Here is a 72,089-nt window from a genome sequence, read left to right as displayed (position 1 = left end):
ACAATGTGTAATGACTCGAAGTCAGTTGTAGTTCTTGTGTTTCTCTTTTTTCTGTTATTGTTTTTTCTCTTTCCGTCAATGATTCTGCTTATTAACATCAGGTGTCACCACTAATGGCCAATCACTTAATTAATCACTTAATTATCTCATTAACTTCAACACTGCTTCAGTGTTAACTTAATTATCTCATTAACTTCAACACTGCTTCAGTGTTACTTTAACACTCTGTAGAGTGGGACCATATGTGCTCTGAGCAGTGTTGATTTAACACTGGGGTTTTTACTGTGTATACATCTTGAGAACAGATTTGAAGTACTAATGAATGTAAATGAGGAATCCCCAAACATGATGAATATGATCGAACACAGACTGTATCAGCCAGTAGCTAACACTGATGCTAACTGGCGCTCAAGGTCGAGCAGACAGCGGCACTCAGCTCAGAGCACAGCCGAGCCCAGGACTCTTATAGTGGGGGACTCCATAATCAGAAACATTAGCAGCAGGGATACAACTACATGCTGCCTTCCACAAGCAACAACTTCTGATATAAACAGGGAACTTCAAAACATTCTGATGAAACATAAGACTGCAAATCGACTCATAATTCATGTGGGGAAGAATGACATTCATAAAGAGCAGTCAGAACTCCTTAAGAAGGATTTCAATGAACTTTTTGAAACACTTAAAAAACTGAAAGTTCAGACATTCATCAGTGGACCACTCCCAGGAAGAGGAACAAACAGGTTTTCACAGTTGCTTGGGATTAATACATGGCTGCAAAAAACCTGCAATATAAAAGGAGTAAACTTCATTGACAACTTCAATCTCTTCTGGAGTCAGAGACAACTATTTCATCGGGATGGCCATCACCCAAACAAACTTGGTTCAAGAGTGTTAAAGGACAATATCTACTTCTCCCTCAATCATCCTTCTGCAGTGTGTGCCAATCCACTCAATCAGAACGGCACACACACACCTGGACACAGTATGAATGACCACAGGACTTCACTTCAGAATGGACATGATGTTGACATATCACACAAGGACAATGATAACACCACTGAGCCACAACAACCTCTGCTCACGGACACCATCTCAGCTGAGCCCTGCCCACAGAGCTCACCACAGACAGACATATTAGAACTGCTCCAAGATTCAGCACCCAAGGACGACTTCCTGGAAAACAGCCAGGGAAGCCAGGACAGCATATCACAGCCTCCTATAACACCAGAGCAACAGCCCCTTTCACCAGACACTTTCACCCTCTCGCCAGCAACTCCACTCCTGTGCTTCTCACAGAAAATGGAAGAACTAGTGCATGCTGGAACCAGACTATCACACTCTTTTGCTGCAAGCCCCCAGATATCAACCAAAAACGTAGGGCACCGCTCCCACCAAAGCCTGCAGGCCCAGCTCACCCGCCCCCTGCCTCTGTGAGAGCTCTTCGGCCTCTGCCACAACGCCAGGGCCCACACCCTCCTCCATCTGCTCGAGGTGAACCAAAAACAACTTATACCAGCTCTCAGTGATGTATGTCGGGTCCCCGTTTTGATAACAGTAACTTTCTCAAATGTTTACAGAACAAGCGGGAACCCAGTGTGCCTGTATCTTTCTCTATTGCTGTTCTATTACAAGATAGAAAGTCTAAGGCCTTCAATAGCCGTACAGCAAACTCAACTAATCTGGTGCCTATTGCACGTCTAACTAAGATTGGTGTAGGGAAAAAAAAGTAAGACTGTTAAGTTAGCAATTTTAAACATCCGCTCACTTAAAAATAAATCACTTCTAGTCAATGACTTAATAACCACAAACAACCTGGATTTTATGCTTCTAAATGAAACATGGCTAGAAGACAGCTGCAGTGCAACAATCCTCAATGAAACAGCCCCTCCTAACTTTACTTTTATGAGTGTCTGCAGAGCTGTTAAGAGAGGTGGGGGTCTAGCTGCTCTTTTTAAAGATATTTATCAATGTAAGCAAATATCATTTGGGAACTACTCGTCTTTCGAATATCTGGGTATTGTATTAAAAGGTGCTCCACGCATTTTACTCATCATTATTTACAGGCCTCAAAAATATTCTCCAGCCTTTGCTGAGGAATTTACAGAACTGTTATCAACAATTACCTCAGAGCTTGACTGTTTTGCCATTGCTGGAGATTTTAACATTCACATAGATAATGCAGAAAACAATATGGCAAAAGAAATCAAAACTGTTTTAAAAACTTTTGATCTGACTCAGCATGTACATGGACCCACACACAATCATGGACACACTCTAGATTTACTTATCAGTAAGGGTCTAAACATTTCATCGATTGTTATTAAGGATATAGCACTGTCTGATCATTTCTGTATTTTCTTTGATATATTGATCTCTCCTGCCACTGAAGCTAGATCTGTGTCTGTCAAGAAGAGATGCTTAAATGAGAACACTAGTGTACTATTTATGAAGGCTATATCCTTAACACCAAGCATATCTGCTGACTCTGTTGATTTTCTCCTTGATTCTTTTAACTCAAAAGTTAAAAGTGCAATTGATGATATTGCTCCTGTGAAAGTCAGGAAGAAGAGTGGCAGACAAAAAGCACCTTGGAGAAACTCAACAGCAGTGCAACATATGAAAAGACAATGCAGAAAAGCAGAGCGCATGTGGCGGAAGACAAAACTTGTAGTCCATTATAACATCTACAAAGACAGCCTTCATGCTTTCAATATGGAACTAGGCAAAGCTAGACAGACTTTCTTCTCAAATATTATAAACTGCAATTTAAACAACACACGCACTCTTTTTGCTACTGTAGAGAGACTGACAAACCCCCCAAGCCAGATTCCCAGTGAAATGCTCTCAAACAGCAAGTGCAGTGAGTTTGCTTCCTTCTTCTCTGACAAAATCAATAATATCAGAAAGGTGATCAGCACATCATTGAGTTGCGCTGGGGTCAGACAGATCAGACCACCTGAAAAAGTAGTAACTTTGTCTGATTTCAATAAAATTGATGGCAAAATTTTGGTAGAAACCGTACAGCACCTTAAAACATCAACATGCGCTCTTGACACACTTCCCACATCTTTTTTTAAAAGTGTGCTAAACAGTTTAGAAGCAGATCTTCTAGAAGTGGTAAATGCCTCACTTCTCTCTGGGAGTTTTCCAAACTCCCTGAAAACTGCAGTTGTCAAGCCCCTCCTGAAAAAGAACAATCTGGATAAGACCATATTAAGCAACTATAGACCGATCTCAAATCTTCCTTTCATACACTGTTAGCCCTTGCTGTAAAAAAAGGCGTAATTCAGACAGTATCATACCATTTTCCATTAAAACAGTAATATACCGTAGAAAACAAAAATAGCCTACAGGTTTATACTGTAAATGAACAGCGCTCAAAATCGACACTCAGAGGCTGTTTTCCCAATCACACCCTATACCCTCATTCACTATTCCCTACAGTAGTTCACTAATATAGTCCACTTGACAGAGTGAATGAAAAGAAGTGAGTGAATTGAGACACTGATGAACACCTGATAAGCAGAATCACTGAAGGACAGAGAAACAAGAACAGAAAAAAGAGAAACACAAGAACTACAACTGACTTCCAGCAACACTGAGTGTGAAACCAGTTTACAAACCAGGTTACGATTATTTCTTTCATACATGTACAAAAGTTCTTGTTGAGAATTAACAAAGATTTAGTTTATAATAAAGTTTGTTGTCACCATAATGGAGATCAGTATTTGCTTTAGTTGGTCTTGTCTCTTGACTTCTTACTTTTCATCTCTCTCTGCCTGCTGTAACAGTGAGTTTATAAAACACATTTGTTATGGCAAGAAAAAGTCAAGAGGAAGATGATCATGTGTTTTTTTTTTCTTTTGTGATGATGTCACAGTCATCTTGGATTATCTGATTTTCAGATTTTTCCTGTATATATTCATTGAAATTATGGATATGTCATATTTAGCATAAATCTGTGTATCTACAAAATGAAATCAAAATTTCTGTAATCATGTCTTCTGAAAAATAACAATCATATAGTGCATTCAATTTTATTTTACTCCTGCTTGGCTCAGACACACACAGACATCAACAATCAGCACATGAATCTCAACAATGGTGAAAAGTTTCATGTCACAATGCATGCTGGGTTCCAGGATAATATAAAACTCCCAGCATGCACTGCTGCATGAATAAAAAAATAATAATAATATTGCCACCATTGTTGAGATTAATGTGCTAAATTGTGATATCTCTGTGTTTCTAAAACATAGTGTAGCTTTATTTTTGGTTTATGCATGATGTGTTAAAAAAAATTAGTCATAGCAATTTATTGCTGTAGTTTCACAGTAGTGCTAATGTAACACTTTTGATCGAGGATAAAACTCTGAATGAACAAGAATTAATTCCTTAGTGAATGAACAGGCAATATGATGAATTTGTCACCATAAGCATTACAACCGCAATCATTCATAAACTGTGTGCGCACAAGTGTGACTTGCAAAAACACAGTAGCACAGTAGCAAAAGAAAAAAGAATGTTTTAGCATCAGCATCCCTACTAAAGCAAACACTGATCTCTATAATGGTAACTTCAAACAAACATTTTCAATTAAACATCTTAATAACAACTTCTGTAGATGTATGACAGAAATAAAGTCATACTGGTTAATAATAAGTATAATAATGTGTAATGGCTGGAAGTCAGTTGTAGGTCTTGTGTTTCTCTATTTTCTGTTCTAACAGCAGGTGTTCATCACTAATGCTCAACAATCACTTACATATTCTCTTAATTATCTCACTGCAACACTGTCTCAATGTTACTTTTACTCTTTGTAGTGTGGATTTTCCTGTGGGGTTGAAAGGGTTAACAGTGTAAGATAAAAAGACACACCCACAAAATGTATTTTAACAGTAATAAACTGTAAGTTATAAAACTGTTTTATACTGGCAACACTGTTGCCAGTAGTTTACTGTAAAATCTTGTTTTTTGGGTCACCATTGTGCAGAAGAGTAGAGCCTGTGCTTCAGTCCAGGAGAAGATCTATAAACATTGATGATTTGCTGCATATTGCTTTATTTAACAGACAGTGACTGTGTAGTTGCTGGTCCAGTGGAAATCTCTTTATGTTCAATAGTTTTTTATTGGTCTCAAATGAAAGAAGTTCATAGTAATACTTTGCTCACATTATTAATGCATTATAAATTTTAGTTAATACATTTAAATGACAGTTGGTCAATTTAAGGCAGTCGGTTTCTGCAAGTGTAATTAGTTAACTTGAATTAGAATTTAGTGCATTTTTACAGAAACAAACTAGACTACAGTAAAGAACTGTACAATTAACAGTATTTTACTGGCAACAGTGTTGCCAGTATTTTACTGTAAAAAAACCCGGTAAGGTCTAACAGTGTATGAATTGGTAGTTAGCATTGCATGCATGCAAAAAACATCTATTTGTGTTAAAAAATCAATTTATTTACAAACTCATTTATTGTTACGCCATGTTTGGAAAGGACATACAAAAAAAAATATTTTCATTTCAAGCAACATTTACCTTGAGTTTTCTTCAAGTTGCTGAATAAATTTAAAATCTCCTCCATGTCAGACATGTGCTGTGATGTCATTGTTCATCTCCATAGAAACTACCCAAACAATCTTTCAAAAAAAAACTTTTTAAAGGGACATTACAGCGTTGTGGTGGAAATTACGGCAATACTGTGGGACAACTACATTTTGTATATAAAATCACATTAATAGTTGTCTGACCTTAAATACCTCAGTTATGTTTTGATTCTTTTACTGATACTTTATTCAGTCATATTAAAAAAAAATTGATAAATCATTTTTTTACACTTCTTTTTCATTATTGAAGATCAGAAGTCTGGGTGTGGGACAAGCACAAAACAGCAATATTTGCATGTATAATGATGTTTAAAAAGGTAAAAAATCATTGTAGACTACCAGTAAAAAGTTCCTAAAGTACTTTCATTGTAAATTTAACTATGAAAGTGTTAATTTTTCAAAATTAAATGTTTTTTATAAAATATGATCAAAGGACATGAAAGTGCCCGTAGTCTAAGAATTGCCCTTAAATGCCACGGCCTACCTGAGCATTGTTTCTGACCATGTCCATCCCTTTATGACCACCATGTACCCATCCTCTGATGGCTACTTCCAGCAGGATAATGCACCATGTCACAAAGCTCGAATCATTTCAAATTGGTTTCTCGAACATGACAATGAGTTAACTGTACTAAAATGGCCCCCACAGTCACCAGATCTCAACCCAATAGAGCATCTTTGGGATGTGGTGGAACGGGAGCTTCGTGTCCTGGATGTGCATCCCACAAATCTCCATCAACTGCAAGATGCTATCCTATCAATATGGGCCAACATTTCTAAAGAATGCTTTCAGCACCTTGTTGAATCAATGCCACGTAGAATTAAGGCAGTTCTGAAAGTGAAAGGGGGTCAAACACAGTATTAGTATGGTGTTCCTAATAATCCTTTAGGTGAGTGTAGTTCTGCAGTCAGACACATCTCGTCTCATATGTGCTCGTTCAATCCCTCAAACTGCCACCAGAGGTCACCATCTCCTGCGTCTGACATCAACCTTGATGAGCCTCACCTGTAAATCACTATCATTCATCTTCATTCTTCTTCAAAAATTATTCATCTTCAACTTACAGAAAAAGATCATAGTTTTTCTTTAAGTAGGTTTAGTTCAGTAATGTTGTTCTCTTGTTGAGGAAGGGACCTGTGATATTTCCATCGCTGGTCATTAATAAACAGTGTTAACCACACAAAGTCCTTCACTGTAAAGCTAAAGTGCTTGTGTTAAAACAGTCAGTCATTTGGTTGCTGTTGATCTGATGAGCTTCAACACGGTAAGACAAACACACTCTTGCTTAAATGAAACTGATGATTATTGCTCATATAACATGTGTGTCTTTACATGAGAAATGTTAAGAATAGGGTGATTTACATATACTTGTTTAAGTGATGAATATATTAATGCAAGTATTCATTACTTCAATAAGCTCATTGTTGCTGCCTGAAAACATTACATTGTTTAAATTAATAAATTTTTAGCTAACTGTGATTTTGTATATGTACATTTCTGAAATGCATAACTTAGACAGTTTCCTCTGATAACAGATTAAATTGTAATGTGGACTCGTGTATTTTCTGTAAAGCTGCTTTGAAATTATGTGTATTGTGAAAAGCGCTATACAAATAAATTGAATTGAATTGAATGCTGTATTATAGATATATGTTATGCTGATGTGGGTCAGAATGGCTCCTCCTCTTCCTCTGATCTTCTTTCTGCTCATGATTCACGGTGAGTCTCTCTTACATTCACATTAGAAACACTCTGATGTTTTATTTAAGGCCTCATGAGCGGCTGATCTGCACTTTCTTCTGTCCTGTTCTCACATATTTCTCTCTGAAACAGGAAGTTTGTGTTGAACATGTCAAACGCTCCTTTTAGAAATGTCCAATAGTCTTTTGCTACTTGCTAGTCAGTGTCACATGGTTTAGGGGGAGGGACTTTCTCAAAGTTCAGAGCATTTGATTGGACAAGAATCACTGTAGCAGCAGATCATGAATATGTTTGGCTCATGTTCTCGGAAGTGAATGTGTACATGTTAAATATTTATCATGTCAAAGGAGTTCACTAGCATAAATGAGCTCTGAGCTGATAGATAAGAACTAAAAGCCACAAAACTAATATTTTAATGCCATTGGGTTTTTAATAAATCTACTTTGATTATTTTTGTCTTATTTGTCATATATTTCATTATTTGAGAGTGCGTCATGTTGTTCGCTGCTGATTTCTTGGTTCTCTCTTCACTCCTCTGTCTCTGTACATTTACTTCTGCTTTTCTGCAACACCGTCCATCAAAGCTGATGAAGTAATTCACACTGAGATTATTTATTCACATTTATCACTCCATAGATTCTGAGAAGAAGAGCTTATATTTCCTGTAATGAGTCGATGTTTCCAATAGTAATAAAGTATTGTCATATTTTCATGGTCCAGTGTAACTGATAAAACAATATTTTCATAAGTACACTCTAAAAAGAGTTGTGTTAAAAATGACACATTAAAATTGTGTTAAAAATGACTCATGTTGTGTCAGTTTTAACACATGTAGTGTGTGTGCGCTCAGGCACATGTTGTCAAATCCGCTCAGTGTTTATATGGGAACCACCAGCAAGGTGTTAAAAGTAACACTGAAGCAGTGTTAGAGTTAATTAGATAATTTAAAGCTGCCGTCGGCAAGTCTGGCAGATTGGGTCGATTAGCCAAAATTTTGAATGTTTACAACTCTCATGCCCCTCCCCACTACCAGCGAGCACCCTCCCATCGAGGTCGTGCTCGTCAGTGCGTCACTGTGCGTGTGTACCTGATTTTCTGTGAACGCGTCCGTCTCTTCAGCATCTATCAACACCATGGACTCGGAGGTAAGCTGCCCTGGCTAATCTATCCATAGATAGCAATAACCGAGGAATTGGAAGCTTGTTAGTAGATTTTCTCTCCACCATCACGCTTCATGCAATCTCCAGGCGAACTTCAGGCGTGGCGTGTGCATGTGATATTAACGTGTGCGAGTGAGGGGGGATCTGTGGCGTGTGCACGACCTGTGATTGACAGTCAGATCTCACACAGCCCTGCGCTGATTGGACCCTTTGAAGCGGGAGCGCTGGATTTTTGCAAAACAAATAACACGCTCCAGGTGGAGTTAGAAGCTCAGGTTTTTTTCTAAAACCACCTTATTTATGTTGTTCTGTCGGATTATAGTGTCGATTACACTGAATATGATCAAAAAAATGTTGCCGACGGCAGCTTTAAACCTGGACTTTTCACGATCGGATAGCTATCCGATCTGAGAAAATGCATGAAGTGGCCAGGTGTAAACAGCCTCCATGACAAAAACATACGCACGAAAGCCGAAAACAAACGCTGGTTGGCCTCTCACGTCCAAATTTGACGAAGTGGTGGGGGAAGTGACGTATGCCGTAAAGCAGTCGAATTTTGTAGTTCTTTTTGTGCTCTGGTTACTACCCGAACCCCGAAGTTACATAGTGCCAGTAAAAGCGATACAGACCCTGTCAGGCTATGGCAGACGTGTCATTCAACCTATTGTAAGTCGATGTACCATCACAAGGATCTTGGAAATATATTATGAAGGTTGAAAAGTTACATAGTGTCGCTTTAAAGACCATTACAATTAGATATTGCTAGAGAGAAAAAAATTGATCAAACTACATAAGATTATTAATATAAGGATTACTGCACAAAATTACACTCGCAATCTTGCTGTTGTTCAACATTTCTATAAAAAAAAGTCCTTAATACACAGCAACTTATGTTTCAACTTATTCCTTCTACGACGATGAAAACAGTTCCAACAGAAACAAGTTGTGAGTGACTAACCGAAACACAGACCACTCGAGCTCTACTTCGGGTTTTCAATCTCCCGCTCGGAGCGATACTGCAGCCAGCCAGAGAAAACACGGCCGATAATAACAATAACTTTTGTTTTCTATAGTGCCTTTAAAGGGTAACTAAACCCTAAACCAACTTTTTTTAGTTAATGGTCTGTAAGAATGGGGCTTTATTAGTGCTGTTCATTGATTCAAGTAATTTTTTTGACATTTGTGTTTAAAGTGTTTTAATTTTACAAAATATGGTGTAAAAACGTCTGAGTGCTGCCCTCTTCAGGTTGAACAGTGGCTACTGCAGTTGAATTTTCCTATTGGAAGTTGTGGTACCCTCTGACATCAGAGGGTACCAGCTAACCACGCCCTTGCCTGCAGAGAGATATGTCACAGATGCACGCCCCCTCTCCACTGGGCTCTGCCTACTTTTCCAGCATTTTTCAAATATTGCCAGTGGGTGGAGTCAGGCTCTGACCAGGGGTTTAGTTACCCTTTAAAGGAGCTTCTCAAAGCGCTCACAGTATAAGACAATACAAGTAAAGTAGGCTAATAAACAAAATATAAAATAAATCAAACACAAAAGCATAAGTGGATTAAATAAACAAGAAACCAGCAATGATTACCACAATCAACAATAACTCCTAGATTCCTTAATTTCTTCTGAAACTCAAATACAGAACCATCAGAACCACAGAGCCAATCAAACAGGCGGCTATAAAAGTCATGTCATAAAAGTCATAACATTTGTGACATAAACATTTTCAAAAATCAGATTGAAGTTGCTCAAAAAGATTAATAACAGAAAGATGGTTATGCAACTGTGAAGCTACAACTCATTGTACATTTTTAGCCAGGAAAGGAAGATTTGACATAGGTCGACTAGTTATTTAAAGGCACACTAAGCAGTTTCCACTTTTCTCAAACAGCGACCCCTAGAGTCGCTGTGGAGTACTTGTATTTTACGTTACTGTCCTAAATACCACTCATTCAGAGCCGTCGTTTTCTTTTCCTTGACTCTTCCGACCGCGCTTTCTTCGTTTTCTTCGTCGACTCGATTCTTCGCCATGATTCACGTCTGAAATGCGTGCTGGTGTCTTCCATAGAGGCTGCTTCATATGTTGTTGATGTATGAGACGTCGTGCCATAAAGCAATCCCTTTGTCCACGAAGTGCCTAGGGTGTCCCCTGACAGCCTATATGTACCGTAGTCTTCCTCTTGTCCACGGAGAGCCTATTTGTCCCCTGACAGCCTAAATTAGTGGTTCTCAACAGGGGCGGTACCGCCCCCCAGGGGGCGTTCAGAGAACACCGGGGGGCGTTGGAAGCAAGATTTTTGAAAGGGGGGCGTTCAGGTGTAAATGGTTCACGAGTTTAAATATGTAACGCAAATTTTTGTTCATTTACTGTTATTCATTTTAAGCATTTAATAATTTAGTTGTAATAAACACTTTAAGTGGGCTATTTAAAACGTGTTAGTTTTGTTAAATTATGTTGTAAAACATATGCGCAGAGTGTGATATCATATTGTGTGTGCACGCGCGTCTATGGTGCGCGTGAAAGAATACGTCAGCAGCGCGCAAAAAAACAACAAAAAAACATTCGTCTGCAGCCGTTCTATCCTGACCGCAAGTCCACCGTCAGTGTTGTAGGAAGGCACTATAGGCAGTTTGTTTGTGTTCATTTCTATTGCATTACGATTGAAAGCAGTATCAATAATGTCAAAAATATGATGTGCAGTCAAGTTCGGGTGTGTGTATATGCTGTGAGTGTTCTCACCGCGCGCGCTTGTTGTGATTCGCGGAGTTTTGACGAGTTGTATTTTGACGACTTGATATTATTTCTTATTCAAAAGTTTAGAATGTCTAACATTTTAAAATCTTCCAGTTTAAAGCGACATGTAGCCTATCGTTACTTTTGCAACGACTCTATTATTTTTCCAGTCATAGACCAGCGCTCAAGCACTGAATCACGCAGCGGAGGAATGGAAAGTTGACAAGCCATTCAAAAATATTGACTTAAGAAACACTTATATTTTTTCAAATATTTTCAATAAATCATGTTCCCATTCACTCTGGCGACGAATTTTAAAATTAATTAAACTAAATTCTATTTATAAGGTAAAACTTTTACATTTTTAGGCATTAACCCTCTGAGGTCTGAGGGGTTTTTGGGGTCCTTGAGATGTTCTGACATGCCCTGACATTTGTGCTTTTTTCAGTTGCTTATAAACATATTAATGGCAAAGGTGTAATTACACTCTATTTAGCACAAACAGGGCTACCATAATATGTGAGCAACATGCATGTACATGTTTGTATTTTTGAGAGAATAATGTTTATGCATGGTTATTGAAAAAACTAAAAACTAAAGTTTCTGAAATAAGGCCACAAAACACATACTAAATACGTGTCAATAAGACTTTTGACTAATTGATGTCTTTGCCTAGAATTTTTTCTTCAAAATGATGTGAAAATCATCCTGCCCTTATCATTCACATAACACAATACATTGATTTAAATCTTGTAAAACACTTTTTGTTTGTAAAGGCAATATGCGCAAGGGGCGTCAACCATTCAACAGCATCATGCATATGTAGTGGTTCACACCTCAGGAGACAATGGGGCCCGCATACCTAATGAGCCATTCATTCAGGTGTGTCACCTATAGCCACAAGAAAGAATGCAAGAGCAATATATATACAGTATATATATATATATATATATATATATATATATATATATATATATATATATATATATATATTCTACCAAATTGGTTCACAGTTGGAAGCATGTCAATTTTTTTTTTTTTCACAAATTTTGCTTGCAAATTGTATAATATCCAAGGAAAACATGTCTATTAATTGTGCAGTTAATTCTCATACTGTATTTTCAGTTTTGGAATATGTATCCTCTCCCCAAATTTGTCAATAATAAAACACAATAAAAATTATTTAAAGAAAATGCTTATATTTACCTTTTAAAATTTGTTTACATCTACCTTGTAAATATAATTTTTTTTTATTAAAAAGGTTACAATTACAACAACAATTGAAGTGTAATCTTTCTTTGTAAAAACTAAAGTATACATTTTATCATACATATTTCAAACTTCGAATATAGCCTACATTGACAAAACATACTATATTTAACATATTAGCAAAAATTGGCAAACAAAAGCTTATTTGAGGTGGCAGATATTTTACAGTAAAAATGTGTAATCTATCCAAAACTAATCAACGAAATGTTGTCTTTCATATTTTTATTATAAGGAATATAAATGTTAATTTGCAGTTTAATACGTTGCTTATACAAATACATTTTATTTCAACATATTTCAATCGATTTTACTCAGTATAGCTAAATAGTTTGCTAAAAGCAGATCATTTATTCACACACAGAAACGCAATTCAAATTTAAACCGTCTTTTTGCGAGTTGTGGTAAACAGCGCATCTCTGCGTTCATTCATTCACACAGAAACGCGATTTACTTGAGAATGAAAAAAAAAACGTACTACATTATTCCATCCGTTGCTCCTCGAAATACCAGCACTTCTGAGGTAAGTTTTCCATTATTATTATTCCTCACAGCGCTGCGAGACAGTGTAGACAAGTACACTTATCTGAATAAACTTGATGTGTTTTCTCGAGCTGATATGTGGGCGTTCACAGTTTGTATGGGATCGTCTCAGTCATTTGCGTTTGAATAGCGCGCGCTCTCCGTGGGCGGGGCCGATTATAACGTAATGAGATGAGATGAGCTCGACTGGAATCGCTCTCTTTTAATACAGATTTCACAAGATTAGAATATTTGTTTTTTATATAAATTACTTCATTTAAAAGAAGAAAATTCAAGCTTCATGCCTGTGTGTCTGTATGTCTGTTTGACTGAGTATTCGCTGAGTTATTGTTAATTTTCGGATGCGTTTCAGAATGGACTTCACTGGCAGAGAGAAGGCAGAACTCGCTTCGTGTTTATTTTTCTTTATTTGGCAAAAAGCACAACACTTTGTTTTTATTGTGAGTATACACAAAAATAATACACATTTAACAGAATCGATTGATGAAACTCCTATGGAAAATCAAAGTCAACAGAGTATTTATGAGTTTCTTTTACATTGACAAAAAAAAAGCGAGCTGGTATCGCCGGCGATACCGTAGACCTCAGGGGGTTAACAAATTCCAATCCCTAATGCCAAAATGTTTTCTTTGTTCACCAAGTAATTTACTGGTCAGGCATTATTGTTAACTCGCAAGACAGTAAGAAGAAAATGACAATTTGATGGATAATTTAAATATATTCTGCTATATACATTTTGGTAAGGTATTCATTCCGCCATCACATCTGAGTGCGAAACGCTGCTTGGGTAGTTTCAAGATATAAAAATAAATTAATAATACAATAATAAATTAATTGTTCATATGTGTTTAATCTTGTTAGAAGATTTTTTTTTTTACTGATTATGAACACAAATGAATCACGACAAACCAAATTAATTGTAATTGTATTAATTATACCATTGATGAAAACAAGCTGATACCAAGGTATTTTAGGCCTACAATTCTAACATAATTTTTCATGAAAAATCATGATTGTATTTATTTATTTTTCGAAAGTAAGGTTAATGTAAGCAGCTTCTTGCAGTACTCTCCTAAATGCGTAATAAAACCTAAGTGCAAACATTACCGCTTTAATGACCGTCCTTTATTTTTCAGTGCATTTGTTTTACAATATATGGCTATTACTGTCATGGGATTAATATTATAACTATTATTATGTAGTAGTGTAATGTAGACACTAACTAAAAGTAAAAGGTTTGAATTTTTTCTTTGTTTAAGCCTGCCTGTGACAAGATGGCCGAACGGTGATGCCGGAAGTGACTGCGCCATAAGACATCTAGCGTTAATATATGATATCTATGGTTCAAGCAACTGTAGCTTTCATCACTACAACGGAAGGCCCGCCTCTCCATTAATTCGATTGGACAGTGGGAAAAAACGCGATGACGTCGGGCGTTTTTTCCGCTCGGAGTTGCTTTTTTTTCAACTTCAAAAACACGAGGCGCAGCAGGCGCATAAACAGCGCGCAGAACGCTCGCTGCCATAGGAAACCAATTGAAAATGGGCGCCTCTCACTGCCAAAAACATGTCAGGTGTGATCGGCCCCTTACTCTCTCTGTATTGTCTTGTAGGAACACTTGAAGTTTTAAAGGTATATTTATAAAATATTATCAAAAAAGTTTTGACCTCGAAGATAGTCAGATTAATAAGTGGATTTGATGTTGTTCTCGCCTGAAGATGCTGATGTTGGTGTTTGTCAGATGAGATGTATGTAATGCCTGTGTAAGATGACCAACAGGTGCAAACTTACCAAAGTACTGGGCTTGTGCCACTGCTGTTCCCCTCCAGTACAGCTTTGCACAGGAGGCACAACTGGCACATTCAGTTCGGAGTAATGTGCTGACTGGAACAGCAAAGCAACGCAGTGGTTGCATAAGCTCCACAGGAATTGAATCTTTCAGTACCACCTACATAAGTAAAATGTCATATTAAATACTTAATTATCATAGCTTGTTCACTGTTTAATCATTTGTTTAGGACGTAATCTTGTATGTAATCTTGTAATTCTATATAAACAGACCAAATTAGATTGGATTAGATTATGTTGTATAATATGCCAACTGCATTAGATCAAAATCTCTAATTGTTTATTTGAAACTCGATAGCCTAATACCTATAACACAAGATTGCATCTTAAACGAATGACTGAGTTGAAAACTTGAATAAGAATGCATTTTACCTGGAGGGGACCAGCTAGGGAAACTTACCTGCCTACAATAACTGTTTTCATTAGGTTTGAGTTACATTAAACATGAATGACCTCAGCCGAGTCCTCGGGAACATCAGGAAATAATTGGGTTATAATAAGTAACAAGCTTATAACATGAACAAGAACGCATACAGTAACCCGAATGGGGACCAGCAAGGTAAACTCACCTGCCAATTTTAGCCACTCTTTTCATTACCTACTCATTTAAGAGTTATAATAAACATGAATTACCTTTTCTAAATCCCCAGGAACACCGGGCTATTAAAGTAACAAGCCTATAACTGCTGTCTTATCAATTCTAGCTTCACCATACACTCAAACTGTGAGGTTTCTCTGCTTTCCTCATGGACCTGTAGCACAATGCCCTGACAGTGGCTTCACCTGTGCCCTGATCTTTATTAGTGTAAGGACTGATTATTTTCCTGCTAAGACAAAACGCACCCTGCAAGAAAGCCATAAAATGCACCCTGGACAGCAGATAGCAAAGACAGAGCACAGGACCTTGTCCTGCCCAAACTTATCTCCTTGTCTCCTTGTTTGACTTCAACTCATCCCCCCTCTCCCTCCTCAAGTCACTGAAAGTTCATTAAGAATGTCTATATATCACATATGGTGTATCTTGTGAATATGGTGTTTTTTCCTTCTCATGTTTGGTATCATTTTAAGTGTCTCAGTGTGATTGGTAAAATGGTCTTTTTTTCATTGCAGTCATTGGTTTAATGAGAAAGATTGAGAACTTAGGAAAATCCTGTTTCTCCTCTCTGAGTGATATCTCTTTAAGATATCTCAAGGAACCAGGTGCTACCCCCCTGGGGTACATGGATTGGCCCAAACAACTCTAAACAACATTTGTATAACCCCTTTTGTTCTGGTCTGGTTATTTAAGGACAGAGCAATCTTTGGGACCTTTTGGGACACACCACTGTGTGTCTCTGTCAGGAAAGCATTATTTATCTTTGAGTAAATTATGTCATGTATTTTTCTGAATTGGCTTTTAATCATTTACTTGTGTAATTGGCATGATACATTTTTACCTGACAAATAAATGTTACATCTTGATTTATTCTGAAGTTTCAGAAATCATTATTTAAGTAGATTATGAGGAGGCTGGTGCTCCCGCAGCTCTGTGTCCAGGATAGGTCAAACTAAAGGCACATATGAACGGAGCAGTAGGCACGTCATCTGAAGACCTTTTGATTTCTGTCTATCACTGACTTGGCAAGTTGTACGAAAGTGGCTAAATAAACTACACTTGTTTGTATGAGTGAGCAGTAGGCAACCGACTTAAGAGGTATTAGCAAACCCTGCACCCTCTTACCAAGATCAGACTGGCGAGGCTGTGTCCGTGAGATCCATGTAAACCCGGGGCGTGTGACTCTGTGCGGCATCGGGTCCCTTAGTGAATTAATAATTGAAAGTATGGGATACTCCGAATAATCAAAGATCTAAATTAATTCATATTCAATATTTGATTATTTTCTAATCAGAAACACGATCTAAATTTGATTATCATTTGAAATTGGAGTCAGATTACGTATAGAGCTAAAGTAATACTAAAACTAAATTCCAATAAATTAAGTGAACTTCACTGGAGCGCTGAAAAGACATACACGCATTATACCTTCGTCAGGCCGTTGGATTCCGTCGTTGGGCCAATGGATGGTCCTTACATTAGAAACTGAGAGGAGAGTTAATACAATTGATATTACAATTATCACAAAAAATAACGAACAGTCTGTGTTTTAAACTAAGAAGAACAAGCTTCTATACTAACGTTACATTAAAAATGAACACGTTGCTAACTAGCTTAGCCGCTATCTGCTGGCACACCACATTAGATTAAAATACTTACCCTCTTAGTTGTGCAGATAACTCGATATGTAGAGTTTAAAGCCCTTGTCCCTCTTGCTTGTCGGAGCAGGGGACCGGGCATCAACAATGTGATGAACATCGCTGACGCTTATTTTCGGAAGATCCTGGAGACACTGAGTAAAAACAGACATTTTGGGCGACGCGCAAGTAAACCAGAAACGATATGCCGACTTCTGGCGACAGCAGAAGTTCGTCACTACGCTTGTGCACAGAGACTATTGTGCCACTTCACAATGGACACTATCATTTTATGGTGAATATCATCAGCTTCTGTTATTCTGTCTTTGGTGTTCCTGTAACTTTCCCTTTAAGTGATCAGTTTTATTAGTGATACGCTCATACAATACTAGCCCAGCGCAGACACAGCAGCGCCAGACCAGCAGTCTCAGACCGGCCGTTAGCGTGGAGATTACAGCAGCATTAAGGTCAGGTTTAGTGGTGGGGTTGGGTATTCATTATGCTGGAGTTTATAGTAATTGTGAAGTTAGGGTTAGTGGTTTTGGCAAGCCTGCAACCTTAGCCGGAAAAAAAATAATGCTAGCTAACGCTGTGCTACGCTGGGAAGGAGACCAGAGGCCATTTTCCTAATGGATAGAGCTGGTAAGTCCCGCCCCTTCTGCTAACCCCACTGGACCTCTAGGTTGAAAAATCGTCAATGCAAGTGAATGTGAGAAAATAATTATTTTCTGGTCCTGTTTGAATTGTGCCATGAATGTGAACATATGTTGTCAGTGAATTTTTTATATAATTTTTCGTGTGAAGAATGCTACAATTTAGCGGGTAGAAGTTTGACAAGGTTAGACTTTGTGTGAGAGCAATTTGTGGACTACAACTCTTTGCTGCTTTCGACGCATTTGATATACGTCACCACCACAAGCACACGATCCCACTATACATGGCTGTGTCTTTGGTGCACTTCACCGCCTTCTTTCAGGGAGAGGACAAAATCATTGAGCGTGGTGAAAACCACTTCAAGTCTGGGCATGTGGAGGGGTTCAACTACGCAAGTGGGGAGATGGTCGGCATTGTCCACACCAGTCGACGAGAAAGGTGTTATAATGTTTCGGTGAGTCTACTAGCTAACTAGCACGTTAGCAAATTGCTAGTAGCAGTTACTGTAGCAAAAGCAAAGCTCCCGAGGGTTAACCATTCTCTTGAGTCTTTTCGATTGTTATTCACACATTCTGCATAATCCACGAATGTAACTAGTGTTGCTGTGGCTAAAGTGCTGTAGCACTAGTTGTTTCTGTGCCGTTGTGAAGCTGCTGTGCACGTTAAAGGGATACTCCACTTTAAAATGAAAATTCTGTCATCATATACTCACCCTCATGTTGTTTCAAACCTGTATGAATTGGAAGATATTTAGAAGAATATCAGTAACCAGACAATTTCTGTCTGAAACAGAAAGTATTTATAGTATAGTATAGTATAGTATAGTATAGTATAGTATATATTTATAGTATTTTTTTCCTACTATGGAAGTCAATGAGACCAGAAACTGTCTGGTTACTGACATTCTTCTAAATATCTTCCTTTGTGTTCAGCAGAAGAAAGAAATTCATACAGGTTTGAAACAACATGAGGGTGAGTATATGATGACAGAATTTTCATTTTAAAGTGTAGTATCCCTTTAACAATGTCCCTCCGTTTACTACTGTACCCTGTAGAAAACACGCAAGCCACTGTGTATCCAAACCACAACAAGCTATGAACCATCTACGATCTAACCATGGGATTGATATTTTACCCACCTCCTGTTTTAACAGATCTCCCTGCGTGATGATGGCAGCATACTGAAGTCCTCCTGTGAGTGCGCGGTGGGGGACGTTAAATGCAGTCATGCTGCAGCGCTTGCCATGCGGGAGGTCAGCGTGACTGACATGGAGGAAACCTGCCGCCGCTAAAGTAACGAGGCCAGTGTTAGTCTTATGGTGCGCGTTTGTATTCCTTCTCCCTTTAGGCCCTTGCCAGGACTGTGAAGTCCTGACCCTCACCGTGACCTTTGAGATTGTCCCATCAGGTGGTGTGCCTGGAGATAACATTGTGCAGTGTATTCCAGCCTTCCTTCTCTTCTTTAATGATATGTCAGCATACATTTTACAGGATAAGACACGGATTTTGTAGTTGTTTCAATTAATGTCCCACTTTGTGACTCAATCTATAGCGATTACACTTAGTATATTTTTCTATGTTATAAATACTACTTATTGACTTAGCAAATAAAGTCAGCTTGTGTTCTGTAAGATTATGCGACTAATTGTATTTTAAATACAAACATAATTTTTTTTCATTCGGAAAGAAACACAGCATAAGGTCATAAGTACAGTAAACCTCATTTATTTGAAATGGTACATAAATCCAGGGTACTGCAAGCAGGACACACAGGAACATATGGAGCTGAGGATAGAAGAACATAAGCTCATGTGATGAACATTAAATCTCAAGCTACATGTTTCATTTTTGGTGTGTAAACGTTCTTGTGAGGTCTGGATGGTGTAAGTAATTAATTAACTAAATATATGCACAAGGCACCACGCCACATCCCTCATATTGTGTGCAATATGATCAACGTGGGGTGGTGTATTGTGGATACTTTCTGTGACTGAGATATGTGGACATGTTCATGGTTAAGTGCCCAGTTGGTCACTGTTAAATTTAAAATACTGCTGTGTATGATGACACTGCTAACTGCGAACTGTAATGCAGTATAGTTAATAAAACACATGACCTGAAAATGACTGTGGACCAGTCCTGTTTGGGGGTCTTTGGCAGTTCCTGCAAAACAGATAAAGGGGACAAAACAGAACATGATGTATTTAATGTCAGAGGAAAGAAAGACTAAATCACTTTAAAAAAATGATAATTATAAAGACTGATTCACGCATGGTAACAGTAACAGTGATTGGTCTGACTCACCCCTCAAAGCAATGAAAGAATTTCATGCATGGCTGATGGTCCCTTCGACTCTCCCTGATCTGTCTGATTTTGGTTTTTGATTGCATGATTACTTAAGATTACAAGAGGGTACATTCCTTAACAATTATATCACCAGTTACATTTTACCTCAAAGAATATACATTTTATCATTACCTTTTGCTCACTAACTTCATTACTCTGAAGCCAATTCACCTTTACACAGTTAGATTAAAAGTATGCCATCATGTGCACCTATTAAAACCTTTTAGAATTTTGTGAATTGCTGCACTGATTGATCATACTGTGCATATCTCATTGTTGCCAGGAGGACTTGGTTGAGCGGTTTTATTGAAATTATAATAATTCAAGCAGCACCTTTTTTATTGTGCTAGTGCTATTAGGCTAACCTGCTAATATTTCAGGAGCTTCTAGCAGAGTAGCGGGTAAGTCAACTTTGCTAGATTCACATACCTGATCCGTTTTATCCAGCGTTTCCTAGTTTTTACATCAGACGGGAATCTGAAGAAAGAACAGCCCATTTTGTTTGAATGGTGACATTTGGGTACAAAACACACAGGCATCTCGATCTGTCTCCATAGATTATCACAGCATTAGCACCGTGATTTGACAAGTGGAGGGAAAATGTGTTATGGGGTGACGTCACATGGGCGACATGTAGTCTTTCTCGTTATGTCTTTTCCACAACTGCTTGCCAAAGAATCATACAATATACTGTCAAACTCGTAACATGAAAAATTATATAAAAAATTCACAGACAACATATATTCACATTCATGGCACAATTCAAACGGGACCAGAAAATAATTATTTTCTCACATTCACTTGCATTGACGATTTTTCAACCTAGAGGTCCACTTGGGGTTTTACGGATGGGCGGGACTTACCAGCTCTATATCAATAGAGGAGAGGCTTCATAACACCGAATAAACCGCTTTAGTGAGGAAATAGCTTTTAAAGGGGTGGTTGATTATGATTTCACTTTTCTAACTTTAGTTAGTGTGTAATGTTGCTGTTTGAGCATAAACAACATCTGCAAAGTTACAACGCTCAAAGTTATAACGCAAGTTCAAGCAAAGGGAGATATTTTCTTTTAAAGAAATTGCTTTTTAAGTACTACAACAAACGGCTGGTTGGGACTACACAACATTCCTCCCAGGTTAGTGACATCACAAACCCTAAAATGTACATAAACCCCGCCCCCGGGAATGTTATCATGACAGAATATGCTAATCAATGACTTGAAGACAACTACGCATAAGCTATATAAATTCATCAACTAACCATTCAGAAATGTTGTCTACATGTTGCCACTTCTTCTTTAGTCCCTCCATCTTTGTCTGACTCCAGTTTTAACATAAAAGGCTAAACAAAATGTAAATTTTCAGTGCATGTCTGTGTGAGGTCAAAGGACACAAGCTGTTGTAGCTCCGCCCTCTTTGCTGAAGCAGCAGCTCATTTGCATTTAAAGGGACACACACAAAAAGGCGTGTTTGCTCACCCTCAAAAAGTGACATTTTTAACATGCTATATACAAATATCTGTGGGGTATTTTGAGCTAAAACTTCACATACACACTCAGGGGGCTTCAAATACTTATTTTACATCTTGTGAAAAGGGCATTATACCACCCCTTTAATGAATCGACAGCCCATCGGCTAATCTTCAATGTTTGCTTTAAAACATAAGTTTAGGACTGATCTATTTTTAGAGTAATACCTGTATGATATTACGCTGTTGCCACATATTATAGGCTTCAGGAAACTTAGCAAACTGGCAGCTCCAGTAGTAATGAAAAGACCTTGAACTCTGTCATGGAAACTAGCATGTATAAACCTTAATTTAACAACTTATTAATCAATAAAAAGGAATTTATACCTGTTTTATATTATGCTGTAGCGACATTGGACCAGCGGTTTGGAAAATGGATGGATGGATGATTCGGCTGCGGCTCCATCTTCTGTTCAGATGCAGGAATTAAGTTTTTCAATTCACGTTATTGCAGTGCATTGTGGGATTGAATGAGTGCACTCGATAACGTCCACTATGGTGTACCACTATGGTAGAGCCACGGATCCTGGTATCTCCCAGTAATGAGACCATCTCTGGTATAAAGCAGGCTTTAGGTGATCGGCAGCTCCTAACGTTCGGTCGGTATGGAAGGCATTTTCTGCCAAAATTAAATAAATCAATTCAACTATAAAAATGAAAATGAAAACCAGATTAAAAATTTCATTACAGAAAACTGTATGCAAAATATGTGACAAAATTGAGAATGAAATTGAAAGATTTAATTTTCACGGTGACAGTGCATCATCCCTGTCAAAGTGAAAAATAAAATGCAATTGGTGACAGTATAGCAGCAGAATTCATTTACATTTACATTTACAGTACAGACACACTCACAGCGGACATTTAACAATCTAGACAACTGTCTAAACTGAATTATACACGCAGACAATTATAAACAATCAGTTTAAAGCTTTTAACAAACATGAGATCAAAAGATTAGCTTATGCTGACACACACAGATATCAACAATCAGCGTATGAATCTCAACAATGGTGACAATCACAAATATTTAGATAAACAGATAAATTCAGAACATCACTGAAAAGCTATTAATTCACAACAAAAACAACAGCAAAAGATAAAAGCAAATATTTAGAATCAAACAAAATTATAGGACAATTCAGCTGCATAATTTATTCACGTTGCAATGCATTCTGGGAATTTTGCACTATGCTGGTACCCAGCATGCATTGCAGCAAAGTACTTTTGATTGTCACCATTGTTGAGATTCATACGCTGATTGTTGATATCTGTGTGTGTCAGCATAAGCTAATCTTTTGATCTCATGTTTGTTAAAAGCTTTAAACTGATTGTTATAATATTGCTAGATCTCATGCTGCAGTAACACAGGGTTTGTGATGTGACAATATTAATGGATCAACACAATTGTTAGAATCCAAAATCATCAGTGAATCAGTCTATTTCATGACGATTATAAAATCATCAACAGGTAACCATCATCACCTGATCTCGGTTCACTTTAGCTTTCTTTGCTGCTGTAAATGTGTTTGACAAACACACTGTCACAGCGGCTAAAAAAGATATAAGTTATACTAAGAGTTAAGAGCCCAACTAATGGAAACACTAGTCACTCTTATGGTGACTTTAAATGAAACACATTAGAGTTAAACCTCTGTTAAATCTCAATAAAAACTTCTGTAGACATCTGCCAGAAATAAAGTCAGTCTGGTTAGTAATAAGTGAAGCTGGTAATGCTGTTTGTGGAGTTGTTTAATCCTCCTCTGCTGAGATCTTCACAGATTTAATGTCTTCTTTTCTCTTCAGTTGATTTCATCTAAGGCTGTGTCTGAAGTCAGTTGTAGTTCTTGTGTTTCTGCTCGTCTCTTTTTCTGTTCTCTTCTTTCCTTCAGTGATTCTGCTTGTTAACAGGCTTATTAAGGCTGAGATGACTCCATATTTAATATACACAGATTTTGTGGCTCAGATAAGGTCCAGTTCTGGTTTATTTCTTTGCTCTTGGCTGACATGTGGCATTGCTATGGCCTGCTTGTGGCCCAGATCTGGCAAACAGGAGTGGGCCACACAAGGGCCGTCATTCCACGCTGCATGTGGGCCAGATCCGCATTCCACAAGTGCCAGATGTGGGCCGGATCCGGGCCGAAACAATGTTGCTATCTGGGATATGTTGTCTTTAGCATTAGTCCAGTCTTACAGCCTTGAAGTAAATGGGTATCTACTAATACATCACCCCTTTGAATATATTCTAGATATGTGTTCATGGCCGAATTTGTACATGGAAAACTTCAGCCCAGCAGAATGATTGTCATCAGGTTCATGGAGGGTGAGGCCACTGTGCAGGGCGTTCTGACAAAAGTCCAAGATGCCCTGGGAGCCTATGACCCCTTGGTCCTGACAGACGGACAGGGGAATGAGATACTTGATTCGGAGGGAACCAGAGGTAAAAAAAAAAAAAAAAAAAGTCTATTTTTGTAATCTAGATTAGGGTTCTTAAACCTTTGCAAGCTGGGCGCCTCCTTTGAAGGTTTAAATATTGTGTTGCTTACATTGGTCCCTCCAAAAATTACTGGGTCATTTCAATCATAGTTCAACTATTTTTCATTTGTTTTTATGCCTGACTGCCTATGTATCCACAGATGTATTTATATGAAATACTTTGTTGCATCTCTATAGGCTCTATCTATTGGAAGCAGAATGCTCGAAAAATCCTTGCAGTGCCAGAGCAGCAGTTTGCCGATATGAAGAGTGGGAAAAAGAGGAGGTCAATGTAAGTACCCTTAAACAAATAAATTGTCAATATAATTAGTCCATAAAATAATTTACTCGAAGCTATTAATGCTGTTCTTGTTTTTAGCAGAAAAGATGATGAATCAATGGGCCTTCAGGAGGTTTATGATAAAATAGAAGAGGTTGTGATGGCTGCCCAGTCGCTCCAAGATGTAACTCAAGTTATAAAAAACCTGTCTGAGCTGGCCATCGAGTCAAATTTACATCTTGACGGAGACACAAGCTGAGCATGTTCGTGCGGCATTCAGCTGTTCTGTGTGCAAGAGTATGTTGATTGTTACACTTTTAAACAAGCTACTTCCCCTAAAAGTTGGCGTGTTCTTTAGATCAAACAGATGGGGGTTTATGTGTTTTTTTTTTTTTTTTATTCGAGATCCACGTAGCAGGTCTAGGAGTGCTCCTAAGAATTATCAGAACATACTTCAATAGCACTTGTCATGCAGTGGCTTAATAATTTGATATTATATGTATACAGTATATTGCTCAGAGAGTACCAGTATTTATGTTTTGCTTAAAAATAATTTGTAATAATAATTAGAGTAATTTCAGGTGCAACTCTGTGTCTTAGTACTTCTCATATCTCATGTCTTGCAGGGCCAGTTAAGGAACCGATTCTCTCAAAATGCTGCAGAGCCATAATCGGATGCAAGTCATGCATCAATCACTCACTGCAGACCTCAACTCAGTGTGTGATGTGTAGGGCAGACAACTTTGCCATCAACATTGTGGAGGTGTCTGGCCTTTCTGAGGCCTTGAATGCTTTAGAGGAGATAATTAGGGGGTATTAAACACTTTTTGTTATTGTTAATGTTGCTGTTCATTATCCTGTAAAACTTGATCGGCCAAACCAATGTTCGGAGGTCGGACCTTTTTGAATAATTTACCATTGTGCTGTATAATTGACCACTGTCAAGAAAAAAAAAACTTTTAGAGTCACGTAAGCTGTGTTACAAAGAATGTTTTTATTTATCAGAAGCAAAACAGTAACAAACAAATACTTTTAAATTTTTTTTTACATTGGGTGAAGTTTATTTTGGCAAACTCTGCTTCTCAGCAGAGGTCAAGAAAAATGTTAATGCTGTACATTAGATGTGAGATTTAGACAAGTTAATAAGGTGGATCAAGGCTTCTTGAAATGGTTTAAAATCACGGTTAACAACAGAGTTATACAGATACGAGACATCAGGATATGTTTGCCCAAAAATATGTTCAACGTTCAACTTCTCTTCACTTCGGAATGGGTCTGCTCCAAAGGAGGAGACCCTTGTTAAGGGGTTTCCCAATTCCTCTGCATAAAGGTCAGCTGCTTCAGGCGCGTGAGGTAGTAGCTCCTCTGGGACTTTTTTCAGACACCCATCTCTTGCTAGTTGATTGGGTACTCCTTTTCCTGTAATTAAATTGTTACAATAAAATACAATGCAACTGAGGAAAGTTTGTTTATTCTTTTCTGTAACTGGTTTTACCATACCAGGAATTCTGTGTGCATTCCAAGTGTCAATTACTCTCTTCATGCCCAGTTCAGACAGTTGTCTAGTCAGGTTAGACACACAGTATCTGCTGATGTTGCAGTCCATGTCCAGGAGTTCTTGGTCAGTGAGGTGGATTAGGGCCTCTTTCAGTGGGTAATTGACCCTGCTATTAACCTCAGGCCACATCCGCTCAACTTTATGATTCTATAGAACAAACAAATATGAATGTGTTTATGGAGCATTGTAAGGGGTGAAAATATTTTAGAGACCTTTTGGAGTAAGTAAAATGTAGCTTTAATTTTGCACTTTTTACACCAAGGCTTTTGTTGAATTGTAGCTTGACAGTAGATCTTGGTTGTAAGTTGAATGGATAAAAGCATCCATTAACCCTTAAAGACCTATAGAACATTTTTGGGGCGCCTGACTCACCTGCACTTTTCTTTGTTTTTCTAACCCATTCTAGCAGCAAGCATCAAGTGCCATATATCATTTTAAACAGGAGAACCTAAAGTTTCCAGCTAGCTCATTTAAAGTCCCAGTTTTACATTTCTTTTGTCAGAGAATTTATGAAATTAACAGGATTTTAAGAAAAACGGCAGCAAAAAATGTGGTGTTTTCAGTGTGAACTCAAACAGAACTTCCTGAAGTTTTCTTTTTTTCTTTTAGAAAGTTAGACTTAATTGTTTTAGACTTCCAGATGAAATTTTGTATACATGTAACAATCCCTCAGCAAGTTATAGCCATTTATTATAATATTATTCTAGGCGTTTTTGAGTAAAAACAGGTGTATTACATTTACTGACAATGTAGATGTGTCCAAATAAGTTCAGGAAGTAAAGTAAATAGAAAAGTTGTTATATTACAACAGAACACTGAAGCAAACATTTTTCTTCAGAAAATTATATTATAATTTGAACATGAACAACAAATGCAAACAATATAACAAGTAGTGACAACTGTGCAATATAAATACTAACAATACAATATACAGAGTGTAAATGAACAAATGGTTCAAATAATCTTCACAAACTAAATACAAAAAGAAATAAACAGTGCAAATGAAGAAATGGTTCATTGAGGGTAATATACTGAGTGCTAATGAACAAATAGTGCAAATAATCTTCACAAACTAAATATAAATAAACAGTGCAAATGATTCAAACAATCTTCTGAATCGGAAGGTTCCACCAGGTCTAACGACTCGTTTAAAAAAAAAAAATTCTAACACATCCTCCGATTTGTACTGCTGTTTTTTTTACATACTCATGCTCTTTCGTGTTTTATGCTCTTTCATGTTTTGCGCTCTTTCGTGTTTTGCGCTATGGTCAAAAACTTTGCATCCGTTAGTTTTCATGCGTAGTTTTCAATGCATTGCGTTTGTTAAAAATGTATAAAGAAACGTGATTGGTTGTTAAAATCACCAATCACTATGTTTGTTGGTTGAGTTGATGACCGTTTGGACGAATCTGGGCATGGGGGTGGGACTAAGCATCAACAATCGTTCCTGTTTGGCTCAGAGAAAGAAACCACATGTGTTTCCTTGACGAATCACTGCTGCAGATTTTGATGACGCAATCACCGGCACTACGGAGCCACTGAATGACCAATAGAGACACCCGTGATAACACAGGAAAGCTGAGAATCTCATCTTTACGGTGCATTTTAAAGCATACAGATTGGATTAGCGACTCAAAAGTTATTAAACATTTTAGAACGATAGTTATTTTATGCCGCGGGCGGCCGTATCGGTCTTTAAGGGTTAAAATACTAAATGTAACCAAGGTGCAGGCCACAACAACTATGTGTGCATGTGTTTGAAATGTCTGCATACTGTTTTATTTTTGTTTACCTTTGTTGAAGAGGTTTGGTAGTATGGTGGTTTGTCCTGACAATGTCTGTGGGATGCAAGAATTTCCTGAATGAAGAGTGTCAAGTAGAATTCCTTGCCATGGTCAACACGCACCTGATCCCGCATTCCATAGTTTACCACTGCAGACCTTGAATTGTAAAGACATGAAAGAAATCAGAGTCGAGCTGTATTTACTGTATAAAACATCTTTGGGGATAAGGTCATATAGGTAGCCACGTTTTACATACTGTAGGTTGATTGATTGTAAGTAGGTTTAAAACTACAGCCAATATTACCATGAAATATGGTCGAAATGCAAAGTGTGGGTAGAGGACATGTATAATTTTTCTTAGCACTGTTTAGGGTTGCTCATTAGTATAGGCTACATTTGAGCAAAACTGCATAACATGAACAAATGTGAATGGAACAAATTGCCTACCTGTAAACATCCTCATAAATAATGAGGTTATTCTTTACAGGCATTGTTGCATGTGCCACTACTTTGCTAGAATATCCATCAATGGCAATCACATGTGTCACTCCAAACATTGCGAGTTTCTCGTTTTGGTCTAAATGGAGTTTATGCCCCATATAGGCAGCGTTGTATGGCACTGGATTAAAGTTCCGCAGGCCCTGATATGAAATGAATGACAAAGTGTAGGCAAAGTGTAAAATGGATTTGCCTACAAGCTACAATACAGCTCTAAGTAGTTAAAGATCAAGTTTTACTATAACCATTTCAACAGCAGTTTATGGAAATTTGTCTTGGTGTGCACACACATCACACATGACATTAACACACCAACATAGACAACATAATGCATATTACATAAAACACAAAATGTACATGTTGTGAACCAGTCCATATGTGCTTGGTGCAAAAGGCACATGGAAGAGTGCAGTAGGAAGTTAATAGTGCAATTGCTTATTATTTTCTTAGCTTATTTCATGCAATAGTCATAGGCAATAGCATACCTTGCATCTCATTTCATGGTAGGGTTTCACCATCACGTGCAGGACTCCACCAACTCGATTTTCTGCAGCAACAATCCCTTTGGTCGCCAGGTAACCAGTCATAAACTTTCGACCAAATGTTGGGCCAGTCTACAAAAGTTGAAGATGGTTAAAAGACTATAAAGAACATCATCCAAGTTTAGCTTATAAAAACCCTTACCTCTTCAATGGCTGACGAAACGGCTATTTCCAACTGTGCATCAGATACTAGTCGCTTGAGGTTGTGAACATTACAAAATCGTCGAACACTCATCACAGAGCAGCCACGTCCTGCGCCAATGTCCGTAAGGTGCTGTGCAATATATGCATGCATCGCATGCCTCCGTGACATGTCACAAATTGTCTCGGAATATGCCTCCAAAGACGCCATGTCATCCAGATGACAATATCAAAACAAAACCATCCAAAGCGAGTACTTCCGGGGTCAACCAAAACATAGGTCAAAAATAGAACCAAGCGCAGTTCATAATGGATTTTTTTTTTATTTTATTTTTTTTATAATTCTGTCTTTTATTTTCAATCCCCATAACAGATGAAAACATGACATTCACTTTCATTTAACAAGTGATACAGAAGTGTAAAAATTCATATATCACGTATTTTTCGTTTCCTATGTGACCTTCAAAATAGAATAATGAATGAACGAAAAAGTACACGGACCTTGTCACCATTGTTTAGATTCATATGTACATTAGTGTTGTCACAATACTAGAATTTCTAACTTCGATATGATATTTTGATACTTGATACCCATGGAGAAAAAAAACTGCCACGATATTAAGGGGGTATTTTTTTTAATTTTTTTAAAGCTAAATATAACAAGTCTAGAACATGACATTGAGGAATATTTTACATGAACAAAAGTGTCCTGAGGTAGTGCACTTGTTCAAAAGCCTCTCAGATTGCCATACATTCAAAAATCAATAAAGTGCAAAAAAAAAAAAAAAAGTGCAATCTTTTGTATTTCCAAGTAAAATCCAATCCAATCACAATGTCAACAAAAGATACTTAAACTTCAAGTAAAAACTAAATCAGTGCAATCTTATGCATCAAGTAACAAATTAGTAAACAAAATAATTAAATGTAATGTTATATGCAGTTATATGCAGATTTTCTCTACAGAGATAGACACCCATTACTGTATCCTACAGTTGTTTTGCATATTTTGAGCTAGGAACACCAGCATGTCAATGTGCTCCTCTGTAAGTTGTGCCCTTCTTGGACTGCAAATGAGACCTGATGTACTAAATACACGCTCTGAAGCTGAACTTGAAGCAGAGATGCACAGATACTTCTTAGCAAACTGGGCAAGGTGAGGTAAAGTTGTCTCATGTGTCCTCCACCATGTGAGTGGGTCCTCTCCTGCACTGATTTCAGCCATCTTTTCATATATGAAAACTCATTTTTGAGTTCCGTTTCTGCACCCTCACCTTCTTCTCTGGATGATGAGGAGAGCAGAGTTTCTTCAGAAAGTCAACAAAAAAAAAAACGCCCGATCTCGTCTAATCTCAGAAGCTAAGCATGGTCGGGCCTGGTTGGATGGGAGACCGCCTGAGAATACCAGGTGCTGGAAGCATTTTTGGTAAAAAAAAAAAAATAAATAAAAAAGAGTAAGAATTTGTTCAAAAAGCCTGAAATAGTCTTAGTTTCTTCAAAAAGCCCAGTCTTGGGAGCAGAGTTTCTTCAGAAAGTCAAAAAAAAAAAAAAAAAAAAAACGCCCGCTCTCGTCTGATCTCGGAAGCTAAACATGGTCGGGCCTGGTTGGATGGGAAACCGCCTGGGAATACCAGGTGCTGGAAGCATTTTTGGTAAAAAAAAAAAAAAAAAAAAGAGTCTAAGAATTTGTTCAAAAAGCCTGAAATAGTCTTAGTTTCTTCAAAAAGCCCAGTCTTGGGAGCAGAGTTTCTTCAGAAAGTCAAAAAAAAACACCCGATCTCGTCTAATCTCGGAAGCTAAAAGTTGCTGTGAAGTTTGAAAAAATACCAAAAAATGTTGCTGTCAGGTATCAAAAATGACAAAAAAAGAGTTTCTGTCATGTTTGAAAAATGACACAAAAAAAAGTTGCTGTGAAGTTTGAAAAAATACCAAAAAATGTTGCTGTCAGGTATCAGAAATGACAAAAAAAGAGTTTCTGTCATGTTTGAAAAATGACAAAAAAAAAAAGTTGCTGTGAAGTTTGAAAAAAATACCAAAAAAAGTTGCTGTGAAGTTTGAAAAAATACCAAAAAAAGTTGCTGTCAGGTATCAAAAAAGACAAAAAAAGAGTTTCTGTCATGTTTGAAAAACGAAAAAAAAAAAAGTTGCTGTGAAGTTTGAAAAAATACCAAAAAATGTTGCTGTCAGGTATCAACAATGACAAAAAAAAGAGTTTCTGTCATGTTTGAAAAATGACAAAAAAATAAAAGTTGCTGTGAAGTTTGAAAAAATACCAAAAAAAGTTGCTGTCAGGTATCAAAAAAGACAAAAAAAGAGTTTCTGTCATGTTTGAAAAACGACAAAAAAAAAAGTTGCTGTGAAGTTTGAAAAAATACCAAAAAATGTTGCTGTCAGGTATCAAAAATGACAAAAAAAGAGTTTCTGTCATGTTTGAAAAATGACAAAAAAAAAAGTTGCTGTGAAGTTTGAAAAAATACCAAAAAATGTTGCTGTCAGGTATCAAAAATGACAAAAAAAGAGTTTCTGTCATGTTTGAAAAATGACAAAAAAAGAGTTTCTGTCATGTTTGAAAAATGACAAAAAAAAAAAGATTCTGTGAAGTTTGAAAAAATACCAAAAAAAGTTGCTGTGAAGTTTGAAAAAATACCAAAAAAAGTTGCTGTCAGGTATCAAAAAAGACAAAAAAAGAGTTTCTGTCATGTTTGAAAAACGAAAAAAAAAAAGTTGCTGTGAAGTTTGAAAAAATACCAAAAAATGTTGCTGTCAGGTATCAAAAATGACAAAAAAAGAGTTTCTGTCATGTTTGAAAAATGACAAAAAAAAAAGTTGCTGTGAAGTTTGAAAAAATACCAAAAAATGTTGCTGTCAGGTATCAAAAATGACAAAAAAAGAGTTTCTGTCATGTTTGAAAAATGACAAAAAAAAAAAGTTGCTGTGAAGTTTGAAAAAATACCAAAAAATGTTGCTGTCAGGTATCAGACATGACAAAAAAAGAGTTTCTGTCATGTTTGAAAAATGACAAAAAAAAAAAGTTGCTGTGAAGTTTGAAAAAATACCAAAAAAAGTTGCTGTGAAGTTTGAAAAAATACCAAAAAAAGTTGCTGTCAGGTATCAAAAAAGACAAAAAAAGAGTTTCTGTCATGTTTGAAAAACGAAAAAAAAAAAAGTTGCTGTGAAGTTTGAAAAAATACCAAAAAAGAGTTTCTGTCATGTTTGAAAAACGAAAAAAAAAAAAAAAGTTGCTGTGAAGTTTGAAAAAATACCAAAAAAAAGTTGCTGTCAGGTATCAAAAAAGACAAAAAAAGAGTTTCTGTCATGTTTGAAAAACGACAAAAAAAAAAGTTGCTGTGAAGTTTGAAAAAATACAAAAAAAAGTTGCTGTCAGGTATCAAAAATGACAAAAAAAGAGTTTCTGTCATGTTTGAAAAATGACAAAAAAAAAAGTTGCTGTGAAGTTTGAAAAAATACCAAAGAATGTTGCTGTCAGGTATCAAAAATGACAAAAAAAGAGTTTCTGTCATGTTTGAAAAATGACAAAAAAAAAAGTTGCTGTGAAGTTTGAAAAAATACCAAAAAATGTTGCTGTCAGGTATCAAAAATGACAAAAAAAGAGTTTCTGTCATGTTTGAAAAATGACAAAAAAAGAGTTTCTGTCATGTTTGAAAAATGACAAAAAAAAAAGTTGCTGTGAAGTTTGAAAAAATACCAAAAAAAGTTGCTGTCAGGTATCAAAAAAGACAAAAAAAGAGTTTCTGTCATGTTTGAAAACCGACCAAAAAAAAAGTTGCTGTGAAGTTTGAAAAAATACCAAAAAAAGTTGCTGTCAGGTATCAAAAAAGACAAAAAAGAGTTTCTGTCATGTTTGAAAACCGACCAAAAAAAAAGTTGCTGTGAAGTTTGAAAAAATACCAAAGAATGTTGCTGTCAGGTATCAAAAATGACAAAAAAAGAGTTTCTGTCATGTTTGAAAAATGACAAAAAAAAAAGTTGCTGTGAAGTTTGAAAAAATACCAAAAAATGTTGCTGTCAGGTATCAAAAATGACAAAAAAAGAGTTTCTGTCATGTTTGAAAAATGACAAAAAAAGAGTTTCTGTCATGTTTGAAAAATGACAAAAAAAAAGTTGCTGTGAAGTTTGAAAAAATACCAAAAAAAGTTGCTGTCAGGTATCAAAAAAGACAAAAAAAGAGTTTCTGTCATGTTTGAAAACCGACCAAAAAAAAAGTTGCTGTGAAGTTTGAAAAAATACCAAAAAAAGTTGCTGTCAGGTATCAAAAAAGACAAAAAAGAGTTTCTGTCATGTTTGAAAACCGACCAAAAAAAAAGTTGCTGTGAAGTTTGAAAAAATACCAAAAAAAGTTGCTGTCAGGTATCAGAAATGACAAAAAAAGAGTTTCTGTCATGTTTGAAAAACGACAAAAAAAAAAAGTTGCTGTGAAGTTTGAAAAAATACAAAAAAAAGTTGCTGTCAGGTATCAGAAATGACAAAAAAAGAGTTTCTGTCATGTTTGAAAAATGACAAAAAAAAAAAGTTGCTGTGAAGTTTGAAAAAATACCAAAAAAATGTTGCTGTCAGGTATCAGAAATGACAAAAAAAGAGTTTCTGTCATGTTTGAAAAACGACAAAAAAAAAAAGTTGCTGTGAAGTTTGAAAAAATACAAAAAAAAGTTGCTGTCAGGTATCAGAAATGACAAAAAAAGAGTTTCTGTCATGTTTGAAAAATGACAAAAAAAAAAAGTTGCTGTGAAGTTTGAAAAAATACCAAAAAAAGTTGCTGTGAAGTTTGAAAAAATACCAAAAAAAGTTGCTGTCAGGTATCAAAAATGACAAAAAAAGAGTTTCTGTCATGTTTGAAAAATGACAAAAAAAAAAAGTTGCTGTGAAGTTTGAAAAAATACCAAAGAATGTTGCTGTCAGGTATCAAAAATGACAAAAAAAGAGTTTCTGTCATGTTTGAAAAATGACAAAAAAAAAAGTTGCTGTGAAGTTTGAAAAAATACCAAAAAAAGTTGCTGTCAGGTATCAAAAATGACAAAAAAAGAGTTTCTGTCATGTTTGAAAAATGACAAAAAAAAAAAGTTGCTGTGAAGTTTGAAAAAATACCAAAAAAAGTTGCTGTGAAGTTTGAAAAAATACCAAAAAAAGTTGCTGTCAGGTATCAAAAAAGACAAAAAAAGAGTTTCTGTCATGTTTGAAAAACGAAAAAAAAAAAAGTTGCTGTGAAGTTTGAAAAAATACCAAAAAATGTTGCTGTCAGGTATCAGAAATGACAAAAAAAGAGTTTCTGTCATGTTTGAAAAACGACAAAAAAAAAAAAGTTGCTGTGAAGTTTGAAAAAATACCAAAAAATGTTGCTGTCAGGTATCAGAAATGACAAAAAAGAGTTTCTGTCAGAGAGAATAGAGGGCACCTTCCATCTAAAAAACTGACAGTTTTATTGCTTTATGGCCCTCAAAGCCCCGCCCCCTTTGACCGTGGGAATTTCCCACGCTAGCTCCTCCCACTTATGGGCTGTACAGTACACCGTGGGAATTTCCCACGCTAGCTCCTCCCACTTATGGGCTGTACAGTACACCGTGGGAAAATCGGATTTGTGTCACGCCTCCTTAGGGGTTGAACATTTGAAGCGTGGGAAAATTTCCCACGCTCAGTAGTTCTAAACAGTGTAAATTAAAACTTTTTTAAAAATGTACAATAAAGACATAGCCAGAGTGTGAGATCAGTGTTTTTATTAAAGAAGACAGATGTACATTCATCACTTTCAAAACATCAATGAAATAAGTTAAAATTGCATTTTTCTCTAAAAGAGATATTAAAAAATGAGTTAGTGTTATTTAAAGATGTTAAAACATTAAAACAAGTTAAGAGTTTTTTAACTTTCAGACAGTATTTGTAAAACTTTTACATAAAACACAAACTAGTTTAAAAAGTGTTACGTTTTTACATACCCAGTTGTTAAAGACTCGGAGTTTAAAGATATATAAGTGGTTTGTTGTAGTGGAGCAAAGTGTAGAGCGTCCATTCAGTCCACAGGTCAGACAGAAATAAAGCAGTCTGAGGCCTACAGAGAGCCACACACAAACCCCGCCCCTAGCCCCGCCCCACCAGATGTCACCGTGGGAAATTCCCACACCCCCCTTCAAGCTCCCAAATAGAAAACACGTCCGGTCAGCTCAGTAGCCAGACTTAAATGACCAAAGAAAACCGATGCAAAGGCCCGGAGAGACCACACCCCCTAACACGCCCCTCTCAAAGCTCATAGGTTGTGTAAAATTAAGACACACCTCTCAAATGTCATTGGATGATACAAATGACATCACTCATAGGAATCCCCCTATCACAGCATCACAGTTAAGAGTTTAAAAAGCAGCGGAAACTTCAAGTGAAATACTATTTGTTTTATCTATCGTTTTTATACCGTTTTTATGTAAACCACTTTAAACATCCATATGAAATGTGGTAAATAATCACGGTTTCCAATATTTAATTGTCACAAAATTATTCTATAATTTTAAAAGTAGGCTATAGTCTCCTAGAGTTTTTAAGGCTCGCGCACTTATCATACCACACACACACACACACACACACACACACACACACACACACACACACAGAGCGCCGCTATGTCTACCGAGGTGTTATGGGGCATATGGTAGCATCCTGCATATTTAATTTTTTCTCTTTTTGACGGAATTGTGTGAATTAGTTTTATTGCAGAGCTTATTTGAAGAGATGGGTCAAATTCGACATGTTTTTTCTAGTCATACAAATCAGGTATCAGACTCCATACCACATGCAGAGATGAAGGGTTTCTTTGAAAATTAAGCGGGGAAAAAGGTGTTTTTAAAACGCATCGTATCGCAATCTTTAAAAGGAGTCATTTGAGTATTTCATTTGAGTACCCAACCGACGAAGGAGACACACCATCGAGCCAGCGCAATGTCTACAAATCATCATTATGGAGCAGAAGGAGACGAACGCTCTTTTGATTCCGAATTAGTGGAAATTCTTAACGATTTATGTGAGTATTTTTATCATAAATCATAACCTACAAAATTGAAAAGATATCTCAATAAATGCTTTTATTTTCAGATGATACATCATTCCCCGAAGGTGTCGCGCCAGGTGATTTTTTTCAAGGTACGAGGATATATTTTTGTCATGTCTTTTTTAAATATTTACTATTTAATATTTGTTTTAAAGAAAAAACTACTTTCAACAGAAATCACAGACGACGCACCGGCTCATAGCTCCACCCAACCGCCGGACCCAGCCAATCAAATTTACGAAGACGTCACGCCCAATTCAACCCCTACAGCTGTGCTCTGTGCGGACACAGAGAGTACCGAAAGTCAAACCTCACGTCCAGTCGAAGAGGAGAATTCTCCCCGTTCGAGCCCGTCTTTGGATGAGGGAAACACCGGATCGATTAACATCATTGACGCTTCACACAGAGGGGTGAAACGTCTTCGGGAAATTTATGGAGAAGAATTAATCTATCCGGAGAGAGGTAAGGGAAAAAGAAAACTATTTGGTCTAATCTTTTATATTTTTTATTCGTTGAATTTTTTTAATTAACTGAATATTGTTTTTAGAAGAAAACAGTACATCTGTTACATCGACAACTGGAGGAAAGAAACGATTCGAGAAATATTCTCCCGAGAGTCCGAATACGGATGAATACGGTAAGATTTCTTGTTTCATTAGACTATATTTTATCTATATTAAATAATTCATATAATATATATATATTTTTTTTTTTTTTTTTTTTCCTTTAGAAGAAATCACCTCTTCTCCAGAAAGAGGGGCCGAGGTGTTTTTGGCTTCTCAGCAATCGGTACTGGAGAGCATCAATTCGGAACGGGACTTATCAGAAAACAGTGATGAAGACGACCAGAGGTTTAGTCCTCTGTACAATCCTGCAGATCTCCGTGGATTGAGTTATGCCACTTTACGGAGTGCAAACAGAAGCTTCCAACGTGTTATCGAAATTGCCACACTACCTCTCACTTACCATCAGACAGCGGATATAGTTTCAAGAGGGCAGACCGGTATTACGGACCTTCTACATAGAGTCATTGATACACAGAATCAACACACCGCCGATTTAAGAAGTGCGGTGGAATTTTTCGGTGTTTGCCAAGACCGTGTGTTGGAAGAAAACAGACAGTTGCGCAACACGGTCTTATCACTTCAGCAAAACCTTTTGGAGGTGAGGAATGATCATTCATTGTTAATTACTGTACTGTCCCTAATATCTGAAAGATTACATATTATTCAGAGACAATCGAGGGACAGGCCTACATAAAATGATGATTGACTAGTTTTTTAAAAAACATTTCACTGTTATTGTTTTAAAATCGTATGGCTGTTATTGTTTTTTATCTAACTGTGTGAGATTTTGTATTTGTGTTTCAGTTTTTAAAATCTATTTCTCTGTTATTGTTTTTTATCTAGAGGTGTGTGTATGGGTGATTATGTTTTACTAATACCCTAAATTTTATGATGTATACCTATTAAAAACATTGTGATGTATATTTAATGGCATCCTTCTGTTTCACACAATTTTAAAAATAAAAAACATATCAAAATGTTTCCTAAAAGACAGAGAACCGACTCAGAGTGTGATGATATAACTCGCTCAAGATCTAGAGGTACGTCTGAGAATAACGAGAGACTGAATATTTTAATACGTCAACAGTTAAGAGGTCTAAATAGTAGTGTTTTGTCTAATACGGAGAGATTGGATAATATTATAATCGACCAGCATCGCTGGATAGACCCGACCGAGGATGATGGAGATGAGAGCGCACAGACAGGTGGTACACTAGGGACATCTCAAACGCGGCCTACGGAGTTAAGTCGTGCGGAGATAGATTCTCTGATGACTGATGGTGGTGTTGTTCGGGGTTTCACGATAACACCACGACCGCGTTTTAACGGTGTAGAGTTACAGAGATCGTTAGATCTCAGACAAATACAGACCACCGATTTTGTAGAATATAATTCACGCCTCCATAATATCCTAAACGAGGTGGTTGACCTTTCACATCAGCTGGCGGGCGAGACGGGGTTCATAAACATAGCGCTTGCAGGAGAAAGTTTGCCGGGGTCAGTAAATGCAGTATTAACACCTGATAACAACCACGATGCTTCATTATTCATAAATCAGATTGAACAAGTTGCTCAGAGTAATGCTGATCTGGCTAGTGACTCGACCCTAGCATTACAAATCTCAATTGTGAGAGATAAAACAGGAGGGGGAAGAAGAAAGATCAATCACCTAGCTATCAGCGAGAGTATCAGTAGGAATAAAATGCATTTATTTAGCCCCATTAATATCGATAATGAAATGTGTTTGAGCTACTGTCTAGCATATTTCCTCAATCCAGATTTCACAGATCAAGAGTTACACACACCTGCGATGGAGATTCACACGGGATGTGGTTTTATGGCACACGAGCAGATAGCTCTCCATAATTTGTCGGTTTTCGAAAATAAATTAGACATAAAAATTGTAGTTTTTTATAGAGACTGTTCTGGGAAGGTGGTTGTGTACAAAAACACAGACGAATTACACCCAAAGACAGTCCATCTATTTCTGCACGAAGGACATTTTCATCTAATAAAAAATTTAACCGGATTTATTGGAAGCTCGTACGTGTGTGAATACTGCTTCAAGGGGCATAAAGACAGAAAAACACACGAATGTCAGTTTGTTTGCAAGATATGTATGACATCTGCGTGTCGCACGTATGCGAGCAGAACAAGACAGTGTGCAGAATGTCTAAGATTCTGTAAAAACAACTTCTGTTACGAAACACATAAAAAATCACAAACCCCCGGCGAGAGATCTCAGTGTGAATCTGTGAGATTCTGCTCAAAATGCCATGCCGTTTATAGAACGCCCTCTGGTGGTGAAAAAATAAAACCTCACAAATGCTCTCCAGAGTATTGTCTACATTGTTGTGAGATTTTGACGAGCGACGGTGGTCACGAATGTTACATTCAGCCTCTAAAACCTGAAGCCAAAGACAAAAATTACATTTATTATGATTTTGAAACATTCGTTCAAGATGGGAGACACATAGCAAATTATGTTTGTGCAATGACAGAGACAGGCGAGACGTTTGAAGCTGCGGGGCTAGATTGTGTGGCTCTTTTGATTAAACACTTCAGACGCCCAAAATATACAGGATACACGTTTATTGCACATAACTCGTCCGGTTTTGATGCATATTTACTCCTTAATTATCTTGTCGGGGAGGGTTTGACGCCAAAAGTTATTATGCAGGGATGTAGAATTCTATACATGTATGATACTGTGTTTAAACAACGTTTCATCGACTCATGGCAATTTATCCCCTTTAAACTAGCTAACATACCCAAGGCCCTTAACTTAGATACACAGGAGAAGGGTTATTTTCCGCACCTTTTCAATAAACCAGAAAATGGAGAATATACCGGTCCCTATCCTGCAAAAGAGTTTTACGGTTATGAGACAATGAGTAAAGCCGAGCGTGTCAGATTTGACACTTGGTACGCAGATGTATCGAATGATATCTTTGACTTCAAAAAGGAGATCGCTTTTTACTGTAGGAATGATGTAATTATTCTACGAAAAGCCTGCAAATGTTACAGAGACGAATTTATAAATTTCACAAATATCGATCCGTTCAAATCCATCACATTACCAGGTGTGTGTATGAAAACTTTCAAAACAAATTTTCTCTCGCGCGACACACTGGCTCTAACACACAGCCACGCCTATATTAATCAACACAAGACGTTTTCAAACGTATCTATCCAATGGCTTGAGTATGTCAAATTGAGTCAAAACGTGGAGATAGAACATGCAGTAAACATTGGCGAACGTGCGGTGGGGCCATATCACCTAGATGGTTATTATGAGGATGATAATGGGACAAAGATAGCCTTGGAATTCCTAGGGTGCTTTTTTCACGGTCACGACTGCAGATTTAAGGCAGAAGAAATTCAACCTTTATCGAAAGTGTGTTTTGGGGATCTCAGAAGGCAGTCGGATGCAAAACTAGAAACCCTGCGAAAAGTTTATGGATTGCGCGTTATTGTTATGTGGGAATGCGAATGGGAGGGGCTGAAACAGACAGACCATGATGTCATGCGGTTCATGTCATCTTACGAAACACACGAGAGGCTGAGAGCTCGAGATGCTCTATACGGCGGTAGAACCAATGCGTACAAGTTGTATCACAAAACAGCTGAAAATGAGAGAATCGACTATTATGATTTCACATCGTTATACCCTTTCGTCCAGGCTACTAAAACGTATCCTATAGGTCATCCTAAAATTATATTCAAGGACTTTGAAGCGATAGAGAACTACTTTGGGCTAATAAAGGCCGAAGTTCTTCCTCCGCGGGGATTGTATCATCCAGTACTGCCTTACAGGTGCGCTGGTAAGCTAATGTTTCCTCTATGTAAGACTTGTGCAGAGAATCAGATTCAGGATACACAATGCTGCCATACAGAGGCTGAGAGATGTATTACAGGCACATGGGTGACCGTTGAACTCCAGAAAGCTATTCAACACGGATATTGCGTAATAAAAATACATGAAGTCTGGCATTTCCCAGACACGTCCGATACATTATTCACCGAATATGTTAAAACATTCCTTAAACTGAAACAGGAAGCGTCGGGGTATCCGTCCGATGTAGTGACAGAGACAGAAAAACAATCTTACGTAGCTGATTACCTGGATAAGGAAGGGATCCAGTTAGATCCGTCTAAAATAATAAAAAATCCAGCAAAAAGATCCATTGCTAAGCTCATCTTGAATACACTTTGGGGTAGGTTTTGTCTGAGATCTCACCTTGCACACAGTGAACTCCTGGCAGACCCAGAAGAGTTCACTCAGCATCTCTTTAATCACGCCCACGTAATACATCATTTCTCTTTCGTATCTGATTCAGTGGCTTTGATTCAGTCGAGTAGTGCACCGCAAGACCCATCTCCCACGCGGGATGTAAATCTTTTGGTAGGCGCTTTCACGACTTGTTACGGGCGACTCGAGTTGTATAATCTTCTAGATAAATTACGCGAGAGAGTGATTTATGCCGACACAGACAGCGTGATTTTTGTATCAAAAACCGGTGATTGGATTCCTGAGACAGGATCTTATCTCGGTCAGCTGACGAGCGAGTTAGATTCTGGTCAGCATATAATCCAATTCGTTTCCTCGGGTCCTAAATCTTATGCATTTAAGACATCCGATGGTCGTTCATGTCTCAAAGCTAAAGGCATCACGTTAACAGCAGAGAATGGTGAAATAGTTACGCTACAGAGTCTGACCGATCTTGTGCGAGGTTATGTCGAAAGAGGTGTCAGATTACACCTGTCCGCAAAAACAAGCACCATCACACGGAATAAGAGGAGATTCACATTACACAACAGGTCAAATGTGAAAAAATTTTCCGTGGTGTATGATAAGCGGGTACTCCAACCAGATTATACTACATTACCTTACGGATTCTAGTAATATATTTTAAAAATGTGTGAAACAGATGTGTTTGACTGCAGACTGCAACATCCTTTTTCGACAATCGTAGCCGGTCCGAGTGGTTCTGGCAAGACTTTTTTTGTGAAGAATCTAATGTATAATTCAGAGAAAATGTCCTCTGTCAAGTTTGACAATTTTGTCTATGTGTATACATCCTGGCAGCCAATGTATGATGAAATGTTACATGCTTTTGATATTAAATTCATTGAAGGTATACCAAAGAAATTGGATGACGAATCATTATTTCCTCCTGGCAAAACATCTTTACTCATCATGGATGATGTTATGATTCAAGCTGCTTCTAACACTGAAGTCGAGAAGATTTTTACACAATACATACATCATATGAAGATTAGCTGTTTGCTATTAATACAGAATCTGTTTTTCCAGGGTAAATCTACCAGAACAATCGGGTTAAATACAAATTATTTAATTATATTTAAAAATCCTCGAGATAAACAACAAATAGGCGTTTTAGGTCGTCAAATGTTTCCGCGTAATACACAATTTTTTATCGAAGCGTATCAAGATGCAACCGAACGGCCTTACAGCTATTTTTTGATCGATTATAAACCACAGACACCAGAAAAATACCGACTCAGAACGGATTTACTGTCAGACTACCCGGTGGTGTACGTCCCGAGGTGAAAATGAGCACAAGGCTTTCCAGAAATCTCTATCTCTTAAAGTTATTATACAAGAGCTCACCCAAGCAGAGACGTGTTATTCTGCATTCAGCCCCCGATGAGCTAATATTAGCTCTATGTGAACTGGCTCTCAATATTCTGCATGGCAAGGTCCCTCTAACTGCGAAACAGCACGGGGCTTTAAAAAGAAGGAAAAACGAGATAAAGTACGTTGCAAATAAAAATATTAATATCACCAGGAAGAGACGTATGATTAATCAAAAGGGCGGTTTTCTGCTTCCCCTACTCAGCGTAGCACTTCCCTTTATAACTAGCCTCATAACTAGAAACTGAATCTGAAGAGAAAAATGCAACATACCGAGAAATTGTATCTAGTGCCAAAACAACAGTTGGATAGACTAAGAACTGCACCGGTTCGTGAGAATATTCATGCGTTTGTGGAGAATGATTTGGATTCATCTATTAGAGATATACTACAGAGGCATGATTTGAACACTTACGAAAAATCCAAGCTCTACACTAATGTTTTACAACGATTCTTAAATGTGGTAAAACACGGTGATATGGAAAGTAACAGTCTAACTCTTACATTACCGGAACATGCGACACCTAGCCCCTCCCACACCCCCGAGGTTAGTATTGATGACGTCAGTGATGACCCAATCTTCTCAGAAGTTTTAAACAACGTTCCTCAGAGAAGCTTGAAAAATGTCAAATATATTATGGATAAAATGTCCAAAGCCAAACACTTGTCTTCATGGACTGTTGATGGAGAATTTGTCTATAAAGGGAGAATCATTCCCGGATCCCATATATTTGATCTGGTAAAGAGCGTAACATCACCACGGATGATGCATGACAATCGACGCCCTGGCGGCTGGTACGAGTTTCTGGATGCATTTGCAACATTAAATATTCCTCATTCGACTGTAACCAATCATAATGTAAGACGGTTGCTTGAATCACTTAAAAGGAAAACACACGTGGATGACTTTGGTAGTGCACCTGCTAAGTCTTTGAAAAAACGCCACACACACACACACGCACACGCCTCTGATGAAAACGTATTTAACTCGCCCAGCGTAGATGCAGAACAATGGATGAATTTTTAACAACTATATGTAATGGGTTTGTTATGTTTGTTTTTTCACAAAATATTATCATGTGTGAGATTTTCATTATGTGTATTTGTGTTTTTAGTTTTTAATCTATCCATGTTATTGCACAAACATATTGTATATAACGACCATGTATGTTGTGTTATTGTTTTGATGTCAAATAAAAGAAAGAAAACGAGATTATCCACCTGATTACGAGTCGTTTATTCATTACATATTCTTTATTTATTCGTTACACAGGAATTAATAAGACTGGAACATTTTACCAGACTGTACACACTGGATACATTTAAATCTTTTACTATCACAGACTATGGGTTTTATTTTTTTCACAAAAAGAGAGACCATAACATCATTTCTTAATAGATTATCGTCATGGTAGAATTTCATTATATCTTCATACTTAACACCTCGTGAAATATGATACAGAAAAAAGACACAATGCTCCCCGCAGGTGACAGATGTAAAATCTTGGACTTGTCTGGTAGAATGATGAACTTGGGTAGAGTTGTTTTTTAGAAAGTAGAGAATAGATGCAGGGAAAAAATCTGAATCCGGAGGATTCCCGAAGCTGTCAAAAAAACATCCGACCCCGTTTCGATCCATGTACAATGCTAACCAATGGTGGCCCGGTTCGTCCGATCGATCCGTATTACAAATTAATAGAGCTGGAAGATCTATCAACGGTTCTTTGGGGAGATGATCGCTAGCGTATACTCCTAAAAAATTTACATTACACGTAATGTTGTCCATAATTCCAGTTAGCTCCACAGTGTTCATTTCAAGTCGTTTAGTAGTGTTCTGCCAACACCTGTCTCCGATTTGATATTTCAAGAAGAGCATCATACGTAGCGTAAATCAAAATGTTTACTGTGTTTTGTAGAGGCTCTCTAAAACGTGCTTCTAACCTAATATTCCCTGATCTAATCAGTGACACATGCTGCGAACACTCTTCATCAGGAGCAAGATTATAGGCAAACAGTGTGTAGCCGTTGAGAAAATCCTCCCTGTCTATGGCCAAAGACTGGTTCTTCAGATGTCTCCCCGTGGCGGTAACCAGCTGATAATATTCTCTTACAGCATTTCCTAAATTAAATTGTGGCTGAAACGGCCGATTTGGGACATGAGCGCCGTCAGAGGTGAGATTTAAATATTCAAGATTAAAATGTTTGAACGCAAATGGTTTTTTTTCGAAGGAGCCAGTAAAAGCATCATTATCCGTCAATGCTATAATGATGGATTTTGGTAAAGTCCCGAGGAAGAGGTTTTCATGATTTGAGACGCGAGATCCAGCGGGAATACTAAAATTCTTGACACAGACTCTATCGAAAGCATACTTGGCTGTGGCCGAAAGTAAAGCTTGAGCATGACCCAAACGCACCGAAGGGGAGACAGACACTCTTTTGATAAAGAGAGAAGCGGAGATTATTTTTAGTTTATAATCGATCGCGTCCCCGCGCATAAGACAGAATTCATCTTTTGCTCTAGTTAAACGAATACGAATATCTACACCGTTCAAAAGTAATTTCGGCTGAAAAAATATATCGCTGTGTATAGGGGCTAATAACTCCACAACATTGCTCCCATCTGTAAACGCAGCCCTTTTTGTTAAACCTGCATTTGCACCTGCCGGGTCTGTGGCATCCATATGACCAGCGGTATCTTTGTAAAACAGTCCAGCTGAAAAGTTATTCTCTAGGGTATCTTTTCCATAATTAATGAGCATCTCCAAAATACACCTGTACGGATACGTGCTGGATGATTGTGACACTAGCCGATCTCCTAACGAAACATCCACCTGCGAGAAAATCGTTGAAGCCGGGTAATTAATCAGCGCCACGGGAGCTCCTTGCGGTACATCATTTCCATCTGGCAGAGTTATTTTAACCCGAGTGTATAGCAATGTGTTATTCAGATCAGTGTAGTCTTCACCAGTCCCTGCGATGAAAAATTCAATCGGAGAAGAATCATTAATCGCTGACACGGGAGGGATCTCCACATAAGTGTTTTTCTCAATAGCTGTTTGAGTTAAAGGCAGGGTAAAAATATCCAATTCTGATTTGATACATTCGTCTGACATGGCATGAATCAACGACATGGTTTAGAAGATAGTGTTGGTTCGTCTTTTCAAACTTGTAGATCTTTTCACACGCTTCGTGCGGCTTCTTGCTCTGCTTTTTACAACTGGGCGTTTCTTAGTGACGCGTCTAGTCTTCTTTATACCGTGACCACGCCCCCTCCTCATACGGGTCCCCGGTGGCCTTAAGCCTCTACGCATGACCATAAGACCGTGACCCCTCTGTCCCTGATCACTGTTATCATTATTAAATGACTTTGACAAGGCACTGGTAACTACATCACTTACTATATTTTTTGCCGCAGCTTTTATGTGTGGCTTTGCTATACTGAAACCCCTTCTTAGAAACGGTATCGCCATACGATATAATCCACGAAATAGACCCCCGATCCCTGATGCAAAGCCGGCCCCATACATAACACCGCTTCCGGCATAGCCCGGCATCCCATGTCCTGTTTGGGCCTGATAATATGATATGTAACGGTGGGGGTCATCCTGGTACGGATTGAGATAAGCCATTTTTAAAACAAATGTTTTCTCACTGGTCTAAAGTGCAGCTTCGTCACAACTTTTCCGTAGGTGAATCGTACGTCTTTATTCTGATCGTCTTTAATCTCGATGCCGATATCTGATATGTTGTTTTTATTAAGACGGACGTAATGAGACTTGTCGTACCTGACACTCACTGCTTTGTTAGTGATCGGTTCAATATGTATCGTCTCTAATAATGGAACATACGCGTCACCGACTGCTTGATATTCTATTATATCTATGTATACAAATAGAGTGTAAAATCCTCCAGTAATATCAGCCTGATGTGGTGCGTATGTGCGCACGTCTTCGTGTTCATCCGAACTGTTTACATTTTCTATAGGAACACCGGTTTTTAATCCTAGAATAACGGCTAGCTTACCATAAAACGTTAGTGATGCTCTCTGAGCTGCTTTCAGAAATATCTTATTCTTTATATTATCGTAGCCGAGCTGAACCCGTGATGGAAGAGTTGCGTTTATCTCTTTGAGTAATACTGAAATATCCTCAAAATAGCCGTATTTTATATTATTATGATTCGTAGATATTTTTAAGGCTTTCCGGAAAGTTTGAATATTAAGATCCCCCCGGAGTTTGGTACGTTCATTGTCATTCAAGCATTGTTCACATTCAATAATAAAACCAGCGTCTTCCTCGTTGAAAGTATGCCAAGTTTTTGGATAGTGAAACTCAACCAGAGCCACTTCCCATATTCCTTTTAAATGTATTGCCTTTGCCAATCTGGTTCTGTAATTAGATATGGTATTCTGTGGGTAAACATGGCCGGATGCATTGCACGGGAGTGTGACGTAGAATCCGTCCTCCTCAGACATCTCAGATGTTTTTTGGTTGAATGAGAACGTGAGCGACTCTCCCTAGGGTTTTAAGGGAGATTGTAGATCCATCACCTGCTTTTCATGAACCCAACTATTGAATTTTGATGGCCATCCAAACCATTTCACCAGAACGTACATGGTTTTTCCGCGTCGCTTTTTATCGAGAATTTTTTCGACTTTAAACGATTTATCATTGCTCACAATAATTTTTTGGAGTTCTTTTTCGTAAAAAAAACCCTGTATTATCTCTCCATCATAGTCCTGTATCCTGTATACGGCTGGATTTCGGGGTATACACGCACTTATAGTAAAGTATTCTTCGGTATAGTTCTGCTCATAGCCTTTGGTAAATATATTCCGGACTTTAGATATTCTGACCACGTCTCCCACTGAGAATTTAAAGACGGGGGTCTCTTTACGCATTTTCCCGTATAAATTGTTGAATACCACGGATTCGTTTTCTTTATTTACATCCAACGGTCGCATTTTTATGGACTTGTGATAACTGGAGTTATACCCCTCTGTCAAATCTTGCAAAATATCACAGTACCGTCTGGAATTTATCGATGTAAGATACCTCCACATTCGTCCTTTTAAAGTTTTATTAAACCTTTCGACCACACTCGCTTTTAATTCAGAAGCTGTTGAAAAATGTGTTATATTATATTTTTTCATCATCTGTTGAAAAGACTTGTTGAAAAACTCTGTGCCCTTATCTGTCTGCAACTTGATAGGTATTCGTCCCTCTCTCAAAACTGACAAAAAAGCTTTAGTTACTTCGGACGCTGATTTATTTCGCAACACCCTTGTCCAGGCATATTTTGAGAAAATATCAATAATAGTTAAAATAAAATTGATATTGTCGTTCTCTTTTGCGTAGGCTGACATATCTACTAAATCGGCCTGAAACTGCTGGTCTTTCCCATAGACAACCACACGATTCCGCTTATAATTTATTGGTGCGGTTCGATGGAGCGTGTATGTGTCTTGGCTGGATAGCCAATCACTCACATCTTTATCGGATAATCTTACACCGTGTTGTTCTAATACAGCTTGTTTTAATCTGTCTCTACCTCCGAGAGCACCCGAATTGCTGGGGTCGTAGTATATCTTTTTCATTAATTCTGCCATGTTAACGCTATGAGATTTCAGTCATAATGAATCGAGTTACAAATTTGTTCAGTATTTTATTTTATTTCACAATATAAAGTCACAAGCATTCTCAAACAATAAAATATATTTTTATTTCACCATATAAAAGTTACACAAGCATTTTCAAACAAAAGATATTTTTATTTCACCATATAAAAGTTACACAAGCATTTTCAAACAAAAGATATTTTTATTTCACCATATAAAAGTTACACAAGCATTTACAAACAAAGGATATTTTTATTTCACCATATAAAAGTTACACAAGCATTTACAAACAAAGGATATTTTTTATTTCACCATATAAAAGTTACACAAGCATTTTTATTAGAATGTAAGAAGTAGAAGGTTACAAACATCTATAATGTGAATTATATCACACAAAACAAAAAATAAAATTTCGCACATATTTCAAAATTCTTCTCCAAAATGTAATCGAGTAAAAAATCTAAAATATTACATACATCTGGATGTTCATTACTTAACAAACTGCAGACATCAGCCACATATGTACAAATACACAATATATCTCCTATTCTAAGAGAGTCGTGGCACTCAGGCATCAGCTCAAGAATGTTTTTGATAACCGCAGAAGGTGTGTTTTCACTGGTAACAGACATTTTTACCATATGATTCCATTCGTTCGATAATCCCCTCACGGCATTCATTAAATCCATTAGTCGTTTTTCATCCCGAGTTATGGTGGTGTTTGTAGTCCAATTATTCTGGATAATCTTGTGGAGCAGGTTAGATATTCCATATTTAACACGTGATTTAAAGAAATATTTTGTAATCCAAGAGGTAGAGCAGAAGTTCCCCATTTTCAAACCTGTGTGATCTCCGGATCTTCAGCCACGGCTCGTTTCCATTTATCCACAGCCGTGTATATTATTTCCTCGCAAGATTCATCGATCAGCTTGTCCCGTATTGAAGATAATTGCTCCACTATGTACATTTCATCTCTGAGGCCGTATAAAATTGCCTCAACAGCTCCTTGGATCCTCTGGAGATGCGGGCTGCCTCCGTACTGACTCAAGGCCTGCGCTAATATGTTTTTCAACTCCGGGGTGAGAAGCTTCAGACTGATTTCTTCAAAGCATCCGTAAAAATAATATGCAGAAGGTTCAAACAAACAAGTATGTCTAGTCTGCGATGGGTGATCCACCATGCAGCCGTCACAATTCTTCTTCATTTGTTGGTCTATCAAAAATTCCAGAATGACAGCCAAAATAGCTTTGATAATCCTGTGACCTGTGTCCCCGAGACATCCGTCCGTCTCATCGGTGGTTGTGTCTGGGGTCTCAGCGTCAGCGGCAGGTGTTGAAACTCCATAGTTTCTGAGGAACGCCAGATTGTGATATCCCAGTTGTGTGCAAAAATTATTTATCCATTCGATGTTTTTCTGAGGTAATCCATTTGTGATAGTCGGTAATCCATTTTTTGTAAATCCATCAGTAGCTCCAAGTAGTTGAGATGAAGTAGAAGGAGAACCGGTATCCTGAGACATGATGCGTGTGAATGAGTCAGAGTCCGGAGAGAGGGCCCTTTAAATGTCTGTACACAGTTGGGGGCGTGACGTGAATTCCGCGTCTGGTGGGGGTCGCCCACTCAGGGTGGAAAAGTTTGACTTTAATGTTGTTATAGCGTTCATATGCGCTGGTCCATTGGAAAAGCTGATTGATCTTGGAAAAAATATCTTCCACAACCGCTAGATCCTTCCATTGAAACATGAATTTCAGATCATACAATTTCAGATGTTCCTCCTCGGACACCGGCCAAGAGCATTCTGGTAAATTCTTACCAAAATCACTGCACAGGATATAGATATAATCTTCAGGATGTTTGTTGATTTGATCCGCGAGGATTCGATACCTTGTCCCCAAAGTCATTGCTGTCCATTCGGCAATGAAAAGTGGCATATCCCCGCCGTCTTTCAAATCTGGCCATACTTTTGTATAGAATAAACCCCACTCTCTCTCCGAAAAAACTAAATCCGGGTCCTCCGTTGTATTCGTTGTGAATCGTTCATCGTCATCCACGTTAACTAATCTAACCTCCATGTTGATTTTGTCATAAATATACGTACACGCACGTCCTCCAGATAAACGGAAGGCATATTTCACAGAATCTGACGGTTCGTGAAGAAATCGCGTTAAGCATGGCCCATGCGTTTCTCGTTTTTTTCGTGGAGCTAAAGTCAAATCCTCCATAGCCTCAGTAATCCTTCTCTCGGGAGTTTTGGGGTCTGACGCCATAGCCATTTTACTTTATCTGATTTGTAAAAAACCACAAGTAGTATTTCACTTGAAGTTTCCGCTGCTTTTTAAACTCTTAACTGTGATGGTGTGGTAGGGGGATTCCTATGAGTGATGTCATTTGTATCATCCAATGACATTTGAGAGGTGTGTCTTAATTTTACACAACCTATGAGCTTTGAGAGGGGCGTGTTAGGGGGTGTGGTCTCTCCGGGCCGTTGCATCGGTTTTCTTTGGTCATTTAAGTCTGGCTACTGAGCTGACCGGACGTGTTTTCTATTTGGGAGCTTGAAGGGGGGTGTGGGAATTTCCCACGGTGACATCTGGTGGGGCGGGGCTAGGGGCGGGGTTTGTGTGTGTCTCTCTGTAGGCCTCAGACTGCTTTATTTCTGTCTGACCTGTGGACTGAATGGACGCTCTACACTTTGCTCCACTACAACGAACACTTATATATCTTTAAACTCAGAGTCTTTAACAACTGGGTATGTAAAAACGTAACACTTTTTAAACTAGTTTGTGTTTTATGTAAAAGTTTTACAAATACTGTCTGAAAGTTAAAAAACTCTTAACTTGTTTTAATGTTTTAACATCTTTAAATAACACTAACTCATTTTTGAATATCTCTTTTAGAGAAAAATGCAATTTTAACTTATTTCATTGATGTTTTGAAAGTGATGAATGTACATCTGTCTTCTTTAATAAAAACACTGATCTCACACTCTGGCTATGTCTTTATTGTACATTTCTTTAAAAGTTTTAATTTACACTGTTTAGAACTACTGAGCGTGCGAAATTTTCCCACGCTTCAAATGTTCAACCCCTAAGGAGGCGTGACACAAATCCGATTTTCCCACGGTGTACTGTACAGCCCATAAGGGGGAGGAGCTAGCGTGGGAAATTCCCACGGTGTACTGTACAGCCCATAAGTGGGAGGAGCTAGCGTGGGAAATTCCCACGGTCAAAGGGGGCGGGGCTTTGAGGGCCATAAAGCAATAAAACTGTCAGTTTTTTAGATGGAAGGTGCCCTCTATTCTCTCTTCTGTCATGTTTGAAAAATGACCAAAAAAAAAGTTGCTGTGAAGTTTGAAAAAATACCAAAAAATGTTGCTGTCAGGTATCAGAAATGACAAAAAAAGAGTTTCTGTCATGTTTGAAAAATGACAAAAAAAAAAGTTGCTGTGAAGTTTGAAAAAATACCAAAAAAAGTTGCTGTGAAGTTTGAAAAAATACCAAAAAAAAGTTGCTGTCAGGTATCAAAAAAGACAAAAAAAGAGTTTCTGTCATGTTTGAAAAACGACAAAAAAAAAAAAAGTTGCTATGAAGTTTGAAAAAATACCAAAAAATGTTGCTGTCAGGTATCAAAAATGACAAAAAAAGAGTTTCTGTCATGTTTGAAAAATGACAAAAAAAAAGTTTCTGTGAAGTTTGAAAAAATACCAAAAAACGTTGCTGTCAGGTATCAAAAATGACAAAAAAAGAGTTTCTGTCATGTTTGAAAAATGACAAAAAAAAAAGTTGCTGTGAAGTTTGAAAAAATACCAAAAAATGTTGCTGTCAGGTATCAAAAATGACAAAAAAAGAGTTTCTGTCATGTTTGAAAAATGACAAAAAAAAAAGTTGCTGTGAAGTTTGAAAAAAATACCAAAAAAATGTTGCTGTCAGGTATCAGAAATGACAAAAAAAGAGTTTCTGTCATGTTTGAAAAATGACAAAAAAAAAAAGTTGCTGTGAAGTTTGAAAAAATACCAATAAAAGTTGCTGTGAAGTTTGAAAAAATACCAAATAAGTTGCTGTGAAGTTTGAAAAAATACCAAAAAATGTTGCTGTCAGGTATCAGAAATGACAAAAAAAGAGTTTCTGTCATGTTTGAAAAACGAAAAAAAAAAAAGTTGCTGTGAAGTTTGAAAAAATACAAAAAAAAGTTGCTGTCAGGTATCAAAAATGAAAAAAAAGAGTTTCTGTCATGTTTGAAAAATGACAAAAAAAAAAAGTTGCTGTGAAGTTTGAAAAAATACCAAAGAATGTTGCTGTCAGGTATCAAAAATGACAAAAAAAGAGTTTCTGTCATGTTTGAAAAATGACCAAAAAAAAAGTTGCTGTGAAGTTTGAAAAAATACCAAAAAATGTTGCTGTCAGGTATCAGAAATGACAAAAAAAGAGTTTCTGTCATGTTTGAAAAATGACAAAAAAAAAAAGTTGCTGTGAAGTTTGAAAAAATACCAAAAAAAGTTGCTGTGAAGTTTGAAAAAATACCAAAAAAAGTTGCTGTCAGGTATCAAAAAAGACAAAAAAAGAGTTTCTGTCATGTTTGAAAAACGAAAAAAAAAAAAGTTGCTGTGAAGTTTGAAAAAATACCAAAAAAGAGTTTCTGTCATGTTTGAAAAACGAAAAAAAAAAAAAAAAGTTGCTGTGAAGTTTGAAAAAATACCAAAAAAAAGTTGCTGTCAGGTATCAAAAATGACAAAAAAAGAGTTTCTGTCATGTTTGAAAAATGACAAAAAAAAAAGTTGCTGTGAAGTTTGAAAAAAATACCAAAAAAATGTTGCTGTCAGGTATCAGAAATGACAAAAAAAGAGTTTCTGTCATGTTTGAAAAATGACAAAAAAAAAAAGTTGCTGTGAAGTTTGAAAAAATACCAATAAAAGTTGCTGTGAAGTTTGAAAAAATACCAAATAAAAGTTGCTGTGAAGTTTGAAATAATACCCAAAAATGTTGCTGTCAGGTATCAAAAAAGACAAAAAAAGAGTTTCTGTCATGTTTGAAAACCGAAAAAAAAAAGTTGCTGTGAAGTTTGAAAAAATACAAAAAAAAGTTGCTGTCAGGTATCAAAAATGACAAAAAAAAGAGTTTCTGTCATGTTTGAAAAATGACAAAAAAAAAAGTTGCTGTGAAGTTTGAAAAAATACCAAAAAATGTTGCTGTCAGGTATCAAAAATGACAAAAAAAGAGTTTCTGTCATGTTTGAAAAATGACAAAAAAAGAGTTTCTGTCATGTTTGAAAAATGACAAAAAAAAAAGTTGCTGTGAAGTTTGAAAAAATACCAAAAAAAGTTGCTGTGAAGTTTGAAAAAATACCAAAAAAAGTTGCTGTCAGGTATCAAAAAAGACAAAAAAAGAGTTTCTGTCATGTTTGAAAAACGACAAAAAAAAAAAAGTTGCTGTGAAGATTGAAAAAATACCAAAAAAAGTTGCTGTCAGGTATCAGAAATGACAAAAAAAGAGTTTCTGTCATGTTTGAAAAATGACAAAAAAAAAAAAAGTTGCTGTGAAGTTTGAAAAAATACCAAAAAAAGTTGCTGTCAGGTATCAGAAATGACAAAAAAAGAGTTTGTCATGTTTGAAAAATGACAAAAAAAAAAAGTTGCTGTGAAGTTTGAAAAAATACCAAAAAATGTTGCTGTCAGGTATCAAAAATGACAAAAAAAGAGTTTCTGTCATGTTTGAAAAATGACAACAAAAAAAAAAGTTGCTATGAAGTTTGAAAAAATACCAAAAAATGTTGCTGTCAGGTATCAAAAATGACAAAAAAAGAGTTTCTGTCATGTTTGAAAAATGACAAAAAAAAAGTTTCTGTGAAGTTTGAAAAAATACCAAAAAACGTTGCTGTCAGGTATCAAAAATGACAAAAAAAGAGTTTCTGTCATGTTTGAAAAATGACAAAAAAAAAAGTTGCTGTGAAGTTTGAAAAAATACCAAAAAATGTTGCTGTCAGGTATCAAAAATGACAAAAAAAGAGTTTCTGTCATGTTTGAAAAATGACAAAAAAAAAAGTTGCTGTGAAGTTTGAAAAAAATACCAAAAAAATGTTGCTGTCAGGTATCAGAAATGACAAAAAAAGAGTTTCTGTCATGTTTGAAAAATGACAAAAAAAAAAAGTTGCTGTGAAGTTTGAAAAAATACCAATAAAAGTTGCTGTGAAGTTTGAAAAAATACCAAATAAAAGTTGCTGTGAAGTTTGAAAAAATACCCAAAAAAGTTGCTGTCAGGTATCAAAAAAGACAAAAAAAGAGTTTCTGTCATGTTTGAAAACCGAAAAAAAAAAGTTGCTGTGAAGTTTGAAAAAATACAAAAAAAAGTTGCTGTCAGGTATCAAAAATGACAAAAAAAAGAGTTTCTGTCATGTTTGAAAAATGACAAAAAAAAAAGTTGCTGTGAAGTTTGAAAAAATACCAAAAAAAGTTGCTGTGAAGTTTGAAAAAATACCAAAAAAAGTTGCTGTCAGGTATCAAAAAAGTTTCTGTCATGTTTGAAAAACGACAAAAAAAAAAAAGTTGCTGTGAAGTTTGAAAAAATACCAAAAAATGTTGCTGTCAGGTATCAGAAATGACAAAAAAGAGTTTCTGTCATGTTTGAAAAATGACCAAAAAAAAAGTTGCTGTGAAGTTTGAAAAAATACCAAAAAAAGTTGCTGTGAAGTTTGAAAAAATACCAAAAAATGTTGCTGTCAGGTATCAAAAAAGACAAAAAAAGAGTTTCTGTCATGTTTGAAAAACGAAAAAAAAAAAAGTTGCTGTGAAGTTTGAAAAAATACCAAAAAATGTTGCTGTCAGGTATCAGAAATGACAAAAAAAGAGTTTCTGTCATGTTTGAAAAACGACAAAAAAAAAAAAGTTGCTGTGAAGTTTGAAAAAATACCAAAAAATGTTGCTGTCTGGTATCAAAAAAGACAAAAAAAGAGTTTCTGTCATGTTTGAAAAATGACAAAAAAAAAAGTTGCTGTGAAGTTTGAAAAAAATACCAAAAAAATGTTGCTGTCAGGTATCAGAAATGACAAAAAAAGAGTTTCTGTCATGTTTGAAAAATGACAAAAAAAAAAAGTTGCTGTGAAGTTTGAAAAAATACCAAAAAAAGTTGCTGTGAAGTTTGAAAAAATACCAAAAAATGTTGCTGTCAGGTATCAAAAATGACAAAAAAAGAGTTTCTGTCATGTTTGAAAAATGACAAAAAAAAAAGTTGCTGTGAAGTTTGAAAAAAATACCAAAAAAATGTTGCTGTCAGGTATCAGAAATGACAAAAAAAGAGTTTCTGTCATGTTTGAAAAATGACAAAAAAAAAAAGTTGCTGTGAAGTTTGAAAAAATACCAATAAAAGTTGCTGTGAAGTTTGAAAAAATACCAAATAAAAGTTGCTGTGAAGTTTGAAAAAATACCCAAAAAAGTTGCTGTCAGGTATCAAAAAAGACAAAAAAAGAGTTTCTGTCATGTTTGAAAACCGAAAAAAAAAAGTTGCTGTGAAGTTTGAAAAAATACAAAAAAAAGTTGCTGTCAGGTATCAAAAATGACAAAAAAAAGAGTTTCTGTCATGTTTGAAAAATGACAAAAAAAAAAGTTGCTGTGAAGTTTGAAAAAATACCAAAAAAAGTTGCTGTGAAGTTTGAAAAAATACCAAAAAAAGTTGCTGTCAGGTATCAAAAAAGTTTCTGTCATGTTTGAAAAACGACAAAAAAAAAAAAGTTGCTGTGAAGTTTGAAAAAATACCAAAAAATGTTGCTGTCAGGTATCAGAAATGACAAAAAAGAGTTTCTGTCATGTTTGAAAAATGACCAAAAAAAAAGTTGCTGTGAAGTTTGAAAAAATACCAAAAAAAGTTGCTGTGAAGTTTGAAAAAATACCAAAAAAAGTTGCTGTCAGGTATCAAAAAAGACAAAAAAAGAGTTTCTGTCATGTTTGAAAAACGAAAAAAAAAAAAGTTGCTGTGAAGTTTGAAAAAATACCAAAAAATGTTGCTGTCAGGTATCAGAAATGACAAAAAAAGAGTTTCTGTCATGTTTGAAAAACGACAAAAAAAAAAAAGTTGCTGTGAAGTTTGAAAAAATACCAAAAAATGTTGCTGTCAGGTATCAAAAAAGACAAAAAAAGAGTTTCTGTCATGTTTGAAAAACGAAAAAAAAAAAAGTTGCTGTGAAGTTTGAAAAAATACCAAAAAATGTTGCTGTCAGGTATCAGAAATGACAAAAAAAGAGTTTCTGTCATGTTTGAAAAACGACAAAAAAAAAAAAGTTGCTGTGAAGTTTGAAAAAATACCAAAAAATGTTGCTGTCAGGTATCAGAAATGACAAAAAAGAGTTTCTGTCATGTTTGAAAAATGACCAAAAAAAAAGTTGCTGTGAAGTTTGAAAAAATACCAAAAAATGTTGCTGTCAGGTATCAGAAATGACAAAAAAAGAGTTTCTGTCATGTTTGAAAAATGACAAAAAAAAAAGTTGCTGTGAAGTTTGAAAAAATACCAAAAAAAGTTGCTGTGAAGTTTGAAAAAATACCAAAAAAAGTTGCTGTCAGGTATCAAAAAAGACAAAAAAAGAGTTTCTGTCATGTTTGAAAAACGAAAAAAAAAGAAAGTTGCTGTGAAGTTTGAAAAAATACCAAAAAAGAGTTTCTGTCATGTTTGAAAAACGAAAAAAAAAAAAAAAGTTGCTGTGAAGTTTGAAAAAATACCAAAAAAAAGTTGCTGTCAGGTATCAAAAAAGACAAAAAAAGAGTTTCTGTCATGTTTGAAAAACGACAAAAAAAAAAGTTGCTGTGAAGTTTGAAAAAATACCAAAGAATGTTGCTGTCAGGTATCAAAAATGACAAAAAAAGAGTTTCTGTCATGTTTGAAAAATGACAAAAAAAAAAGTTGCTGTGAAGTTTGAAAAAATACCAAAGAATGTTGCTGTCAGGTATCAAAAATGACAAAAAAAGAGTTTCTGTCATGTTTGAAAAATGACAAAAAAAAAAGTTGCTGTGAAGTTTGAAAAAATACCAAAAAATGTTGCTGTCAGGTATCAAAAATGACAAAAAAAGAGTTTCTGTCATGTTTGAAAAATGACAAAAAAAAAAGTTGCTGTGAAGTTTGAAAAAAATACCAAAAAATGTTGCTGTCAGGTATCAGAAATGACAAAAAAAGAGTTTCTGTCATGTTTGAAAAATGACAAAAAAAAAAAGTTGCTGTGAAGTTTGAAAAAATACCAATAAAAGTTGCTGTGAAGTTTGAAAAAATACCAAATAAAAGTTGCTGTGAAGTTTGAAAAAATACCCAAAAATGTTGCTGTCAGGTATCAAAAAAGACAAAAAAAGAGTTTCTGTCATGTTTGAAAAACGAAAAAAAAAAAAGTTGCTGTGAAGTTTGAAAAAATACCAAAAAATGTTGCTGTCAGGTATCAAAAATGACAAAAAAAGAGTTTCTGTCATGTTTGAAAAATGACAAAAAAAAAAGTTGCTGTGAAGTTTGAAAAAATACCAAAAAATGTTGCTGTCAGGTATCAGAAATGACAAAAAAAGAGTTTCTGTCATGTTTGAAAAATGACAAAAAAAAAAGTTGCTGTGAAGTTTGAAAAAATACCAAAAAAAGTTGCTGTGAAGTTTGAAAAAATACCAAAAAAAGTTGCTGTCAGGTATCAAAAAAGACAAAAAAAGAGTTTCTGTCATGTTTGAAAAACGAAAAAAAAAAGAAAGTTGCTGTGAAGTTTGAAAAAATACCAAAAAAGAGTTTCTGTCATGTTTGAAAAACGAAAAAAAAAAAAAAAGTTGCTGTGAAGTTTGAAAAAATACCAAAAAAAAGTTGCTGTCAGGTATCAAAAAAGACAAAAAAAGAGTTTCTGTCATGTTTGAAAAATGACAAAAAAAAAAGTTGCTGTGAAGTTTGAAAAAATACCAAAGAATGTTGCTGTCAGGTATCAAAAATGACAAAAAAAGAGTTTCTGTCATGTTTGAAAAATGACAAAAAAAAAAGTTGCTGTGAAGTTTGAAAAAAATACCAAAAAAATGTTGCTGTCAGGTATCAGAAATGACAAAAAAAGAGTTTCTGTCATGTTTGAAAAATGACAAAAAAAAAAAGTTGCTGTGAAGTTTGAAAAAATACCAATAAAAGTTGCTGTGAAGTTTGAAAAAATACCCAAAAATGTTGCTGTCAGGTATCAAAAAAGACAAAAAAAGAGTTTCTGTCATGTTTGAAAACCGAAAAAAAAAAAGTTGCTGTGAAGTTTGAAAAAATACAAAAAAAAGTTGCTGTCAGGTATCAAAAATGACAAAAAAAAGAGTTTCTGTCATGTTTGAAAAATGACAAAAAAAAAAGTTGCTGTGAAGTTTGAAAAAATACCAAAAAATGTTGCTGTCAGGTATCAAAAATGACAAAAAAAAGAGTTTCTGTCATGTTTGAAAAATGACAAAAAAAGAGTTTCTGTCATGTTTGAAAAATGACAAAAAAAAAAGTTGCTGTGAAGTTTGAAAAAATACCAAAAAAAGTTGCTGTGAAGTTTGAAAAAATACCAAAAAAAGTTGCTGTCAGGTATCAAAAATGACAAAAAAAGAGTTTCTGTCATGTTTGAAAAATGACAAAAAAAAAAAGTTGCTGTGAAGTTTGAAAAAATACCAAAGAATGTTGCTGTCAGGTATCAAAAATGACAAAAAAAGAGTTTCTGTCATGTTTGAAAAATGACAAAAAAAAAAGTTGCTGTGAAGTTTGAAAAAATACCAAAAAAAGTTGCTGTCAGGTATCAAAAAAGACAAAAAAAGAGTTTCTGTCATGTTTGAAAACCGACCAAAAAAAAAGTTGCTGTGAAGTTTGAAAAAATACCAAAAAAAGTTGCTGTCAGGTATCAAAAATGACAAAAAAAGAGTTTCTGTCATGTTTGAAAAAGGACAAAAAAAAAAGTTGCTGTGAAGTTTGAAAAAATACCAAAAAAAGTTGCTGTCAGGTATCAAAAATGACAAAAAAAAAGAGTTTCTGTCATGTTTGAAAAATGACAAAAAAAAAAAAGTTGCTGTGAAGTTTGAAAAAATACCAAAAAAAGTTGCTGTCAGGTATCAGAAATGACAAAAAAAGAGTTTCTGTCATGTTTGAAAAACGACAAAAAAAAAAAGTTGCTGTGAAGTTTGAAAAAATACAAAAAAAAGTTGCTGTCAGGTATCAGAAATGACAAAAAAAGAGTTTCTGTCATGTTTGAAAAATGACAAAAAAAAAAAGTTGCTGTGAAGTTTGAAAAAATACCAAAGAATGTTGCTGTCAGGTATCAAAAATGACAAAAAAAGAGTTTCTGTCATGTTTGAAAAATGACCAAAAAAAAAGTTGCTGTGAAGTTTGAAAAAATACCAAAAAATGTTGCTGTCAGGTATCAGAAATGACAAAAAAAGAGTTTCTGTCATGTTTGAAAAATGACAAAAAAAAAAAGTTGCTGTGAAGTTTGAAAAAATACCAAAAAAAGTTGCTGTGAAGTTTGAAAAAATACCAAAAAAAGTTGCTGTCAGGTATCAAAAATGACAAAAAAAGAGTTTCTGTCATGTTTGAAAAATGACAAAAAAAAAAAGTTGCTGTGAAGTTTGAAAAAATACCAAAGAATGTTGCTGTCAGGTATCAAAAATGACAAAAAAAGAGTTTCTGTCATGTTTGAAAAATGACAAAAAAAAAAGTTGCTGTGAAGTTTGAAAAAATACCAAAAAAAGTTGCTGTCAGGTATCAAAAAAGACAAAAAAAGAGTTTCTGTCATGTTTGAAAACCGACCAAAAAAAAAGTTGCTGTGAAGTTTGAAAAAATACCAAAAAAAGTTGCTGTCAGGTATCAAAAATGACAAAAAAAGAGTTTCTGTCATGTTTGAAAAAGGACAAAAAAAAAAGTTGCTGTGAAGTTTGAAAAAATACCAAAAAAAGTTGCTGTCAGGTATCAAAAATGACAAAAAAAAAGAGTTTCTGTCATGTTTGAAAAATGGCAAAAAAAAAGTTGCTGTGAAGTTTGAAAAAATACCAAAAAATGTTGCTGTCAGGTATCAAAAATGACAAAAAAAGAGTTTCTGTCATGTTTGAAAAATGACAACAAAAAAAAAAGTTGCTATGAAGTTTGAAAAAATACCAAAAAATGTTGCTGTCAGGTATCAAAAATGACAAAAAAAGAGTTTCTGTCATGTTTGAAAAATGACAAAAAAAAAGTTTCTGTGAAGTTTGAAAAAATACCAAAAAACGTTGCTGTCAGGTATCAAAAATGACAAAAAAAGAGTTTCTGTCATGTTTGAAAAATGACAAAAAAAAAGTTGCTGTGAAGTTTGAAAAAATACCAAAGAATGTTGCTGTCAGGTATCAAAAATGACAAAAAAAGAGTTTCTGTCATGTTTGAAAAATGACAAAAAAAAAAGTTGCTGTGAAGTTTGAAAAAATACAAAAAAATGTTGCTGTCAGGTATCAAAAATGACAAAAAAAGAGTTTCTGTCATGTTTGAAAAATGACAAAAAAAAAAGTTGCTGTGAAGTTTGAAAAAAATACCAAAAAAATGTTGCTGTCAGGTATCAGAAATGACAAAAAAAGAGTTTCTGTCATGTTTGAAAAATGACAAAAAAAAAAGTTGCTGTGAAGTTTGAAAAAATACCAATAAAAGTTGCTGTGAAGTTTGAAAAAATACCAAATAAAAGTTGCTGTGAAGTTTGAAAAAATACCCAAAAAAGTTGCTGTCAGGTATCAAAAAAGACAAAAAAAGAGTTTCTGTCATGTTTGAAAACCGAAAAAAAAAAAGTTGCTGTGAAGTTTGAAAAAATACAAAAAAAAGTTGCTGTCAGGTATCAAAAATGACAAAAAAAGAGTTTCTGTCATGTTTGAAAAATGACAAAAAAAAAAGTTGCTGTGAAGTTTGAAAAAATACCAAAAAATGTTGCTGTCAGGTATCAAAAATGTCAAAAAAAGAGTTTCTGTCATGTTTGAAAAATGACAAAAAAAAAAAGTTGCTGTGAAGTTTGAAAAAATACCAAAAAATGTTGCTGTCAGGTATCAAAAAAGTTGCTGTGAAGTTTGAAAAAATACCAAAAAAAAGTTGCTGTCAGGTATCAAAAATGACAAAAAAAGAGATTCTGTCATGTTTGAAAAATGACAACAAAAAAAAAGTTGCTGTGAAGTTTGAAAAAATACCAAAAAAATTTGCTGTCAGGTATCAAAAATGACAAAAAAAGAGTTTCTGTCATGTTTGAAAAATGACAAAAAAAAAAGTTGCTGTGAAGTTTGAAAAAATACCAAAAAATGTTGCTGTCAGGTATCAAAAATGACAAAAAAAGAGTTTCTGTCATGTTTGAAAAATGACAAAAAAAAAAAGTTGCTGTGAAGTTTGAAAAAATACCAAAAAATGTTGCTGTCAGGTATCAAAAAAGTTGCTGTGAAGTTTGAAAAAATACCAAAAAAAAGTTGCTGTCAGGTATCAAAAATGACAAAAAAAGAGTTTCTGTCATGTTTGAAAAATGACAAAAAAAAAAAGTTGCTGTGAAGTTTAAAAAATACCAAAAAATTTTGCTGTCAGGTATCAAAAAAGACAAAAATAGAGTTTCTGTCATGTTTGAAAACCGAAAAAAAAAAGTTGCTGTGAAGTTTGAAAAAATACAAAAAAAAGTTGCTGTCAGGTATCAAAAATGACAAAAAAAGAGTTTCTGTCATGTTTGAAAAATGACAAAAAAAAAAGTTGCTGTGAAGTTTGAAAAAATACCAAAAAATGTTGCTGTCAGGTATCAAAAATGACAAAAAAAGAGTTTCTGTCATGTTTGAAAAATGACAAAAAAAAAAAGTTGCTGTGAAGTTTGAAAAAATACCAAAAAATGTTGCTGTCAGGTATCAAAAAAGTTGCTGTGAAGTTTGAAAAAATACCAAAAAAAAGTTGCTGTCAGGTATCAAAAATGACAAAAAAAGAGATTCTGTCATGTTTGAAAAATGACAACAAAAAAAAAGTTGCTGTGAAGTTTGAAAAAATACCAAAAAAATTTGCTGTCAGGTATCAAAAATGACAAAAAAAGAGTTTCTGTCATGTTTGAAAAATGACAAAAAAAAAAGTTGCTGTGAAGTTTGAAAAAATACCAAAAAATGTTGCTGTCAGGTATCAAAAATGACAAAAAAAGAGTTTCTGTCATGTTTGAAAAATGACAAAAAAAAAAAGTTGCTGTGAAGTTTGAAAAAATACCAAAAAATGTTGCTGTCAGGTATCAAAAAAGTTGCTGTGAAGTTTGAAAAAATACCAAAAAAAAGTTGCTGTCAGGTATCAAAAATGACAAAAAAAGAGATTCTGTCATGTTTGAAAAATGACAACAAAAAAAAAGTTGCTGTGAAGTTTGAAAAAATACCAAAAAAATTTGCTGTCAGGTATCAAAAATGACAAAAAAAGAGTTTCTGTCATGTTTGAAAAATGACAAAAAAAAAAAGTTGCTGTGAAGTTTAAAAAATACCAAAAAATGTTGCTGTCAGGTATCAAAAAAGACAAAAATAGAGTTTCTGTCATGTTTGAAAAATGACAACAAAAAAAAAGTTGCTGTGAAGTTTAAAAAATACCAAAAAATGTTGCTGTCAGGTATCAAAAAAGACAAAAATAGAGTTTCTGTCATGTTTGAAAAATGACAAAAAAAAAAAGTTGCTGTGAAGTTTGAAAAAATACCAAAAAATGTTGCTGTCGGACAGACGTCTGACAGAAATAAAGTCAGTCTGGTTACTAATAAGTGAAGCTGGTAATGCTGTTTGTGGAGTTGTTTAATCAGATCTTGAGAGATGTAATGTATTTTATCTTCAGTTGATTTCATCCAAGGCTGTGGCTGGAAGTAGTTCTTGTGTTTCTCTTTCCTTCAGTGGTTCTGCTTGTTAACAGCAGGTGTTCATCAATAATGCACTATCATTATTCAATCACTTAATTATCTCATTACCTCCAACACTGATTCAGTGTTACATTAAACAGCCTGTACTGTGCACACTAAGCAGTGTTCATTTCATCTGGGCAAACCCATGTGGGGCCTACATGGAAACCGAGGACAAAACTGGCTGGGTCCCAGTTAGATAGCCCAGGTCAAACCCATTTGGGCCCCACATGGCTGTGCTGGCTGGGCATAAGCTAATTTTTTTATCTCATGTTTGTTAAAAGATTTAAACTGACTGTTATAATATTGCTAGATCTCATGCGCAGAAACACAGGGTTTGTGATGTGAAGATATTAATGGATCAACACAATTGTTAGATTCCAAAGACATCAGTGAAACAGGTTATTTCATGATGATTATAAAACCATCAACAGGTAACCATCATCACCTGATCTCATTTCACTTTAGCTTTCTTTGCTGCTGCAAATGTGTTTGACAAACACACTGTCACAGCTGCCAAAAGAAGACAAAAGATATAATAAGAGTTAAGAGCCCAACTAATGGAAACACGAATCACTGTAATAGTGACTTTAAATGAAACACATTAGAGTTAAACCTCTGTTAACTCTCAATAAAAACTTTTGTAGACGTCTGACAGAAATAAAGTCAGTCTGGTTAGTAATAAGTGAAGCTGGTAATTCTGTTTGTGGAGTTGTTTAATCCTCCTCTGCTGAGATCTTCACAGATTTAATGTCTTCTTTTCTCTTCAGTTGATTTCATCTAAGGCTGTGTCTGAAGTCAGTTGTAGTTCTTGTGTTTCTCTTTCCTTCAGTGATTCTGCTTGTTAACAGCAGGTGTTCATAATTAATGCTCAATCATCACTTAATGATCTCATTAACTTCAACACCGCTTTAACCCTCTGAGGTCGAGAAACGCGCCGACGCGTTTTGCTGGATTTTTTTCACATAGCAGCAACATAAACTTAAATTACTCCGTCATTTATGGTTATACAGAAAAAAGAAATATAAAAAAATAATCTGTGATATTTCTACTTTTGTATGTGTCCACTTACAATCAAATCAAAACATTGTGCTTTTGTAAAATAAAGAAAATAAACAGGGTGTGCGTTTTGCCTCTCCGTCGCGGTGAACTTTTTTTTCTTGAGCACGTCTATAAACTGAAACAAAACTCAGCGAATACTTCTCACACATTTATGAGCCATATACCTTTATACACATTTAAGTGTGTACTTTTAAATGATCGGATTCAAACTGAAAACAAATATTCTCTGTTTAAGTAATTTGTATAAAACCAACAGGATGTCCAGTATCTCAAACGCTTGCTAATTACTTTTTAATTCGACACGCCCACTCGCGCAAAAGAGATTCACATGCAAATCTCCACATGGGACGCGAACGCCCTCGTTACCTCAAACACAAAACACCAAAACACTTCACAAGTCTCTGCTTTTCGTCGAGTTTGGAAGACACGTCTGAGCTTACATTGGATTTACCCCCAGAAGAAGAAGAACGCGATTTGAAGACAAGAAAGATGTAAGGTAAGAAATTCTTACTTATTAGTTTATGGTATTGTTGCATAAACTTCACATTGCAGTTGAACTGTTGCTAGATATATGGTGAATATTATACTATTTAGACCCGTGTTTCCTGTTAAATACTGTTTGTGGATATCTGCTCAAACATGTATAACCATAATGTTTAATATTTTGGAGCGCGATCGCGTTTGAATGTATCATATTTTGGAGCGCGCTGTGGGTTTGAATGTATCATATTTTGGAGCGCGATTGCGTTTGAAAGGAAACATGCACCAAACATTAGGCTTTATGTTTTTACTATTATCTCATTTCATATCATCATAACGAATGGAAACATTTGAAGTAACATATGATAATCAATATATTTTTCTCTAGCGTAGTTGTTCTTGAAATCTTTTGGAAGATTTAATTTATTGTTATTATTATTTTATGCAGCACTGCGTAGCCTATGCCTACAAGGCACAACAAACCTGGTGTTCATTATATATTGTTGGAAACGTGTGTGTGTGTGTGTATTCTGTGAATTTTAAAAAGAAATTTTAACCAGAAAAATCTAAAATCTATTCCCAAAATCGTGCATCCCTACACTGTTAGACCTTACCGGGTTTTTTTTACAGTAAAATACTGGCAACACTGTTGCCAGTAATTTACTGTTAATTGTGCAGTTCTTTACTGTAATCTACAGTATGTTACTGTGAAATGCACTAAAACTCGAGTTAACTAATTTCACTTGCAGAAACCTTAAATTGACCAACTGTCATTTAAATGTATTAAACTAAAATGTATAATGCATTAATAACGTGAGCAAAGTATTACTGTGAACTTATTTCATTTGAAACCACAACAAAACTTTTGTAAATAAAGAGATTTCCACTGGACCAGCAACTACACAGTCACCGCCTGTAAAATAAAGCAACATGCAGCATATCATCAATGTTTGTAGATCTTCTCCTGGACTGAAGCACAGGCTCTACTCTTCTGCACAATGGTGACCCAAAAAACGAAATTTTACAGTAAACTACTGGCAACAGTGTTGCCAGTATAAACCTGTTTTATAACTTACAGTTTATTACTGTTAAAATACATTTTGTGGGTGTGTCTTTTTATCTTACACTGTTAACCCTTTCAACCCCACAGGAAAATCCACACTACAAAGAGTAAAAAGTAACATTGAGACAGTGCTGCAGTGAGATAATTAAGAGAATATGTAAGTGATTGTTGAGCATTAGTGATGAACACCTGCTGTTAATAAGCAGAATCACTGAAGAAAAGAGAAACACAAGAACAGAAAATAGAGAAACACAATAACTACGACTGACTTCCAGCCATTACACATTATTACACTTATTATTAACCAGTATGACTTTATTTCTGTCATACAGAAGTTGTTATTGAAAATGTTTGCTTGAAGTTACCATTATAGAGATCAGTGCTTGCTTTAGTTGGGATGCTGATGCTAAAACATTTGTTTTTCTTTTGCTGCTTGAGCTGTGTTTTTGCAAGTCACACTTGTGCACACACAGTTTATGAATGATTGCGGTTGTAATGCTTATGATGACAAAATCATCATATTGCCTGTTCATTCACTAAGGAGTTAATTCTTATTCATTCAGTGTTTTATCCTTGATCAAAAGTGTTACATTAGCACTACTGTGAAACCACAGCAATAAATTACTATGACTAATTTTTTTAACACATCATGCATAAACCAAAAAAAAAAACAGCGCTACACTATGTTTTAGAAACACAGAGATATCACAATTTAGCACATTAATCTCAACAATGGTGGCAATATTTTTTTTATATTTTTATTATTATTCATGCAGCAGTGCATGCTGGGAGTTTTATATTATCCTGGAACCCAGCATGCATTGCGACATGAAACTTTTCACCATTGTTGAGATTCATGTGCTGATTGTTGATATCTGTGTGTGTCTGAGCCAAGCAGGAGAAAAATAAAATTGAATGCACTATATGATTGTTATTTTTCAGAAGACCTGATTACAGAAATATTGATTTCATTTTGTAGATACACAGATTTATGCTAAATATGACATACCTATCATTTCAATGAATATATACAGGAAAAATCTGAAAATCAGATAGTCCAAGATGATTGTGACATCATCACAAAAGAATAAAAACACCTGATCATCTTCCTCTTGACTTTTTCTTGCCATAACAAATGTGTTTTATAAACTCACTGTTACAGCAGTCAGAGAGAGATGAAAGGTAAGAAGTCAAGGGACAAGAGACCAACTAAAGCAAATACTGATCTCCATCATGGTGACAACAAACTTTATTATTAACTAAATCTCTGTTAATTCTCAACAAGAACTTTTGTACATGTATGAAATAAATAATCGTAAACTGGTTTGTAAACTGGTTTCACACTCAGTGGCTGGAAGTCAGTTGTAGTTCTTGTGTTTCTCTTTTTTCTGTTCTTTTTTCTCTGTCCTTCAGTGATTCTGCTTATCAGGTGTTCATCAGTGTCTCAATTCACTCTCTTCTTTTCATTCACTCTGTCAACGGGACTATATTAGTGAACTAATGTAGGGAATAGTGAATGAGGGTATAGGGTGTGATTGGGAAAACAGCCTCTGAGTGTCGATTTTGAGCACTGTTCATTTACAGTATATTCCTGTAGGCTATTTTTGTTTTCTACGGTATATTACTGTTTTAATGGAAAATAGTATGATACTGTCAGAATTACGCCTTTTTTTACAGCAAGGGTTAACAGTGTATAGTTTCTCTTGATATCAGTATGTTCACAGTTTTTTCTTTTTTTTTTTCTTTCAGGGACCAGATGCAACTGAGTCCTGCTGACTTCAACATTCACATGAGTCTCTGTATATGAACATGGTAAAGTGAAAATCAAACACCTTGGAAATGAAAGGTATGTACAATGTTTTTAGGAATGGCACAAAGGTCTCTGTCTTTGGATCATTGTTTTCAATGTGCTCTTTTGTCATTTGTATTTTTGGATTGTGTTGTGTTGTAAATAAATCCAAACAATCTAAAAGCCATTCTTTTTTAAATCTCCTCATTCTTTGTGCAAGGTTGCTCTGAATGATAGGGCCTGATCGCTCCTAATAGGGCCTTTAGGGGAGTGTCTTTGTCTTTCTCAGGAGTTGAAGGCTTATATATTCATGAGATGATCACGCCTCTTCGCATATGGCTTTGTCACACAAAACACGTCTTAGAAATTTTAAATCAATATATTGTCTTATCTGAATGAGCAGTCAGGGTGATTTTCACATAGTTTTGGAGCAAATATTCTAGGCTATGTCATACAATTTTCAAAAGTCTTGTGAAGAAATAATCAGTATGGGTTTCATGGCCTTATTTCAGTGAGAATTTTTTTTTGTATTTTCACAAACCACGCATAAATGTCATTATCTCAAAACTACAAACTTTTACATACATGCTGCTGATATATTATTGTAGCAGAGTTTGTGCTGAATACAGTGTAATTAGACTTAAGCCATGAAAATGTCACTAGTAACAGAAAAAAAACACAAATGTCAGAGCATGTCAGACCACCTCCAGAGCCCAGAAAACAGCTCAGACCTCAGAGGGTTAACTCTGTAGTGTGCACACATATGAACACTGAGCAGTGTTAATTTAACATGGGCGTTTTTCTGTGTACTATTACATAAATCTTACCTGTTTCATTTACATATGACTGACAAATATAAATCACATTCAGTTTATTAATACAATTACATAAATCTTATCTGTTTCATTTATATATGACTTAAAAATATGAATCACATTCAGAGTATTGATTGGTTTATGTTACAACTATGTAATCCAAATGCATGGGAATTTTACATGCAATTCAAATACATAAATCTTATGTTTAGACACAATTTTTTTTTTGAGTGTATATGCCTCTGCCTACGTTTGCAAAGAGTAGAACATTTTAATTTGATTCACAATGAAAAGTTTCAATTAGTTTACATGCAATGAGTAGCCTAGTTTTGGTTGTTGTTGGTGGCGTTATTGCATCCTACAATGCAAAATTGTTCCCTCGCGATTGGAAGCTCCTGTAGCCGCCGCATACGCATTTCAAAACATCGCAACATGAAATGCCACAAAAAGTGGTTTGTGAATAGGTATTAGTGAGTTAGTAGTCCTCTCGACTTCTTTTAAGCTGTCCCAGGCTTAGGTGCTACTTTTAGGGCTAAAATGCTTCGTGAATTACTCTTAGTCAAAAAAATTAGGAGTCCTAAAGTTCCGAGTGACACGCCCATGAGTTGCTCCTAAATTCGCCAGTTAGGAGCTACTTTTAGCTTTAAAATTCTTTGTGAATACGGCCCCAGACCTTGAATAAAATCAGACTGCTACATGATAATATCTTTATTATAAAGAAGCTGACAACATATTTCATCACATTTTCTTTTGCTGTTCTCACCATAACAAAAAATTACAGCTGCCAGGGAAAACCTAACATTAAAAAGTCAAGACCAAAGTGCCAACACTGACCTCCACAATGGTGACCAAACCAAACTATTACTTTCAACATCTAAACCTCTTTGAAGAGGTTCAGTCCTGTGTCTGCTAGGAAACTCCTAAAACTGTATAAGAATGTGTAGCACTTTCTAAGTGATCTTATGAACCACTGACAGCTCCTAAATAACTGGTTTGTAAATAATGCAATTCTTCATTTAGAAATGATAAATTGATCTTTCATAAAGTATGAAAATACAATTATTAAACACATTATAGATATGCTTATAAATCAAGAAAAAAAGCATATATAGCTGTATTTATAAACTGCTTATTAATGTCTATTAACGCTTTATAAATGATGAATTAACTGTTTACTAATGCTTAACTAATGAGCGTACAGTTATTATAAAGTGTTACCCAAAAATCTGTTAGCTGGGGTTCCTGTGGGGTTGAAAGGGTTAAAATGGTGAGATGTTCAAATCTGTTTTCTGTTATGAAATTGGATGTTTTCCACCAGTTGTACTGCTTCTACAACATTTTGTTCTGTATTGGAGCATTTGAAAACTGGTTTTCAACTGTTAAACAACACAACCCTTTATTGTCTTGTAAAGGATACACAAACAATGTTCAGCATATTCCTGAAATTATGTAAATAGTGTTCGACGAAAGCACAGTGTTAAAAGCCACAGTTTGTGTGAGGGGGCTGTGTGTTATTCTAGACTGAATGCAAATGAATCTTCCTCGGAGCTGCTGAAAAATAAGGAAAATTAGTTGCTTTGTTGTGTATTTGTTGCTTTTTTGACCCTGTTGAATCAACTTAGGGACTGTTTGTTTTTTTATTTAAGGGGCCACCGGAGGAGTTTTGAGATCTGTTGTCAAAAAAGACATGACCCTCCCTTCGCCAGCAATAAATTTTTCTATGACCCTCCAAAATGATTGTGAAAAAAGGCATGACCCTCCCCGATAATTTATTGATTAGCCTAGCCTACTTCTGTACTGGTTTGCGCTTAGCAAAGATGTTCAGATAGCCATTGTTTTTTTTTAAACCATAAACTCTTGCTTTCTCATCTTACTAGGGCTGTAACGATAGACCAAACCTACGATTCGGTTCGTATCACGATTTTTTTATTTTAGATTTGAAAACAAATGTTTTCGGTGCTGATGCGGTGTGACTCGTTCAACTTGTGGGTGGCGCTGCCAACGAACAAAGCATATAAAACCTGTCACAAAGAACCGGCAAAAGTAATGATTATTAATATGTCAAATATAGCAAGGAGACATTTTAATTGTTTATTAATAAACACGTGTTTTCTGTGTCGACTGCAAAGATGAAGTTGACGATGCGTCGCGATCTTCTCAGAACGCGCCAGAGAGAAATGCACATTTCATAAGCAGAAAGCAGTCTGTTTTCCTTCGTTTTGAATTGTTATGTTTAAAAGTAGACATTTCAAGCTTTCTATATAGTTCTCAGGTCAGTGAGGCAAGTAGCATAGGCTACCCTATGCTGAGTTTCGGTTCATTTATGAGACAAGAGTCCAGTTCACTCGCCCGCGCCTCCGTGTCATGATTAGGCTATCTATTTTCTACTATATTTACTTCTTATTTATTAAATCCAGATGAAACATTGATTAAAATTAAGATACAATTAATATAAAAATGAAATTCACTTTAAAGAAAGGCTTTGTGCTTTCTGTTTGAGGTCTCTGTGAAATTTTTAAAGTCGCTTTCAGAGCAGTCATGTCCGTAATGGAGAACTGTCACGCCCGTAACATTGTTTTTTTTTTTCATTTTTTTTTTTCACATAAATGCGAACACGAAAAATAAAATAAAAATAATATTTTATGGTCTGTGGAGGCCGATCTTTATTCATCTGGTGGGTATATATCTTTTGGTTTGCACAGTGTAATTTATAGAATTACTAAAAAATATTTTGCCACCTAAAAGTTAAAGATTTTTTGTGTCACGTCACATGTGTATTTCCCTCATATTAAATATAAAACGCATGTGTAGACTGATATTTTTCTAATGTCTTGACTCCTTTCAGACGTTTCAAAATATTGGTATTAAATGCATTTTCTGAGAATTTATATTTCAAGTTTTGACTGCAAATGTCACGTCCATAACACTGGAATCGCCCAATTTTAACGAATTTATCCTCAACTAGTTTTTGTGGTGTAGGTCTACGTATTTTATTATGTTAAATTAAATAATACTAATAGTAATTTAAAGATGTGGTAGCCCTACATCTTACACATCGTGGAAACAAAATAAATGGAAACTAAAATATGGTAGTATCGCGCTATCAGCGCACATTCTATCAGCTGCAGTTCTGGCGCCTCAGTCCCAATACTGTAAAACTCGACGTACGTTCACATCACATGTTAATGCAGCGGTAGAGTTACACTCACAGGACACTGTGCACTTATTCGCAATCACAAAAGTTCATTATTTGCTCGTGCTTTAAAGCTTTGCCGGGTAAACATTTCTTTGGCATTTTGTTCTGACATGATGCACTTTTTCTAAGCGGGAACTGAAGTGCGCCGCACACGCACAGTCAAACAGCTCCAAACTGGATTTTTGTTGGGTCAGACCCATCTGATATCGAAGGGGGGCTGATAACGCGAGATCAACATGGAGCTAAATGGGGAAAAAACCCCACCAAATAAGCCACTTTGAAATGTTGCTGTTTTCATGAATATAAAAGTTGGGTGACCCTCCCCCTAGACTAAAAAAAGTTGGATGACCCTCCCCTCAACAAAGAATAAAAAGACATGACCCTCCCCTATTTTCCTCCGGTGGCCCCTTCCATAAATACCGAACAGTCCCTAAGAATATAACGTTAAAGTAGAGGAACTTTTCTTCGGGTCAAGAAGGGGCCCAATCTTTGCGCCCCCGCACGCAAGCCAAAAAGACGCAGAAAACGGGAATGTGCCCAAAAATTTCCCCCGCAACATTATTAGGGCTTTATTCCTGTGCGTTATGAAGTAGTTTTAGTTACATGTGAAACAAGTCACCCTCCGCGGGCTGGATTCGAACCTCTGTTCAGCGTGCGATCAACTGCGCCTGCGTCTTCATTTAATTATATATGACATCATTATATTGGTTGATATTTTTTGTGTATTATAGTTGATTTTTTTTTTTTTTTTTTTTTTTTTGCATATTACATGTTTATGGTTTAATCAAATGAATAAAAATATTTCTTTAAATATGTGTTTTTGTGAGGGATATTTGATTGACCTGATTTATCAATTTGTTTTAAGACACTTCAAATGTTTTATTAAATGTTTTTTGTGTATATTTTTTTAAATATTGCATATTACATGTTGTTTATGGTTTAATAAAATGAATAAAATTGTTTCTTCAAATAGCCTATGTGTTTTTGTGAGGGATATGATTGATATGATTTAACAGATTTATTTTAAGGCACTTCAAATGTTTTATTAAAATGAGTACCCTGTTAGACCTTAC

General features: G+C 35.8%; 2 protein-coding genes and 3 long non-coding RNA genes across 5 annotated transcripts; 4 read left to right on the top strand and 1 right to left on the bottom strand.

Moving 5' to 3' along the window:
- The first annotated feature begins 23,904 nt into the window (after nt 1–23,904).
- LOC309493875 (uncharacterized protein) lies at nt 23,905–25,044 on the top strand. The gene is made up of 4 exons (XM_082163150.1): nt 23,905–24,060; nt 24,294–24,387; nt 24,475–24,672; nt 25,002–25,044. Exons 1-3 carry the CDS (start codon nt 23,919–23,921, stop codon nt 24,632–24,634), a joined length of 396 nt encoding a protein of 131 aa, XP_082019276.1. The 5' UTR covers nt 23,905–23,918; the 3' UTR covers nt 24,635–24,672; nt 25,002–25,044.
- A 63-nt stretch (nt 25,045–25,107) lies between these two features.
- Nucleotides 25,108–28,314, bottom strand: LOC309493823 (uncharacterized protein). The gene is made up of 4 exons (XM_082163085.1): nt 28,165–28,314; nt 27,726–27,873; nt 25,876–26,080; nt 25,108–25,794 (listed from the first exon to the last, which is right to left on the bottom strand). Exons 1-4 carry the CDS (start codon nt 28,272–28,274, stop codon nt 25,493–25,495), a joined length of 765 nt encoding a protein of 254 aa, XP_082019211.1. The 5' UTR covers nt 28,275–28,314; the 3' UTR covers nt 25,108–25,492.
- Nucleotides 28,315–32,083: 3,769 nt separating this feature from the next.
- On the top strand, nt 32,084–61,451 carry LOC309493935. Its single transcript, XR_014204111.1, has 11 exons — nt 32,084–32,338; nt 33,324–33,431; nt 33,542–33,638; nt 51,953–51,984; nt 52,775–52,874; nt 54,039–54,138; nt 55,221–55,320; nt 57,944–58,044; nt 58,727–59,000; nt 60,540–60,629; nt 61,357–61,451. It is a non-coding gene; the product is annotated as an uncharacterized lncRNA (long non-coding RNA).
- Nucleotides 36,232–37,360, top strand: LOC309493930. The gene is made up of 3 exons (XR_014204106.1): nt 36,232–36,405; nt 36,491–36,580; nt 36,674–37,360. It is a non-coding gene; the product is annotated as an uncharacterized lncRNA (long non-coding RNA).
- On the top strand, nt 59,046–59,756 carry LOC309494017. The gene is made up of 2 exons (XR_014204194.1): nt 59,046–59,096; nt 59,643–59,756. It is a non-coding gene; the product is annotated as an uncharacterized lncRNA (long non-coding RNA).
- Nucleotides 61,452–72,089: the final 10,638 nt, after the last annotated feature.

Source organism: Leuciscus leuciscus (genome assembly GCF_965113295.1).
Source record: "Leuciscus leuciscus genome assembly, chromosome: 3".
In the NCBI taxonomy this organism is placed as follows: Eukaryota; Metazoa; Chordata; class Actinopteri; order Cypriniformes; family Leuciscidae; genus Leuciscus; species Leuciscus leuciscus.
This window is presented reverse-complemented; position numbering and strand designations above follow the sequence as displayed.

Coding starts and splice junctions, on each gene's coding strand:
- LOC309493875 (XM_082163150.1), top strand. CDS start 23,919: ATGATTGTCATCAGGTTCATGGAGGGTGAGGCCACTGTGCAGGGCGTT. Junction 24,061..24,293: donor TGATTCGGAGGGAACCAGAG/GTAAAAAAAAAA, acceptor GCATCTCTATAG/GCTCTATCTATTGGAAGCAG. Junction 24,388..24,474: donor GGGAAAAAGAGGAGGTCAAT/GTAAGTACCCTT, acceptor TCTTGTTTTTAG/CAGAAAAGATGATGAATCAA.
- LOC309493823 (XM_082163085.1), bottom strand. CDS start 28,274: ATGTTTGGAGTGACACATGTGATTGCCATTGATGGATATTCTAGCAAA. Junction 27,874..28,164: donor ATTTATGAGGATGTTTACAG/GTAGGCAATTTG, acceptor TTACAATTCAAG/GTCTGCAGTGGTAAACTATG. Junction 25,795..25,875: donor GAATGCACACAGAATTCCTG/GTATGGTAAAAC, acceptor ATTTAATTACAG/GAAAAGGAGTACCCAATCAA.